Source organism: Vicugna pacos, chromosome 27 (assembly GCF_048564905.1).
Source record: "Vicugna pacos chromosome 27, VicPac4, whole genome shotgun sequence".
NCBI lineage: Eukaryota > Metazoa > Chordata > Mammalia > Artiodactyla > Camelidae > Vicugna > Vicugna pacos.
This window is the reverse complement of record NC_133013.1, coordinates 28,229,692-28,299,757: the sequence shown is the minus strand read 5'-3', so window position 1 is coordinate 28,299,757 and position 70,066 is coordinate 28,229,692. Positions and strand designations below refer to the sequence as shown.

General features: G+C 58.5%; 1 long non-coding RNA gene across 1 annotated transcript; it reads right to left on the bottom strand.

Moving 5' to 3' along the window:
- Positions 1–49,043: 49,043 nt before the first annotated feature.
- Positions 49,044–52,234, bottom strand: LOC140689850 (uncharacterized). Its single transcript, XR_012064992.1, has 3 exons — positions 52,080–52,234; positions 49,519–51,096; positions 49,044–49,424 (listed from the first exon to the last, which is right to left on the bottom strand). It is a non-coding gene; the product is annotated as an uncharacterized lncRNA (long non-coding RNA).
- Positions 52,235–70,066: the final 17,832 nt, after the last annotated feature.

The window sequence follows — 70,066 nt, the reverse complement described above, 5'->3', positions numbered from 1 at the left end:
GCTGCCTTGTGGTTTTATCTCCCTGGACGATGTCCCACCACAGATGCATGGTTAGGGTAATTTTTTCAAGTTACTTGAAACAATTCTTTTTGCCGTATGGGTAGGCTCTCAAAGTAATTTACACTCGGGTTTATTTGTTGATGTTTGTGAACAATTTGGGGGTCTTTTTTCCTATTTTTTAATTTAATTTGATTTAAGGTTTTGAACATATAAATCATGCACACGGTTAAAACCACAAAACTTCATTGAAAATCCCATTTGGAGCAGCTTTACTCCCGTGCCAGTGCTCTCAGCCTGTTCCCAGCCGCCTCGATTAGCTTCTGGCTTATTTTTCTTGTGTTTTTTTAGACGTGTGTGTATATGTGTTCATATGTACATTTCATTATTTCTCCTTCTTTCCTATAGTATTTACGTCAGGTTGCAGACGAGAGGCTACGGTTCTGGGAGAGAAAACAATTTTAAAGGAGACAAATTTGTTTTTGAATCTTGGACCCACTCCCTGCAAGCTGTGCAGCATGAGCTCGTCATTTAACGCCTCTGAGCCTCTGTCTCCTTATCTGTGAAATGGGATGACAGCTTCTACCTTGTGTGGTTTGGGCTAGAATTGAGATCTTTCTCATATCACATTAAAAATTAAATTCTAGATAGAATAAGGAGCAAAATGTAAAAAACAAACTAAAAGTACATTTCAAAATGTGTTTTTTAAATTACACCTTCTTGTGCAAGACACAAGCCTCAGGAGGCATAACAGAAGAGACTGAGGCTGCTTGATAAAAGCACAGAACAGCCCTGCGACAAACGCCCCCCAGCGCCCGCTGCAGCACGAGGAGCAGCGCGGCGGCCGTGTTCGCAGCGCGCGGGGAGCGCGGCAGGTGCAACGCCCTGCGAGGCCGCTGGCCGGTCCTAACGCAGCGCCGGCACGCGCCCCGGGGCCGCTGCTGGCTGTCCCCCAGACACGTGAGGACGTCCCCCCGCACGCAGGCCTGCGGGGAAGCGGCCGCAGCAGCCTGGCTCACAACAGCCCCGAACCGGACTCGGCCCTTACGTCCACACCGGGACCGCGGGCGGCGGAGGGAGGACGGGACAGCGCTGGGCAGGGAACAGGAGCCACCTGCAGGCGCACGCGGCGGGAGCGAGCCTCAGACACGGCACGAGGCGGGAGCAGCCAGGCGTGGATGCGGCCGTCTGCGCGGTCCCGTGGCGGGAGCTCAGGAGGACGCAGCTTGAGTCGCCGGCGACAGGCGTCAGGCCAGCGGCTGCCCGTGGGGGTGCTGGCGACCGAGGGGCCTGAGGGGGCCCAGGAGCTCGGCAAGCTCTGCCTCGTGACCTGGGCCGAGACTACCGAGTGTGTGCATCTGTCAGAACTCTCCGGACTCTGCCCTTCGGATCTACGCACTTCACTGTGTGTACAACACACCTCGAATAAAAAGACAACGGATTAACTAGCGCGCCCCGAAATCACTAAGAAAAGGGTGAGCACTACAGACAAGCGGGCGATGGGATAAATGGACAGCTCATCACCGAAGAAGTATTCATGCTCAACCAACAGAGGGGAAAGAAGAGGCGACCGGCTTCACCGGCAGCTAGGAGACACACCTCACGGCAGGATCTTCCTCCTGCCCCTCAGGCTGGCGGAAGCCAGAAAGATGAACAGCATCAAATGCTGGCAAGAACGAGTCCGGGAAACGGCGGCTCCTGCGAAGCTGGGGGAGCTTATTACGAGGCAGTTCGGCAGGGCCTAACAAGACGTCAAGTGCGTGTGCCCTTTGACCTTGCACCATGACCTCTGGAAATCTGTGCAAAAGAGAAAGTAGTTTAAACTGTGTTGTCTCGGGGGCCGGGGGTGGGGGTACAGCTCAGCGGCAGAGCATGTGCTTCGCAAGTGCGAGGTCCTGACTTCAGTCCCCAGTCCCTGCATAAAAAGTAATAATAACGAAGTAAAAATTAAACAGACCACGATGTTTCTGTACCAGGGAGGGAAGTCGTCCTGTGTGCACTGACACGAAAGGAGACGCCAGGAAGTGAAGGGAGCAGAACGGCTACAGCGTGATCCCACTTACACGGAAAAGACCCGAGTGTGCATGACCACGTGCGTGTACAAAAGTGCACGCGCATGCTTTCCCGAGAAGAGGCAGGAAAGCCTGCTGAGTGCGGACGGGGTGGCTTCCCGGCAAGCAGCGCAGGAGCAGGGGTGCTGAGTGAGGTGGCGCTCTCTGTATCGCACTGCGTACTACGTGTCTTTAGTATTACTTTTGTGAAAAGAACGTAGCCCTGGGTGCTTGACGTCACTGCAGGAGCAAGGATTCAGCAAAGGTCTTGGACAAACTCTTTGATGCTGACCAAGGATGTACTAAGGGATCACTGAGTGTGTGTGTTTGGCACTCCACAGATGCCGAGCTTCAGGTGAGGCGTGCAAGGAGCCCACAGAAACACGCCCCGCTCACACCCCTGTACACTCGCCTCGTGACGGCCAGAGACGCTCGTGTAAATAGGCCACCGCTGCCACCCAGCTCGCCCTGGAAAACATCACGCCGGAAGTGTGCGGGTGTTCAGAGGTCCTCCCACGTGGGTGGCGGGCTTGGGGGTGGGGGTGGGGAGCCTTTCCCTGAAACTTAATCACATAGGTTACCAACTCCTTACCCAGGACCCTGGGAGCCAGGTGTGTTTTGAAAAGCAGGAACTTTACGATTTCAGTCGGCTCTAGTGTGCGGAGTCCGCGTGTTGTGCGGTACCCCCGGCGGAGCCTGGGGCAGCACCTTGTGGTCAAACTACCACATGTCTGCAGCAGAACGCGTGAATATTCACACCGAGTCTGAAGACTAGGCGGTCGCAGGTCAGCCCCGGGCAGATTCTGCCGCCGAACGGGTTCTTGCTAGCCCGACTTTTGGTGTGGAGCTCTGCCCGGATTTTGTCACTGTGGGCAAGGGGCTGTGTCGCAGGACGACCCCTAACTAAGCTTCACCTTTCAAGAGCCGTTCCTGACAACGAAATGCAGTGCGACGGGCCGTATTTGACATCGCTGGTCCTCTCGCGGGCGGGCGCACGGCGGACGTCCCCGAGTTGAGGGAGTCTGAGGCTGGCCTGAGTCACGCCAAGTAATTTCCATGTTTGGCCCAACTCTGCGTCCTAAGATTAGGAGACCTCCTGCTCCGACACCAGTTTTCGCGTTTTCCTCTTTCTACTCACTTCCAGGAAACGGTCTAGGACAAAGCACTGCCGCGAAGTCGTGCCCGCAGGGCGGGCCGAGCGGGGAGGCGCTGCTGAAGCCACAGCCTCTGCCGGGCTCAGACCTTCATTCGCTCGTTGATGTGGGGAAGCCAAAGTCAGCACATCGCGGTCCGGCCCGCAGACGTTCACGTGGCCAGGCCTCGGCGGAGTCTGGGGTTCGACTCCAGCTTCCCCGGTGAGGCCGTCCCAGGTTGGCGGCGCCCCCTGGTGGCGGGAAGAAGCAAATACGAACGCCCTCTGGAGCAAAGTGCTCTCAGTCTGATTTGCCAAAGACAAACTAGGAAAACAAAAACAAAAGCAAAAACAAAAAACCGCACACTCAAAGCATGAGTCACCGTGAGCCAGAGTCAGCAGAGACAGCAAGTAACAGATTTCTGAGGTTTCTTAACCTCAGAGCTAGGATATTTTGGACCAGGTAATTCCTTTCTGTGGGGCTGTCCTACGCACATTCAGCAGCGTGCCTGGCCCCTGCCCGCTGGGTGCCGGCGGTGCGTGCACACGCACACGCGCACACACACACACCCCCCCATCCCAGACATTTCCAAATGTCCCGAGGGGGGGAAGTTGCCATCACTAGAAAACCACCGATTCAGAAGAACCTCAAAGACGTCAGATATTACAGTAATAAGCCAGGTCATAAAATAACAGTGTATGAAACACTCACAGACTTAAAAGATGGAGTGGGGAAAAACAATCAAGGAATTCAGAAACTTCCAAAACTTATAGGCCGAGATTTATAAAGGCTCATAGAGAACTTCTGAAAAAGAAAAAAATATACTCTTTGAAATTAAAAATTCAGTGGATGTATTAGACACAGATAAAGAATGAACAAATTAGAAGAGAGATTTAGAGAAATTACCCCAACTGCAACAGGAGAGAGAGAGAGAAAAGGAAGATGTGACAGAGAGGATAAAAGACAAGGAAGATAGGACACAGAGGTTAAGCTTCAGCTAACGGGAGCTCCAGAGGGAAGAGTAAAAAGAACGAGAGACTTTTCTGGATCCTCACGTGCAGGAAGTCCCAAAGACGCCCATCAGGGCGAACGTGCGAGTTGTTGCGAGGTGGACGTAGAAGAGATGCGGGCTGAGCCTCAGGAGCTCATCGTTGGAACTGGGGCACCCATCCAACCGAGGGGTCCACAGGAGAGCCACGCCGGCTTGAGTGGCACGGACATGAGAGTCCTGAGGAGCGAGCAATCCTGCGGACAGTGAGCTGCGCTTGGCCTTGAGGGTTGCTGAAGATGCTCATCCAGTGTTGAGTCGAGAGACCTTGATCTGAGCCCTTAATTTTACAGACCACCTGGGAGATTCACTGGAGGTGGGATGTGGATGGGCAGAGGAAACGGGAGGGTGTTCTAAGCAGGGGAAGAGCGTGAGAAAAGGCGTGGTGGCAAGACTGAACACTTCATGAGCAAAGGACCCAAAGGAGTCCTGTTTGATGGACTGGGCAGTATTTAAGGGAGGAATCACAAAACCGATTGGATGGGCAAAGTGAAACCAGTCTGGTGAAATCCCTTGAGAGATACGCAGGTGTGCTGAGACTTGAAATTGCAGGCCAAGGGTTGGCAGGCTACAGCCTGAGGGCCAAGTCCGGCCCACCGCTGGGCTTTGTAGATAAGGTTTTATTGGAACGCGGCACATCGCTCATTCCCGTACCATCTAGGGCTGTTTTCTCACTGCGACAGCAGAGAGGAGTAGTTGCCACAGACACCATGCGGCTGTGAAGGCTGAAATACTCGCTCTCTGGCCCTGAACAGAAAAAGTTTGCTGACCCCCGATCTGGGCAGGGGCAGACAGCCAACGAGGCCTTTCTGCCAATGACCCAGATTAAGAGGACAACCTGGAAGTGTCTGGAGGACCACGTGTTTTGGGAGAGATGGGAGAAAGGTGCCTGCGCTTTGCGGGGCTCCTGCTGTCCGTCACCCTCCTCCCATGGTATTATTATTGCTTCTCATAACCACCCTGCCAAGAAGCTGTCGCTTTTTTTTCAGAGATGAGGCAAGTGGGGTGCAGAGAGGTTAGTGACTTACCTAGGTCAACCAGTGTTTCAGGCAGAGCTGAGGTTGAATTTCAAGTTGGTCAGACTCCAAAGCCAACGTTCTTCCTCCCACACCTCACTGCCTTCCAAGGCACTGCGTGCCCCAGACGGGAGGGGACAGCCCCAGGCCAGTGAGCTGGCTACTGTGTGTCACAGCCAGCAAGAATCCAAACTGGGGGGGGCAGGGGGGTGGTAAATGTTTCCCTCTTCTCTTTAAAACAGCCCCACAGGCCCCTCTGACCTGGGGCGGGCGCCTGGCCCAGGGCTCCTCCAACCATTGCTCCCAGCTTGTCCAAACCTTGATTCCACTCCGTCCCCCCACCCTGACCCCAGGCCTCCACAGCCACCAGCTTGGCCAAGAATGCCTGTGGCACAGCTCCTCTCCAGCCTCATCTCACAGCACAGCACTAAAGGCAGCTGGGCGCCACGATACCATCTCCACATCTATGAAGAAGCACAGGGTTGGCAGCCCCGCGCGGTGCCACCCACAAGAGATGGCCCAGTTGATCTGCAGTGAAATTGCAACACAGCCTCTGCTCCTGCCGTAGCTGGATCCCAGGCCTGGAGCAGAGCCCAGCGGGGCCTGCTCCCACCCCAGCCTGGATCCTGTTCCTCCCATGACTAATTTGGATCCTCCTCTGACAGCTGCCATGACCACTCTGTCCAGACAGGGCCTAACAGACCCGCTTCTCGGTTTTGTGGTCAAACTGGTTGTTGAAACTTCCCCAGAGCTTCAGAGGGGTTGAGCTTGTCTGTGAGGAAGTGTAACTGGCTGCCCCTTGGGGCTGAGCTGGGTGAGGGTTTGAGAAGCCCAGAGAAAGAGATTAGGAACGTCTGCATTTCACCTAAAGCCTTGGTTATCTGTACTGGTGTGCAATGTGATAGAAGTCCTCGCCCTGGGTTCCGGTGGAACCTGGGCTGGGGTCTGGGCTGGGCCTGTCCCTTGTCAGCTCTGCATGGCCCAGACCCCATGCTACATAATCTCTAACCCCGCAGTGTGCCCATGAGGTTGTAACCCGAGTCAGACAGCCCCCACGGCAGATGGGAGGAGCCCTGTGACCCCAAGCCTGCCAACAGCCTCCAGCAGGCAATTGCTCCACCCTCCGACTCTCCTGCCTTGGGAAACAGAGACATATGTCTGCTTCAGGGCACACTGGACCCACACCTGTTTGTGAGCTGAACTGCTGGCTGACCCAGATGCAGAGGGACAATGGAAGTGAGAGACACTGGCCAGGCTTATCTGGCCAGCCTGGCTCCAACACAGCCTGCCGGCTTGTCTGTGAGCCACGACCTGTGTTCACGTGGGGGCCAAAGGAAAGGGGGAGGCCAGGAGGACAAGGGAGATGAAGTTTAACCAGCATCTATTATACGCCAAGCTCAACACCGGGCACACACGAGCATCGTTACATCTATTCCTCACGCGCTGACCGCACACGGGCACCCCCGAGACACGGCGCAGCACGAGGGCCAAGGACCGCGGAGCTGGCTCCACCCGGGTCCCGGCTCTGCTACCCACCGCCTGCGGGATCTCAGTTACGCATCGAAAACACGGGGTTAAAAAACATGAACCATTCTCTGCGGCTGTTACAGCGCTCACACGATCACTGCTCCGCTTTTTGGCTAAGATCGCGTGCACGACGATTACATGGGACAATATACGTGAAGTACTCAGAATAATGCCCGACACCTGGACAGTAAACCTGTAGTGTTCGCTAACTGTGATTTTTAAAAAAAAAATCATCATTCTTTTTTATTGTTGAGGAAACTGAGGCTCAGAGAGGAGCAGGGACTTGCCCAAAGTCACTCAGCTGGAGAATGACAGGTGCTGGGGTTCACCTCCAGGTCCAGCTGGCGCCACTGCCCCCCACTAGAAGGTTCTGTGTCCTCAAGGGCTGAGGTGGAAGGAGAAACTTGGGTGCCCTGGGGCCCCAGGCAAGGTCACTGCAAAGGCAGCTGCCAGGAGCTGTGTCTGTCCTCAAGGAAAGGAGCAGGTCAGCCTCACATAGTCATGGGGTGAGTCCCCTGGGAGGGGCTTAGGGCTTCTCAGCATCCCCCCGGGACCCCCAGGGCCTGAAGGGAAGCCAGGCGGGGGACATGGCTCTGGGTGACAGGAGTCTGCCCAGCCCTGAAGACCAACAGATGATTATGCAGAAAGGAGTGGAGAGGAGAGCTCAGCCTGCCGGAGGCAGGGCCCATGATGCTGAAAGAGCCCTTGGCCAGGCAATGGGGAAACAGAAGCCCCACTGCCCCATCCTGACAGATGCAGTGATTCACAAGCAGCCCCCACATGTGCACGGTGGTACCCAGGCCTCGTGCACCAGCCCAAGATCAAAGCGGCAGAGCCCTCCGGGCGGCACATCCTTCCTCAGCAAGCCCACACGAAGTGGGCCAGGCCTTGGCGCCCGAGGGGGGTCGCAGCCTCCCTGGGCACCCATTTTCCGGCTCGGACCCAGCTCCCAGGGCAGCTCTAAGGACAGATGCAGAGTGTGAGCACCCTTCCGCAGCACAGGGCGAGGGGGCAAGGGTCCCAGGCCCACCCCCACTCCCTCCATGCTCCCGATGCTCCTGCCCCAAGCGCCTCCCACTCCCTCGGGGAGCTGGACCCAGGATGGGCTTCTACTGGGGTTCCCAGACCGGGGTTCCAGGAGGGCAAAGGTGTGCCTTTCCGTATTTAGATGCCTCTCCCCCCTCCCCCCAGCCCTGCCTGCTGGTGACACCTGATGGAGAATAATAACGCAACTTAAACACCCCTGGACACGTGCGGCCACCGGCCCGTCCCCGTGGCCCTGCGGACAGTGAGCGGTCTTGAGTTACCGTGACATGAAATCACTGCAGGCGTCTAGAGGTGCTGAGTTCTGTGTCATCAGTTGGAGAGGCCGGCACCACCTGGAGAGGAGGCTGCAAAGGGGATTCAGTCATTGACTAGGGGCCCAAGTGCGGACTTTGAGACCCTCACGGTCTGGCCAGAGCCTCTGATTCTGCATTGCTGCCCTTCGTGGCTATTTTACAGGCAGAGCCCAAAGCTCCCTTAACAAAAAGTGCGTCCTGCCTAGTGAATGTCTTTCTAGGGCATTCAAGCTCAAAGCCTGGATGAAACTGGCAGGCAGGAAGGAAAAAAGATGGGGAGACAGGGTGGGAGCTGGGGGCCCCCGAGCCCAGCAGACTTTTCCACCAAAAGAACCCAGAAGAACCTCTTCCCTTTCTGGGATGTGTGAGAGCCAGCCCTGCCGCCCCAGCAGGCTGGGCTGTGATCACCCCCCGCCCCCCGAGGCCTGAGGCACCCCAGGCGCGGGGCAGAGGGCTAAGTGACGCTTGCTCCTTGGATTCCGTAACTGTCGCTCTGAAGATCTGTCAGAGGCTCCGACTGGCACTGAGGCAGCTCTTAGGAAAACAAGCAGATAGCAGTGAAGGGAACCAAAGCTTCAATTATGCTGCGGACGGGAGTCTTTGAAAAGAGATGGTTTAATGGAAAGGTGCTGTCAAGAGCTAAACATGTGGAGGGCGGCCTGTCCTCGGCTGCGTTCCTCCCTGTCCCCTCCCTCCCCACTTACTCAGGAGCAGCTCCAGGCCCTCCGCCTGGGGATCGGCTCCTGCAGGGGTGGGGAGGGAGGGGCTGCACAGGGCAGCTTCCTGCAGGCCCTGCCTTGTTGCCCGGAGTCTGTGCCTTTACCCAGCCTGTGACCCTGGGTTCTGGACCTGTGGTCCCCATGGATGCGCTGCCCCGACTGTCAGACTGGGTGGCGGCCCAGGCTTGGAGAAGACATGCAGCCACAGAATTTTTCTACAGCATCACGTTGTTTGACTAAGGGGATTTTCAGCATCAATTAAGGGTTCATCTTTAGTGAGTCCTTACCTTGACGAGTAATTTCTAATTTAATCTTCAAGCAAACCTTTGATTTGCATACTGTATGATTCCCATTTTACAGATGGGGCAACTGAGGCACAAGGCGGGGAAGCAACTTGCCTCCGGTGGCACGGATAGTGGGCACCAGAGCGAGGACCCAAACCAGGCAGTTGGCGTTCGAGCCGCCCTGTGACATGTCGCTCCTTGTCTCACCCTCTCTAGCGCTGACCCGGGGTCTCGATCAGCCTTCCAGACAGCTCACCTGGCGCCTGCTTCCTGGCCCCACCGGTAACCCCCAGGTGCTTCGGAGCCAGGCCTGCTCTCAGGCTCAGCCCCCCGCCCCCCTCAGCAGCGCCCTCTCCCCAACGCCGATCTTCCTCCCGGGTCCGGGAGCTGCTGCCACCTACAGGCCTCGTGTACAAAGACGCGTGAGCTCCGAGGACCCCGGGGCAGAACGGTGGCCTGGGGACCCGGCCTGCTGTGCTCCCCCAGATGGCTAAGTGATGGCAGAGGCTGGAGCTCTAGGTCTGGGCAGCTCTGCATCTGGGCCCTTCTGCAGTGACAATCTGGACCCCACAGCGGGGAGAAGGCTGTGGGCTCTAAAGGGAGGCGCACACGGTGGTGGGAGATGGGCCCCCAGAGAATCCTCACCATCTGGGACGAGCCAGCCCCCTGGTGCCGTTCTGCCGAAAGACAGGAATTCGTGGAGCTCAGGAAGAATATTTCCCGTTTCTGTGCTGCCTTCTTTTCCTCACTTGCTAAAGACTTTAATGACTGCGCCGCACCCCGGTCGGAGGGAATCCACAAGGCCATGAGTGACCCCGGGATCGAGAACTGAGATGGCCTCTTCCCCTCCCGGTAACTCCCGGTAACTCTTCACAGACGGGAGAGACCAGGAGAGCCGGGGCTCCGGGGACAAACAGATTTAGAACCTGCAGCCGAAATGCAGGCCGACCAGCAAAGCCAGCTGCTGTCCGCCGAGGGACCAGTCTAGTCCGACAGATTTTATTTCCAGACTCTCCCGCCGCAGTGGCCCCCTCCCTGGACCTCAGTGTCGCATGATGTATGTGAAGGCAGGAAGGTGGGGGAGGAGAATGTTTGTGAACTTTGCACCTACAGAGAGTGGGCACCATGCAACGTGCGTCACGTTAAATGTGTCCCAAGCCCCTGGATGGCAAATGTGATATCCTTATTTCATGAAGGAGGAAATGGACTCAGAGAAGTAAACGCAACGCCACACCCCCGGGATGCAGAGCAATGAAACGGTGGTGCCAGGCACACCAGTGCGGTAGCAGCCGATGCCGGCGGAGTGCGTACTATTCCGGGCAGTGTACCGACTTGGTTAAGCCTCACTGAAAGCCACGAGGTGGGTGTCGCTCTCCCCGTTTTGCAGGCGAGGAGACTGAGTGGAGACCTGTAACTCCGGCCCTGCGCCAGCAGCACCGCCATGCGTCCTCTTCATGTCACAGAATTGCCGCGAGGACCCGCAGCGTTGGGGAGCAGAAAGCATGTTCCTCCAGCAGGAAGCGGCCCCTGGGCCTGCCTTTGCCTCCTTCCTGGAGAGGGTCCCTCGCCGGCAGCTGCGGGCACTGGACCTCTGCCGGTGAGCTGGAAGCCAGGGGCTGTCACGGTTGTCACCCTTTCTCCTGTGTCCCCAGGACGCGGTAGGGGGGAGTGCAGAGCGCAGCTGGGACGGACCGTGGGTGGGGCCTTGGGGGAAGGCGGGGAGCTGCTCCAACCGTGGCCGAGGAACGGGTCAGCGGAGGGTGAGTAACTCAGGTGGATGGTTGAAAAGAAACAGGTAGGAGAGGAGGGGCAAGACAGAAGAGACAGACAGACAGGCAGGCAGGCAGGCAGGCAGAAAGAGTCAGAGACAGAGATGCAGAGAGACACAGGCACACAGGGAGAGAAACTGAGGCAGAGAGAGAGAGGGGGGCTCCCTGGCTCTATTACTGGCAGACGAAGGCGTGGCCCGGGGGAGCCGGAGTGGGGGAGCCTCTGCGCCACGGGCCCTGGGGTTCAGTGGGAACAGAGCGAAAGGCTGCCCCAGTCAGGGGACGCGCAGGATGTGAGGGGTCATGTCAGGGGCGCCCCCGCGTGGGCCCACGGGCCTGGGCTGGCTGGCCAGGCTGGCCTCCCGGTGCCACCGGCAGCACGGATGGTCTCCTAAGCCCCTTCCCCTGCACTGCCCTGTCTCTCCACACCTCCCTAAAGTGAAGGAGTGAAACACCAGAAACTTCACTCAGAAAGAGAGGCCACTGGTCCGGGGCCACCAGCGAGCTGGTGTCTCATGGAGACTGGAGCCCCAGCCTGGAGGGTCTACATCATGTCCATGGGAGGGTGTTGGCTCTTGCAGGTGAGTCAAGGGACGGAGGCCCTAGGCTAGAAGAGGGTGACGGGTGTAGAAGCCTTCCCACCCACCTAAGGCGCCCCAGCCCAGAATTCTGACCCCGTGAGACCTGGGAGCTCAGGGTCGCATTGTCTACATCTGGGCCGGCACTTCCCGGGAAGCTCTGGCTGTCCCCGCGGTCCACTGGGTTCTTGCCCAGCTCTCACCCCTGGCCTGCTGCCCGCCAGCCTTGCCACGCCCCAGACCTGCTCAGCCTGCGGGTCCGGCCTCCGCCCCACAGACTGGGGCTTGGGGCCTGGGCCCTGGGCCATTGCGGGACGTCCTGCAAGGTCTCCCGTGAGGTTCCAGCCGGAGGTCTCGGCCTTCCCGTGCTTCCACTGGGCCTGGGACGCAGACACGGGCTGCACCAGTCTCAGGACGTTGCTTCTGCTCCGGCCCCAGGACCTGGGAGCTGGTCAGGGAACCCCTGCCACCTGAACACCTGTGCCTCCCACCCGGGCCCCGACCTCCTCCCTGCTCCCCTGGGGGCTGGGTCTACAGGCCCAAGTTCCGGGCTGGGCGCAGGAGAGACCTGCGGTGGGGGTCAGGCCGCCTGAACGTTGAGGCCCACCGCTTCCCCTTGCTCACTGTGTGACCCTGGGGGGGTTACTCAACCCCTCTGAGCCGTAACCTCTTTCCTCCCCTGTAAAAGGGAGAGTGCAGGCTTGTCTCATGGGGACGACGTGTGGATTAAGCACAGGGATGTCCCGACGGCCCTGAGCACAGCCGGGACTGGCCCCCAGCAGAGCTCAGTAAATTTTGGCTACAATCATGAGCTGTTATGAAGCACTTGGCATGGAGTAAACACTCCACAAACAAGCACGGTACAAGTGTAAATGCTTATTAATTATTACGGTGACTAATCACCATTATTGTTGACGATAAACGTGAGAACTGCTACCCAAATGCCAGCTCCCCCACTCAATCTGTCTGCAGAGAGGTCTCACTCCTCAACAGCAAAGAAACCTTCTGGGACCCAGAAGGACTGCCCGTCCCAGGCAGGCAGACAGGGAACGCTGCCCCCGCCCCGCCCTGAGCAGCACAGCGGGGACTGGTCTCCCCCAGGCAGACGACGTCCATCCAAACGTGCACCCCGTCTGGCTGCGCACGTCGCTGATGGTCTGCACCTACTTGGCTCTTCGGCCTCCGGGCGGTCAGATATTTTGGGAAGCACCTACGCAGAGCGCCACTTTGCGATTCCTTAGCTCCTGGGCAACAAGGCAGACCTGCGTACAGAAAGCGACCCGAGGAAATCCTGGCCCGGCTTCCAGAACTCTGCCTCTGGGATGAGGCCGGTAGGCAAGGAGCAGCCTCTGCAGAGCATGCAAATGTCACCACCGTCCGGAGAACCGAACTGGAGCAAGGACTACCGAGGTGCCCAGGGTCTAGGTCAGCACCCAGCACAGCAGGGACTCAACAGATACACGGATGGATGGACGGGTAAGTGGGGGGGAGCCTGTTAGTCATGCCTTTTTACTTTCTGTGTTTCTGACACTTTGACATCTGGGGCTTTGCTGACCCTGGAGAGCCTGCATCTCCCAAGGCTAGGCAGTTCCCAGCGAGGGTAAGCACACCTCTCATATGAAACCAGTCCAGGGTCCTTATCCCACCCACCCACTCCCCTGCCCCCAGCTACCTCCTCCATCAGGCTCTCACACTCTGGGTCACCCACCACGCCTCCCCTAGTCTCTCTGGGGCCAGGCCGGGACCCAGAGGGCTGTTGAAATCACTCAAGCCAGCCAATCCCAAACCTGTTTCCCCCGCCCTTGGAAACTGCAGCGAAGACTCTTGCCCACGTCCCCGCTCACTCCTCCTGCTTCCTGATCATCACTGGGGCTCCCCCGCATAGCGCTGGGTGGCAGGGCATCCTCCTCCTCCAGGCACTGTGAGCAAGAAGCTACCTTGTCAGTGGCAGTCACCCTCTGGCCTGTTGGCCTTACCCTGCCTGAATAACAATAAGACCTGCATTTTAAAACAGTGAGGGGGAAGGATGGAAGGAAGGAAAGGAAGAAGGAAGGAGGGGCGGAGTTAACCTGGGCCTCACGTTTCTGCAGGAGTGATCTGACCCACCATGTCGCTCTGTGCTTTGAGAGGAGCAGCTTCCCCCAGCAGATCCTGAATGTCTTTGGGAGAGTGTCCCTTCACAGCGCCAGAGGTCAGCAGTTAACACACTAGCTTTGGGGACAGACAGACTTGGATTTGAACCCCGACCCTGCCTTTTACAGGCTGTGAGACCTTGGCTAGCTGACCCAGCCTCCCTGCACTCATTTCCCCCACTATTACATGTACACAAAATATATATAAATGTGATAACCATGCATCTGCTCCCTCTAGCACCAGAGAACTTGGGAGGCAGGTGCCTTCCGCTCTGGCACGCGGTGGTGCAGACGTGGCACAGTAGCCGCTCAGAGCACGCATTCCACAAATAACGCACATTATTCCTCGGCTATTCGGCAGTCCTGCACCCCGACTGCCATCTGGTAGAAAGATCTAAATGTCTTCTTCATCCAGAAGCCCCTATTTGGGTCTCTTGGTCTCAGCCTCCCCGAAAGGCATTTTAACCTCCCCGCCAGAGTTTGGGTTGCACGGGCAGAACGCCCCCTGCCCTGTGTGAAGGACACAGGGGGACCCTGTACCCCAGCCCTGCCTGGATTTTCACAGCCCTGGAGTCACGCTGACCCCCTTCCTGCGGAGATGCTGTTTTTCCCTTCCTTGCTGATTTCCAAGCGAGGAGCAGGAGGCCCTTTACGCTGGAACAGCATTCCCACCTCCCTGTCTCCCCCGCACACCATCACTCAGTAAAAATAGCTAATTTTAAAATGGCTGCTCTTATGATGGACGAGATTAATGGATCTTGAAGAGCAGCCAGTATACCAACTGCTCCTGCAGCCACGATGAAAGCTAATAATGTAGAAAATTCTGCCAATTCCTTTAATTCATGAATATTTAAGCCTGTGAAAAATCTGTCAGATTATATCATTTTTTTCTGGTGATTTTCCGCCTAAGTACATTCGTGGCGGCCTGCCAGTCGCTCAAGAAACTTGAGCGGGAGCAGAACCGTCTTCGTCGTGGCTGCTGTTACCACGGGTTGCCATCTTCCTGCTGAACACACCCCTCCCCGTCCCAGGACTGAGCCGGGTCTCCTGACGCAGCCACAGGCAAGCCCGGACACTGCAGGTGTAGGTTCTTCTAGCCCGGAGGCTGGCGGGGCCGCTGAGATCAAAGCCCGTGATCTTAAACTGTATCCCACGGTACCTGGGGTCCCTCCAGGGGTCCCCAGGGGTCCCTGGGAGGGCTGGGTGGGAACACGGCTGAATGGGGCTCGGGGTGCAATCCCCATTCCATCAAGCAGCCCTGCTTTCTGCACCGAGGTTCCAGGTCCTGCTTCCTCGGGAAGAAGTATCAAAGGAATGTGGAAGCCACACGGTAGCCCACCCCGTCAGGTAACAGATGGAGAAACCGAACCCGCACAAGGAGAGCAGTTCGTCCACGTCTCGGAGAGCCTAAGTGGCGGCACCTGAACCCCAGCCAGGGTCCCCAGCTCCAAGCCAGCACTCGCTCCTCTCCGCCACGTTCTGGCCGACCTCCTGAGCGCCCCGCACAGCCCGAGTCGGGGAAGCAGGGAGCCCCGCTCCGATGAGGTGGCCCCAGCTCCCCGGCCACTGTGGACGGGCCTCCCGGAGCCGACGTTTCCTTGCAGAGACAAGAGGCAGACAGCAAGCGTGGTTAGCGAGCAGCTGGGGAGGGAGGGGCGGCCCACTTCAGAGATGATTATCATTTGGGGACTTGGCTGGAGGAAGGAGCGAGCTGCTTTTTATAGGCAATCCAGTTCCCCGTTTCGTTCCCCTCGGGTGATTCTCCGAAGAAAGCCAGCTCGAGTCAGCTGGCAGCAGAGCCCGGCCGAGGCGATGGCCCCGGTTCAGGGCTCGCTCCAGCTGGTCACGTCCTCACTGGGGCAGCCTATATGCTGCGAGGAGCCCAGGTCAGCCCCCATCCAAAGTCAACAAGTCTTTTGTGCTTCTCCTTTCGACTCCATGTAATGACAGCAAACACGCACTGGCAGTGAGCAGTGATCATGAGGCAACTGTTGAAGGATCTCTGATGCGCTTGGCGTCGGGTCCGGGAGAGCAGCGCGGGGACCGCAGCTCCAGCTGGCCGCGCTGGCCCCGAGAACAAGGGCTTTTCAGAGGCAGGAGTGCGTGCTGGCGCGGCCTCCAGCCATGTCGCTCACCAGCTATTTCCTTGACAGCGGGCTGCGTGGCACCGTCAGGCCGACCGGCTGACTCACGCGTCAGTTACCTAAAAAATAAACACCGAGGCCCGCCGAGCCCGGCGAGCGGAGCGTGTCCGGCTGCAGACGCCGCGGGCTCCGCCGCTTTCCAGGTGCTTTCCTTGCCTCTTTTTGTCTTCTCGTTTGAAAACTATGAAAGTGAAACCGCACACCTCTCCCTGAGAGCCGCTCTGTTCCCACGGTGGCCCGAGGAGACGGGTGCGGGGCGAGGTCTGCTGGCCGCATCAGCACCGCCGCTCAGCACGTTCAGGGCCCGCCTGCCAGGCTGGAACCCGGGCCCGCTGTGCTGGGCTCCGGGCGAGGCCCTGCGCAGGGAGGTGGCCGAGCCCTGATGTTTGGTGACCACAGCATGTGACCTGGAACCCCCCCCCACCAGCTGTGGCTGGCTTCATCCTCTCAGCAGCTTTAGGAGGAAAATAGCCATGTCCTCGATGCACAGATGAGGAAGAAAAGGCTTGTCGGTGTGAGAGTCAGACTCCAGTCCCGGGCTTGGAGAAGGGGCAGAGCTGGGATTTGAACCCGGATTTGTCTGATCGCAATCCTCTTATTCTTCAGTCCATGAACAGCTAACTTTGGGGTGAGGTCCCTGACTTGTTTACAGGGTGATCAGCACTGACATGGTCCTTCTCCCACTGCCCCGCCTTCCCCGCCAAGGCTGACGTTTAAGCTTGGGACAGTGTCAAGGATGAATTAGACAATTGAGGGTTTCACTGCAGTTGTGGTTAACACCCTCTAACGCCCTCAAGGAGAAACGCAGCGTGAAGCAGCACAGGACAGAGGCCCGGCCAGGCCTGAGAGGCCTGACGGATGGGTGGGAATTAAGTGGGCAGAGCATTCCTGGCAGAGGGCACAGCAGGAGCGAGGACCCTGCGGTCAGGGGGACAGTGCGCTGGGTGCTGCCGGAGGCCAGGGAGCCTGAAGCACACGGAGTGCAGGGCCTTGAGGGTGGAGAATTTGGCAGGGGCCCTGGCAGCCAAGGAAGTAACTGGGGGCTTCATCCTGACAGCGAGAGACTGATGGATGGATGGATTTTAAGCCGAGGCATCGAGAGATCCGAGCTTTCCAAAGGACCCCCTGGGTTTCTTTATAAACAACAGACCAAGGGGGCAGGAGTGGGTGTGGGGGGCGTCACTGAGAGACTAGAGATGCTGGTGGCTCGTGCTTAGGGTCCGGCCGACGGTGCGGGCTGCTAACGCCTTCTCTCCCCATCGCCTCACCTGACTTCACCTCACCCCGAAGATGCTCCCAAGGCTCTGTCAGCTAATTAAGGTAATCTCAGGATCAGGGACTAATTTTACAGACTCGGGAGTGATGCTCTAAAGGGCAGAATGACCGGCCCACAGCCTGGCAGCAAGCGAACGGCCCTTGGCTCTTGTAGCTGTGCGCCCTCCCAGCACCTCTGCTGGTCTGAGAAGAGTCGGCTCCGGCTGGACCCGGGGCGGGGGGACTGCAGAAGCATCACGCCCCCATCTTCTCCCTCCTGTCCTCATACCTTGGTGAGTCTTTCTTGTTCCCTTCAGTCGGCTTTTGAAATCTGCATGGCCGGATTTCATCAATATTGGAAAAGCCACCCCGCCCAGGCCTCCCTGCCTTTCACAGCCATTCCCCGCCCAGGGGCGCCCCTCCTGGCCCTGCCTCTCCCGCCTGGTGGGTGGAGGCCCAGTGGAGGCCCAGCTTCCAGCAGAGCCAGGAATCCTTCCAAACGCCCACCCCACCCCCACTCTGCTCGCCCCTTACTCTTTCCCAAGGATGGAGGAGTCAGGGGCCGAGGGTGAGCTCCGTCTCCTCTCCCCTCCCATGGCGGCCACATCAGGCCCTCTGTCCCGGCCTAGACCTCGGGCGGGCTGGGGCACTAGGTTGCGGACAAGCGCCTTCTCCTGCTCTCTGTCTGGCCCTCCGTCGACCGTTCCCACCCCCTTACAGGACAGAGCATGACTCAGATCTGGGCCCTGGTGTAGGTTACAGGGCAGGGATTCCCAGAGCCCCGCACAGTGCTGGGCACCAAGGTGCTACCTCTGTCACTCGTCCCTTCAGCACTTCTGCTTCTTTACCACGAAGGGTCCTCAGGGCACCTGTGGGGAAGGGCAGCACTTTGACCCAGCTCCATCCTCAGAGCTCTGTAATCTCGCCAGTTTCGCAGCCCCATCCTACAGATGAGGAAGTGGAGGTTCGGAGGGGCAAGTGACTCACTTGCTGCTAGGCTGGAATCAGCACATGCAGCCAAGCCTGCTCTCTGTAAGCTTCCTGACTGGGCAGGGAGGAGGGAGAGAGGGACCCTGCGGGGCTCTGATCCCAAAAGCCGGGCGCTGTGACACCCCGAGGACCTCAGCACACATCAGCCCCACAGAGGCCTGGCAGCACCTCCTAACAGCTCGCTTGGGGCCAGGGCCTGGTGGCTGGAGGGCGTGTCACTGAGGTCTCAGACAGCCACCGCCAAGCCCCCTGCTCGGGGCCCTCAGGCCCCAACACCCCTGAGGGCAGCTGGAGAAGCGATGAGTCACCTGGCTCTCCTGCGCAGGGTCTTGGGATCTTTCCTGTCAGATCCAGAAAGGAGCCCCGGCCCCCTTCCCTGCTGCTGCCCCTCCCCCAGCCTCCCTCCCACGCCGGCAGGGCACCGCCACTTACAGCTGACCTCTCTGCCTCCCGGCCTCAGGCACGCTCACGTCTGGGAGCGGGGTTGGGGGGATGACCACGGGATGAACGCGGGGCAGTTGCCTCACTCACCAAGCACACATCATGAAAACGTGTTGCTCAAAACACATCATGAACGCCACTGATTCATAAATATTTCATGCCCCCTTCGCGGGGCAGCCGGGGTTCCTGCAAGGCGGTTAACTGCCTCTGGGGCGAGGAGGCCAGGGTCTCCTCCCTCTCCCTCGGCCCTGCTCCGCGGCCCGCCTGCCCACCCCTCTGGCCCAGGAGCTGGGCGGGTGGTTCCACTCTGCTGGCTGGGCCCCAGGTGGTGGCTCTGACCCAGGAGGCTGCACCCGGATGACCCCCAGGCCCCTCAGCCCCTCAGCCCCCGCAGCCACAGACAGCCCTGGTCACAAGGGCGGAGGAGCCTGGGGGAGGGGACTGAGAGGAGCCAGAGGGAAGCCAGGGCAGGGGCAGGCTGTCAGCCTCAGGTCTGAGGGGACCTGGGCGGGGGGAGGGGGAGGGGGAGATTGAGAAGAGGGCAAGGAGCTGGCCCCCAGCTGGCTTTTAAGATAAAATGTTCTTGCTACTTTTAGCCTTCTCAATGTCTTTATTTACTTACTTATTTATTTTTTTAATGGAGGTACTGAGGATTGAACCCAGGACCTGGGGTATGCTAAGCACGCGCTCTGCCACTGAGTACCCCCCAGCCCGCCAAATGTCTTTAGACGTCACGGTGGAGGACCCTCTGCCCTTCTGCCTCACCTCCCGGAAGCCCTCCTCACGCATCTCACATCCCAGTCACGTTGAGTTGGCTGCTCTTCCCTCAACAGACCGAGTCCTCTTACCTTCTGTGTCTCCTCCATCCTGTCCCGCTCTCCACCCCCTCCCAGCCTTGTCCTCCTGGGGACACTTCTTAAGTCCCAGCTCAAGGGCCCTCCACCCTGCGCACATCTCTGGTGAAGTGCCACGTGGGACAGCGTCCGTCCACGGACATGACAGCAACTCCCCCAGACCGAGGTCCCTTGGGCGCAGAACCGTGTGCCGCTTCACGTCTGGAAGCACCCACCTCTCTCTCTAGCTCTCGCCCACTGGGTGCCCAATAAAGGGGACAAGAAGGAAGGAAGGGTGCAAGCGGAGGGAGAGGGGACAGCCCCAGGGCTCGTGCTGCTCGTCTGTAAGGCAGGACAAGCGCCCCTCCGTCTGGGTCAGCATAGCGCAGGGGTAACCCTGGGGAAGTTCCGTGCCCGGGACAGAGCAGCTCTTCGTAGATTTTTGGGGACAAAATTGAAGCATGAAGGAAGCGGTGAATGACGTTCACAAGAGGGGGAAATTGGAAAGGAGGGAAACTGGAGGCAGAAGAGGAGAAAACAAACTCGTAGTGAGCAGGGATCAGGCACCAGGCGCTGTCCCAGGCCCAGCGGACTCGGTGGTGAAGAAACACAAATGAAAGCACAGCCACAGCACTGCACCCATGAACTTTCAGTCTAGGGGGCACCAGCGCACGGCCTCGCCCCAGCGTGGGTGCGGGCACGGCCTCCTAGGACTTTGTTCAGCTCCCACGGCCAGCCCCCTGAGCGGGCACTTATGCAGTCAGGATAGACAGGCGATGCCACGGTCACAAGGAGGCCCCACGTTTCCATGGCTGACGCAAGCTTATCTGTTGTTCAGGCAGATCCCCGTGGGCCCAGGGACACTCCAGGCATGATGTCGCCTGGGCGGACCCTGTGTTTTGGGCCGTCCCGCTCCCGTGGCACCCCCAGATACCACGGCCCATTTCTTTTCTGCTCAAGTTGGCGAGGTCGAAACCCCAGTCCTGTGGCAGAGACCCTGCTCTGAGCCGCTGTCCGTCCTCTGCTCCCTAGAGAGAAGACTTGCGGCCCGCCCCGCCCCCCGCCCCAGGCCTTCCGGCAGATCTGCGGGGTCCTCGGGTTTGCATGCAATGAGCTGTGCGGTGCTGCAGGGATCAGGAGGCAAGGCGCTTGCCAAGTTTCCTTCGGGACTCATCCTCTCCACCTGCAAAATGGACAGCATTGCTCTTGCTGTGTGGAGTGGGGAGGAGGAGACCTCTTTCTGCCTCTGGGACGAGTGGCAAAGGCCCCTCCAGCTGGATTCAGCACCTCTCCCCGATGACGGCCCCCACCCCAGGGCAGCTTGAGGCTGGGCCTGTGAAGCAGAGACAGGAAAGAAGCTGGTCTTGACGTTGGGGGCCAAACGTGGCCACTCCGTGTCAGCTGAAGGGGAAGCAGGCCACGGAGCTCAAAATAGAGAAAGAGGGAGGAGTGAAACCGGCTCATCCCGGGTTCCCCGCCGGCGCTGCCGCACGGCGGAGGATGAAGCAGCCTGTGCTGCTCATTTCTTTTCTTCTTGGCGGCAGTGGTAGGGCTGGAGGCGAGTCAGCCACACAGCTCCCCGGTGTGGTCAGGGTCAGGGTCACCGGACACTGGCTTCGGCCCCTCCGCGGCCTGTGAGGATGGCTTCCGCGTCCTCTCACACCCACCCCGCCCGCCCGGCAATCCCCTCTTGGCGTCTGCTTCCCTCTCCAAGTCCAGGCCAAGCGCAGTCAGCCGCAGCCCCACCCCGCCGGCCCCTCACCGGGGCACAGGGCACAGCCCGAAACCGCATCTCGCAGTGTGATTCACTCCACCGGTGGAAAGTCTGATGCAATTGTGGGTGAGGAGTCATTTCTGCTGAGGAGGAAACCACAGCAGCCCAGGGGGGTGAGAGGCCAATCCACCAGGGCCAGCGGGACCCACCCCGAGAAAGGGCACAACTGAGAGCCCTCGGGCTTTCCGGAGCAAGCCAGCCACACCGAGCTCGGAGGGCCACAGCACAGAGCCCCAGGGCGCAGCCGTCCACACGCAGAGACGCCACAGGGCTGGGGCCGGAGGGAAGGGAGGCTGCTGCCAGGCTGGGCCCAGGGTGATCCACCTTGCTCCCTGCACAACGCAGAGTAGTCGTGTGCGGTTCCCGGAGGAGGCCAGGCAATCGCGAGAGGAAACGCCTTCTCCGGGTGCTGGGTCTCGTGCCGGGGCCAAGGACTGGAGCCTCCTGGCTCCTCCCCACCCTGCACTGGAGCATCTGTGTCTGTCTCTCGTGAATGCGCTCCCAGCCAGAGCAGGTGCCCAGGAAACATCCTGAACTGAATCTGAACTCCCGCACAGTGACCAGGCCCCCCCCGGCACTCCTGCTTCAGGGGCTGGTCTACAGCCCATCCAGGGGCCGCAGCGCCCAGCTCAGCCACCTGCCCGGGTGGCCCGAGCCTGCCCCCCTGGCTGTGAGGGATCAAGTCAGCGAGCTCCCCTCTCTGGGCGGTAGCACCCCGTCCTTCCTCACAGATTTGTTTGCTTCCAGAAGAGTCACACGGTGCCTGGCGACAACCCTTGTTCTGGGTCCTTGTCCTGTATTTCTGTCACGTCTCTACCTTCAACTTAAGCTGCTCTCAGGGGCTAGAGATGTCAGGCCTGCCCCAAAGCGACATCTCCCGAGGGAGGCGTTACCGCCCCATCCTACCGAGGAGGAAACTGACAAGGACGCTAGCAGGAGACAGACCTGGGGGGACCCAAAGTCCGCTCAACTCCCTGTGCAGAACTGTCCCCCCGCCCCAGGCACCCAGCCCAGCGTCCTTCGTGGGGTCTCCCGATGAGGCCCAAGAGATGAGCAAACCTGGAGGAAGCGCCAGGGAAACGTGAAAGGGGAGAGAGCAGAGGGTTCACCTTCCCACAGTGTCAGGAGCCACATTAGACAAGTGCCTCCGCCCCAGGTCTCTGCCTCCATCCCCAGCTGGAGGGCCCCCTGCAGCGCGGAGGGCCGTACTCAGCCACCCGTGCGCAAGCCTGGCCCCTGGTGGCCACGACCTTGAGCTGCAGGTCAGCCAGGCAGGCCGGAGGCGCAGAGCCCTGGCACTCAGCCCAGCCACAGCCGGCTCGGAGCTCACAGGCCCGGCCCCACCGCCCAGCCCTGCCGTCCAGGGCCTTAGTAACCAAGCCCCCGACGTGCCCGGCTTTCGGGGTGTGCTCGGGAGTCACGGGTCTCACAGTAACCCGGGAGGCAGAGCCTCAGCCTCTTTCTGCAGGTGAATACACGGAGGCCGTGGCAGTGAACGACACTGGTCCCCAAGTGCAGGCAAGGAACCAATGACAGACCTTGCACTTGAACCCAGACTTTTCTGACTTAGAAAGCCACCCCTCCAAGTCTCCTAAAGCCTCCACCCTCTGGGCCACTAAAGGCAGAAGAGAGATGGGGAGCGTGGCGTCTAGGACAGCCCACATTCACCAGGGAGGTGAAGGTGGAGGCCAGGGCAGGAGGATGGGAGCCGCTGCCGGCTTTGAGCCGGGGAGGGACGTGGTGATGTCTTTCTCAAGGATTATGCGGACACACATGTGGAGACCAAGCCGAAGCGGGAGCCGCTGTCAGGGAGGGCTGGCAGGGACGCACGTCGCACGGGCTGCGTGGCAGAGGGGGTGGAAGGTGTGGGGTCTGGATGTACTATGAAGGTGGAGCCGCGGGACCTCCACCTTCAGGCCCTGCCCTCTGTGAGTCTGGCTTCTTCTGGCCTTAGCTCTCCCCAGTTCTGCCCCCTGGCTTCCCCCTCTCCATCCCGACTTCTGCTGCTCCTCCTCCCCCTGCCCTCCTCACCCCGCTGCCATCTGACGGGGTCGGCCCTGGTCCTCTTTGGCAGCCAGGTCAACAGAGGGAGGGGAAAGGGAAGCCAGTTTGCTGTGTTCCCTCCCCCACCTCAAGGCCACCGTGCCGCCCGGAGGACCCAGCCAAGTGGCCAACGTCCAGCTTTCCTGAGAGAAGCCTGTCCCTTCACACACGAGCGAGAACCAGGGCTTGAGGGCCTCCTGCCAGCCCTCCCCTGGGAGCGGAAGCCACTGCTCACCCTCCACGTCTCAGGCAGGACAGAGACGCAGCACTCCAGGCCCCCAACACAGCGCCTACCAACCCCGCTGCCGGGAAACGCTCCCAGGGTCCGACCCCCGGCTGCACGGCAGAATTTCCCCCTGAACTGAACCTCAGAAGGGGATGGAAAGGGCTGGGCTCCAGGTCAGTGCTTTTCAAACTTATTCCCAAATTAGGTCGCTGTGGGGTGGGGAGGAAGGCTCGGGGCAACCCCAGGAACCCGTCCCCCATGGCTACACTAGTTCCATTTACACAGAGTTTGTGAACTGGGGCTCCTTGTCAAATTCTTTCTTAAAGGGATCAACTGGAGAAAATCTTCCCCTGGAGGCACTTGAAGCCCATGGATGGGCCCACAAGGTGAGGTTCTGTCTCTTGTATCGAGACGCACTGGGTTCAGCTTTCCCAGCACCACACTGTCTGACCCCTGCTCCCTCAGGTCTCGTCCCCCTCCCGTCACTCCCTCCGACACTTGAAGTCCTGGTACTGCCTGACTTTCTCCCCAAAGGTCTTTTAATCAGAATCCCCACAGCGGGCCCAGCACCAACTTGGCTGAGCATTACATGGCCCACTTTACAGATGGAATCACTGAGGCGCAGAGGCAGCAGAGGCTGCACTGGAAGCTGGGATGCTGACCTCAGATGCTGGCTCCCACTGCAGCCCCAGTCCCAGCTGCCTGCCAGAATCCCTGTCTGGGGCACTGGAGTCCCAGGTCTCTGGATAGCTTAGCTCCTGCTGGAAGAGCCTGGCTCAGAGCTGGGAGCACCCAGGGCCGTGCTCTAATCAGGGCAGCCCAGGCTGGCCCGTGGGGAGAAGGACGAGTGTTCTGGAGTCTCAGCCCTGGAGACCAGTCCCCAGGTGGCCTTCTCCCCATAGCCCCCCGGGGCCCACCGCCTGCCACCTGTTACCTGGCAGGAGACGAGTGTCTGCCCGTGCTGGGGACAGCTTCCAGATGAGAAAGACGCCCAGTCAGCGCCAAGAGGAGACGCAAAGCCCTGCTCACAGCAGCCTGAGAATCCATGCAGCTGCCCCGGGCTTCTGTCACCAGGGACCCCCGGGGCCGCCCAGCCCGGTGTTCCCGCCCTTCGCTGGGCATCAGAATCAAAACCACAGATGCTCAGATAGCACCCGTGGACGTCCACTGATGCAGGGTGAGCCCCGGCCCTGGGACTGCTTGAAAGCTGCCCGGGTGGTTTTCTGCACCGCGAGGGTTGAGGACCACCAGCTGGTCCAACTCTCCCTCCCACAGAGCGGGGAGCTGAGACCCTGAAGGAGGAGCTGGCGCCACCTTAGGAGGAGGACCCAGGACCACGGGTCTGGAGCCAGGAGTCTGTGCACTCGCCTCCCCCCAGCCAGCACCCCCACAATACTCAGGCCCAGGCTGTAGCATCTGCAAAGGAGAGGGGAATGGCCCGCCCTGATCCCGGCCCTGGCAGGACTGGATTCTTCCCCGCAAGCCAGACCGCGGGGAGGTGACTCCGAGTAGGCGAACACAGCCGTTTGGCCTCAGTAAGCAGTTCTGAGCACCTACTGAATGTAGACCCTCTTGCTAAGAGCTTTGCTGGCGTTCCCATCTAGACCTGCTATTTGCAGCCAGGACTGCTCCACTTTCCCCAAAAGCAAAATGCAAGCTGGTGTCCACTGTTGGATGAATGGATTTAAAAACTGTGGCATACACACACACACACACACACACACACACACACACATATATATATATATATATATATATATATATATATATATATATGAATATTATTCAGTCATAAAAAGAAGGAAAGCCTGCCATTCACAACAACACAGGTGGGCCTCAAGGGCATTATGCTCCGTGAGGAAAGTCACAGAGAGAAAAACAAACACTGCTGTCTGATCTCACTTAAATGCGGAGTCTACAAGCATCAGACTCATAGAAACAGAGAGCAGACCCATGGTCCCAGGGCCCGGGGGCGGGGAGAGTGGGACGAGCTGGTCAACGCACACCATCAGCTACAAGAAGGGCACGGCCCAGGGGCTGATGCGTGGCGTGGCGACTGCGGTCCACTCACTGGGCTATATACGTGACCGTTGCTGAGAGGGTGGATCTTAAAGGTCATCACAGCAGCGATAACAACAAAAGGGTAGCTATGTGCGGGGACAGGCGTGCGCACTGACCTCGCTGTGGTGATGTTCTATAGAGCACATGTGAATCAGATCATCACATTGTGCACTCACAACGTGCACAGCATTGGATGTCATCTGTATCTCGATAAAGCAGGTGGGGGCGATGGGAGCCGGGGTCACCTTACTCTAGTAGCCATGCCCTGCTTGACAAAATCCAGAAAGGTCTTGCTTGGAATTTCTGTCTGACCACCAAGAGCTTCAGCCCTTACTCAGGGAGGGCGACTCCTGGCCTGACTCCCAGCACGGCCGTGGCTGGCCAGAGCCAAGAGTCAGGACACCTGACTTCTAGTCCCAGCTCTGCCATCAAGTGCCTGTGGGGAAAGCCATGTTCCTTCTCTGGGCCTCAGTGTCACCATTCATTACATGGGAGGGTTGAGCTCCATCAAGGATATTCAAATTTGTTTTGGGCAAGACAGCACTTCCTTTGCATAGAGCTGCATTTGGGACACACGGATTATCATGGACTGGGCAAAAGCCAGGCCCTCCAAGCTGGGCAGCTGCAGCCCTCCCCGCGCCCCCCGCCCCCCGGGAACGCCCCTTAGAGCTCCCTGAAGCTCCTCTCCCAGGGCAGTGTTGGGTGGAGATCGGGTCGGGGCAAGGGAAGAACCAACTCAGAAATGACAGCACGTCTGAGCAGCAGAGTCCAGGGTTCCTGTTTCCCGGAACAATCAGGGAGAGAGCTTTCTTATCCATTTGGCATGACGCAGCAGCTCGGGAGGCAGGGTGGGCAGGCGTGGCAACGCAGGCCAGAGACACCGGGGGAGGGGGGCATCAGGGGACATGTGGCGCCTGGCAGCACCCTCAGCTCACATGCCAAGATCGCCCCTTCTCCGCAGCATGTGCGCCAGGGTGCCCATCCGTTGATCTCCCGGAATATTTTGGTCTGTTTCCTAATCTGTGAAATGGGCACAGCAGGGCTGTTAGAAGGACTGTGGAAACCACGCAGAGGGCTCAGAGCAGGGCCTAGCGCGTCCCGCAGCTGGGCTCGGCGCTGTGGCTTCCGTGTTGTTATTCTGCTCCCGTGTGGATCATAGGCGCCTTGGAATGGCTGGGGGCAGGGAGAGTCATCTAATTCTTAGGGCTGGTGGAAACCTCATTTTAGAGATAAAGAAAGTGAGGCCCCGAGGAAGAAAAGGCCTTGCCCAAGTTCCCGTGGTGAGTCAGACCCAGCTGGGGCTCGGACCAGACTTGGGGGGTCCCCTGCAGGCAGCGCACACGGTGCGGGCTCCCCCGCAGCTCAGCCCGGCACTGACCTGCCCACCCGCCTGACTGGTGGGGAAGTCGCTGACCCCCGAGGCCCGATTCGGCCTCCCTGCTCGGAGCACAACCTCGCTTCCCCGCTGGACCGGAACCTGTAATTGCACTAACTGCCCCCTGGGGACGGGAGCCGGTCTCCATCCACATGAGTCAGGTTTCCAGGCCAGAAACCTCAGGCAAAGCCACACAGAATGAGCCTCAGACTCGTCACCGCTCCCACAAACCACCTGGCACTGCCGGCCGGAGGCTCGTGGCAGCTGGCCGGCCCTGACCCCTGCCGCCCTGCCCTGCCGGCCCCAGTCCGCCCCAGCCCACTGCAACCTAACCTCCCCCCACCCCCCACAGGCAGGGGCAGGAGGCTCCCTGTCCAGGCGGAGGGCCCGGGGCTGGGTCACAGAGGCAGTGGGAAGTCCCGCCAGAATAAACAGCCCTGGCTGCTCGCAACCCCACAGTCACCGTCTCTGTGACAGTCCCAGCAACGTCCACACTTCCGACAGCAGAGGGGAGGATGGAGGTGCCGGGCAGGCAGCCCCCTGCCCACCCACCCAGGACTGGGGCCCAGGGACACCCATGTCTCCACGGGAGGCTGCAGGAAGAGCGGAAGAGCACGTGCTTCGGGGGCGGACAGACCTGAGCTTGAACCCCCGCCTCATCACGGCCCCGCTGGGCCCGGTCAGGGCCTCCGCCTCTCCCAGCCTGGGATTTCCCACTCAGGGACGTGGACAGCGTAACATCACCTCTTCTGGGTGCGTCAGGAGGCGCGACGGAGCTAACGCCGACCAAAGCCCGCGCGGTACCTGGCACACAGGAGGTGCTCAGTGAACACCAGTGTCCGTCCCCCACACACCGTGACGGTGGTTCTGGTGAAGCGACAGGTGGTGCACGGTCAGGAAGAGCCCTCCAGTGGGAGTCAAGAGACTGGATCCAACCCCAGGGCCGCCTCTGACATGCTGTGTGGCCTTAGACCAGATGGACAACTTCTCTGGTCCTTGGTTTCCTCATGCGTAAGTGCAGGGGCGGGTCAGCGGATTTCCCAGGTCTCGCCCAGCTCTGACACACTAGGACAGGGGCTTGGTGCTGACAGGACAGTGACCATGGGGGAGAAGGGGGGGGAGCAGGACTGGGGCATCACCCCTGTCAGGGAGATGGTGCAGCTATGGGGGACAGTGACCCAGGGCTGGGGTGCACAGCAGGCAGCCTCCGGGACACGAGCGCTGGGTGGGGAGATCGTTCTGCGCTCAGGACAGGCAGGCTCCGTGCACCTCCCACCACCCGGTCAGCCTCACCTGCTCCTCCCTGGGTGGGCACCAAGGATCTCAAAAAAATAAAAAACTAAGACCCGTCTCCGCCTTTAGGGAGCTCTGCTGGGCAAGGACAGACTTCCCGGAGCTCCTGCTAGGGAAGGACAGACTTCTCAACGTGTGATCAGTAGCGGTATTAACAATTGCAGCGAGACATCACGACGTTTGTTCACGGCTTACCCGGGTCCCGCCCTGGCTTAGGCCCTTAATGAGCGTTACCTCACGTAACCCCCCCGCCAACCCCAGCGCGGTCATCGCTGCCGCTCCCTCCACCGCACAGGCGTGGGGAACGCAGCGCAGAGGGCGCCTCCCCGGCTCCTGGGCAGCGGCAGGACGAGGGTCGGCGCCGGGCTTGGGCTGGGGCCCGCGACCGAGCAGAAGGGTCAGCAAGGTGCTGAGGGGCCCAGAGGAGAGGACGCCGCTCTCTGCTGGGGGCTTGGGAAGGGGTCCCCCATGGGGGCATTTGAGTCGGGTGAGGGCGGTCCAGGCCCCGTTTTCGGGCAATGCCAGCGCCCTCACTTCTCGGGTTTGCGGTGGGATTCCCACATAGGCCTCGCTTCCCGCCCAGGTGCCCGGGACCGAAATTACCCCTGCTTTACGGAGGCCCAGACAGGCCAGGGCCTTACCTGCGGCAGTGGGGGGCAGCTGAGAGCAAATGTGCTCGGGAAAGAGCAGGGCTGGCCGGAGCCCTAGGGGCTGGGCACAGAGGCCAGACAGGCAGGCGAGGCCAGGTCCTGAGCCCTCACCCAGACACACACGCAGCCTGGGAAGAGGGGCCCCGGTCCTCACCTCACACGAGAGCTTGGTGTTGGAGCCTCAGGGCCTCCCCGCCCGCAGCTCCCAAGGAGAGGGTCGGCAGTCATCTGTGCCTGATACACTTAGACTCTGAGTAAGCAAACAGGTCATGGGCCCTAATCCCCTCACACCCAGAAAGCTGGGGGAGGCTCGGGTGACGGGCCTGGAATCTGCACCCTCCGGGAGAGCTGGGGCAACCTCACTCTGCCCTCCTTCCCGAACCAGTAGAGCCAAGTGCCAGTCCGATTCATTTTTTGAAGACACAGAATAAACAAGGCTGGGGAAGAGATTAGATCTTGTTCTCCAGGAAGAAAGACAGTCGGAAAAGCTGGGTTGAAAATCCTGAAACCCAGGGTTGGCAAACAGCAAATTGGTGGCAGGCTAATTTCATTGCCTCTCCGGGGAGTGGAGTCTCGCACATGAATCTTAGGATTAAAGGGAGACGAACTCCCAGCTCACCAGGCTGGAGGGCGTAGCCTGGCGGGAATTCAAGCAGCTCCGAGCCTTTGAGGAGCAGGGAGGTCAGCTTCAGGAGGAGAAGCGAGGCTTGTCCTGGGGGCTCCGGGGTGGGGAAGGACAGGCGGTGGGGCCTCAGGCCCCCGAAAGCTAGGGGGAAAGCACGGACCTTTCAGAAAACTGGAGCCTCTACGGTGGCGACCCCTCTCCGTACATTTCCAATCCTAAGAAGTTATGTTCAGATCCACTCCATCCTACCACAAGCCCTCTGTGTAACCATTCTGTTCTTTCTTCCTTATAATAATTAATCTTTCTAAAGTGGTCACAAAATTCCAGTTTATCCTTGCAACAAACCTGTGAGGTTCTCCCCATTTTACAGGTGAGAAAACTGAGGCAGAGAGACGCTAAGTGGTAGCACCAGTAAGTAGCAGAGACGGGATTCCACTCCAGGCCATTTGGAAACCAAGTCTGGACCTCTCCAAATCCAGGGTTTGCTTAAATGGTACCTGTGGGACTACGTGGTGCTGTCTGGGCTATTCCTGGTCCCTGCCGCAATGGCCAGTCTTGGAGCGAGCCCCACCCTGCCCACATCCCTCACTCACACACGCACTATGAGGTCTTGGCTGAACTGGAAGCATCTCGGGCAAGCTTTGAAGGTTGTCCCTGGGCCTGATGTGGTGGCCCTGGGCTGCAGCTGCTACAGAGGGCAGAGCAAGCCAGACCCAGCAAGGGACGCGCCCACCCACAGTCAGACCTGACCAGGGGCGGGTGGGGCTGCTGCCCTCGCTGTGGGGAGGGTGGGGTGGAACGGCCCAGGGCCAGCCAGACCTCAGATGGCCGGCTGCTCTGGCTGCCGCCTAGACCTGCGGTCAGGATGTGAGCCCAGGGGGGCTGGCCTAAGAGAAGGAAAGAGGACAGTTTGCCAGCTCGCTGCAGCCCAGACCACAGTGTGGCAGAGACGGGAAAGACTGATAAGACTCCTGGCTGGGGGCAGGGGTGCGTAAGTGGGTTTTGGAAGGACTTGTATGCAGCCCTCTCTCAGGGATGACAAACTGCCTTCAGCCCACAGGCCAGCGCCAGTCAGCTGGTAGGGGCTGCCTAGAGAAGTCACCCGCGACGCCGAAGCCACGCCTGGCTCAGCAGGGAGCAGCTCTGAGACTGGCAATGTCTGCCCCGGGCGCAGCGCCAGAGAGCGGTGGCGTCACTGCAGCGCACCCACCGTCCCCGCTCGCCCCGTCCCGCGGCCCTGAGTGCCCTCCCCACAGCTTCAGCCCCGCTCCTCTCCCATCCTTCTCACCTCCAGCCACTCTCGAGCGGAGAAGGCTCTCTGACCACATACTTGAAGGCAGCGCGTTACCGCACGCTTCACGTCCCCACTGCCTCCATCCTCACCTGCCCAACGGACTCTTCACCCTTCAGAACTCCATCCTGGTGCCGCTGCCCTGACCCCACCTGCACAGAGTTCACCCCGCTTAGCGCGTCATAATCAGCAGAGAGGACATCGCTCAGTGAATCCCAGGCCCGGTGCGGGGCTGGAGTCACGGCGCGCACCATCCTTGCGACTCCTAAGATGCTCTGCGCCACGTCCTGAAATGACCCCACTTTACAGGGGAGGACCTGGCCCTGAATGAAGCTAGGAACTTTCCCCAGGTCCCCCGGCAGGGCCGTGATGGAAGCCAGATCTGAACCCAGCTTATCGAGGCCAGAGCCCGGATTTTAATCGTCGCTGTGATCTGCCTTGTCTCACTGTAGCACACCGTGGGGTAATTCTTTATTCACATGTGTCTCTCCCTCTCTAAACCGCCCCCCCCCCAGATGGCAGGGGCCCCGTCTCCCTCCCACATCCTCGGCAGCCCAGCACACAGCAGGCACTCAATACATGTCGGCTGAACTGGGCCTGGCAGAGTGGTGGGGAGCTCGCTTACCCCGTGCCCTGCCCTGCGTCTGTCCCAGTCCTCCTCCCAGACAACCCCCTGTCTGATGTGGGCAGTGGGCGTTTAACGGAGCCTATTGGGGGCAGCCTGTCTGCGTCGCAGGCTGGGTGGCAGCACGAGTCTTGAGGGCTTCCATTGTATCAGGCTGGTCTGGGTCCCACAGACCACGTCCCCTCCGACGCGGCGTTACCACAGTGGACTCTGGGGTTTAAATCACAGCTTCCCTGGCTCCCCAACCCTCCAGGTTCTGATTTTGCAGGACCAGGGCGAAGCTCTGCGCTGCCAGCTCTAACGAGGCTTCTCTGCTGCGAAGCCGTCAGCAGCCACTGGGCTGTAGAAGCCGCGGACGCTGGCAGCTCAGGGAGGGCCCGCAGGTCCGGCTGGGCGGGGGTCGGGGGAGCTGGGTGTCCTGGTCCTGCCACTGCCCACCAGGGGGCTGGGGCCCTGGTCCAGCTATTCCTCTTTCAGACTTCAACACCCCCGGGGATGCTGTCTGGCTCCTGGGGCTGGGTTCTAGACAGCCTCACTTCCCCAACCGCAGACGCGGCCCATTGCCATTGGCTGGTTGTTCCCGTCACACGCAGGCTAGACTGGGAGCCGCCTGAGGGGAGAAGGCGCTTGTGAACGGATTCTGTCCACCCAGGTTTTGCTGAATCATCCCTGGCTTTCCCATGCTTGTGACTGAGAGATGGCGCCGACTGGCGATTTAATTAGCAAGTGTGCCCACTGCCGGCCGCGCCCAGAGCTCCGAGGGGCAGCACCGAGGACGCAGGCCTTGGAACCTGATAGATCTGGGTTTCCTTCTGGGGCCTCGCTGTTAGTGGTGTGGCCCGGGGCGCACAATGTGCCTCTCGGAGACTCACTGCTCTCTCCTTGCTGCAGGGTGGAAGTAAGCGCTTCTCAAGGCTGCGGGGGAATCTTATGACAGAGCAACTCCGGGGGCCTAGGACTCCTCCCCTGCCCTGCGTGACCCAGGCCCACCTCTCGCCCTGGGACCTCCGCACCGGCCAGGCGCCCGCCCGAGCGTCCTCTTCCCGCAGGTCCTCCTGGCGGAGGCTAGCCTGCCCCGGCCGGGCCCCCGTTAAGTCAGGGACGTTCTGCCTGCACTCTTAGGCGAGGCAGCACTCCCTCAAGGCTGCAATGTGTCTTTTCTGAGCTGTGGGCAGCACAGGACGTGATTCCCCCGGGAGGTCCTGAACTCAGGGACGCGTCTGCAGCCTGGTCACATCCCCTCCCGGCGGGCCTCAGGCGCCCTCTCCTTAGCGTTTCCAGGGGAAGCCCAGAGCCTGTACGTGAGGGAGCTCCCGGGGCAGCTGGGGCCCTGGGGTGTGCGGGCATCTGCCCCCGCTGCCTCACACGCACTTGGCGAGCGGCCTGGGCTCCTCCCACACCCGGGCACAGCACAGGGAGACCTGTCCCCCATCGGCGGGGGCAGATGGTCCCCTTCCTTCCACAGCGCGGCGGAGGGCCTGGCAGACGGTACAGCAAAGTGAGATGCACAGAACCCAGGAGAGTCACGCTGGGGAGCATTCGTAGAGAGGAACTGAGGGGTTGTGAGCGCCTCCCGCGTGCCAGGCCCGGGGCTGAGGCGCTCTCGTGGGCTCGCACATGGTCTTCGGCCCCTTCCCAGACCAGCTCCACCCTGCCCTCCCCAGATAGGTCCCTCCCAGAGCCAAGCAAGCCCCCAGGCTAGCGGGCCAGGAGCCAGCGTGTTCCAAACCCGACCCCATTGCCCAGAGGCCGTTAGCAACTGCCTCTCCTGCAGGAAGCCCCGTCACACCATACAGCCCACGCCCTAGTGTCACACGGACCAGGGTTCGAGTCCCGGCTCCTCCGGCCTCCAGCTGTGTGCCTTTAGATAAGTTACTTTACCTCTCTGAGCATCCATTTCCCCACTTGTGAAACTGGGAAAAGGATCTTTAGTTCAGAGGGCTGCAGCACAAATTAAATCAAATAAAGAGTTCATGAAGTGGCTGGCACATAGCTAGGGCTCCGTCCGTGCTGGTTACTCTCGCGAGCTCCCCAGAAGGTAACACGTCCTCAACAGAATGAACCATCTCCCCCTTCAGCTGCTTCCGTTTCCCTCCAGCACCTTCTCTCCCACCAGGAAGAGGGACAACTAAAATCTCTGGGCAGGAGACAGAAGGCACCCAGGCGGCATCCGGCTGCCTCTGCGCGGTAGTTTAAATTTTTATGAAACGAGGAAATTCTCTCTCCCAGTTCCAGGTTCCTGTGCTTAATGAGCCCAGCCAGGAGGGGAACACTCACGGCCGCTCTCAGGTGGCCCGTGGGCAGGAAAAGCAGGTAGCGCCTGGAGCCCGCCAGTCCCACGTCTGCCGGGGGAGAGGAGGGGACCCCTTTCCTCTGCGATGCCAGGGGTCAGGGGTGAAAACAGACCCAACTTTCTTACAGTGCAGCCCAGCCTTGAGTGTGCTTCTAGTCTCTAGGGACAGCCAGGGTCTGAAAAGCCAATGCAGAGAGCAGTTCTCTCAGGGGACAAGGAGGTAGCAGTGACTCGGGGGGGAGGACACAAGGGCACACATACAATGCTTGGAGTTCCCCAGAGGTCAGAGGACCCAGCGGCCTGCTGTAAATAGCCTTGTGGCCGTTTGTCACAGGCCAAATGTCCTGACAATGTGCATCAGGGAGCCTTGAATCTCCCAGACCCTGCCTCTGTAGACATGGCTTCCAAGATCAAACAGCCTTTTATAAAAACTTACAAATAGAACAGCTCCTTGCCTGGGAGCAGCAGACAAATAGGGGCCCTCGATGCCTTCAGCTGAGAGGCTGGCCAGGTCCTGCAGGTCAAGCCCTCTGTGCCAAGACCCCACCCCTCCCTGGACGAGCCCCCAGCATCGCCATGATGACTGGGTGCGTCTAGGAGTGGGGTGTGGGCAGGGGGAGCATCTGCTGGTGCTCAAGGGCTGGGGCCTCGCCCCGCACAGACAGCCCAGAGTTACACCACCCCTCCTCACGGGGTGGTTGGGCTGGTTCTAGAGCCAGACTGGTCTCAGACCCCAGCTCTGCCCCCTCAGTGTGACCTCAAGCAAGTCCCTTAAACTCTCTAGGCCTCCGCTTCCTTTCCAGGAGACTGAGGACCACAGAACTACCTCCCTAGTTGCCGACGGGATTAAACAGCAACGGACGTGCCTGAGACATTGTTTGAACTCGAGATCTGGAATCCACTGCTGTTTCTCATCAAGGAGAGGGGGTTGGGCTGCCCCCTCCTCCCCCAAGACCCACAGGTGCTGTCCACATGCCGTCCAGGGGCTCCCTTCCTCACGGCGGCCCTGTCCTCAATAGCCACGTCACCTGGGTGCCACCTGCATCTCTGTCATCCCTCGGCCTCACCCACCTTCAGAAAGCACGTGAAGTGTGTCAGCACCAGCCGCGTGTGCAGGAGGGAAGGCTTGGGTCTCAGTGCAAAGACCAAGGGGGGTTTTGGGAAAAGTCACAGCTAAACTGGAAGGGACTTGGGACGTCGGGAAGAGCAGCCCTTGGAAGTCAGGGCACACGGGGTCTAGTCCCAGCTCTGCCATCAACCCGCCCAGGGACCCTCTCTGCTCCAGGTCTGGCTTTCCTTTGCAGGAAACAAGGGGTTGGACCAGAGCCGTGGATTTCCATCTGCACGGTCTGGGGACACCGCCACACCTGCCGTGGGCCCAGGAGGGCGGGGCCCAGCGGTGCAGCTCTCTCTGTTCTGTTTTACATGCTGGGTACCACGGGCAGTTGAGCTGAGAAAAACCAACTCCTGCCGGTGCCGTGGTTAGCTGGTTAAAGCACCTGTCTAGTAACCAGGCCCTGGGTTCGAATCCCAGGGGTGCCTGAGCCAGCTAGGTGCAGTGTATTATTGCTGCCAAGTGGGTGCGTTTCAACAGAGGAAGACCGACTCTTACCAGCCAGTCTCGCAAACCAGCCGCCTGGGCATCTGCCTAGACCCGGGTGGAGTAAGAAGGAGGCGGCCAGCTAAGTTGCTGGATGAATGAAGGAAAGAGAGGGCCTCAGAGACGGGGAGCGTGAGCCCCAACGGAAGGACAGGACAAAAGGAAAAAGAAAAGCTGGCAAGCAAGAAGCGGGGAGCGTCTAGAACAGAAAAGGAGATGGAGGGAGGGGGCAAGGCTTCCAGGGCCCCCGGCCAGCACGCACACCACCCTCATGAAGGGCTGGCTAGCCTGGAGGCCGGGGGGGCTACGTCCCCTGACCCGCAGCTCCACCATCTCCTGCTCTGAATATCTGATGGCCCCACAGGAAGCACAGTGCTTCCTGAGTCAGGAGCCGGGAGTGGTAATGAGCCCCCCTGGGTCCCCTCACGCAGTAGCCATGCCAGCCTCTGGAAGCCAGCGGGGCTCTCCCTCCTCGACACCACACCCTCCATCCAAGCGCTGCTCGTTCATTCCACCTGAAGCCCACGTGAGAGCCACGGGTCTCACACGGCTAATGGCCGGAGCCAGGGTCCCAGGCTGGCCTCCATCCCACTCCTGCCAGACCCTCCACCGACTGCCAGCCCTACCCAGTGTCCTCCTCTGGGCAGAAGAGCCTTCTGGAGCAGTCTCAGTGCTCAGTAGTGCCAGGCGCTGGCACCCGCCACTTCTATTATCAAGGACATAAGCAGCCCCATTATACAGATGAGGAAAGTCAGGTCCAGAGAGAGCAGCCTGCCCGAGTCCACACAGCAACTTAGGCCAGAAGCAGCCCTTGAGCCCGTGACAATACCAGCCACTTAATACCAGTCTTGTCATGTCTGTCACTCATTTGTACCACAGGGTGAAGAAGGGGGAAGGAACAAAAAGCCAGAAATGAGGCACAAGCTAGAAGGCTTGAGACATCGGTCCTCACAGTGTCAGGTCAAAGGAGAGACGGGGCCGTTTAAGTGTCCCCGCTTCCACGCCTCAGGGTGGGCCACTCACATCCTCAGTTTCCAGAGGAGGAACCTGAGGCTCACGGAGGCTGAAGAGTTCGCCCCAAGCTTCATCACAGCAGCCCTGCCCGCGCCCAGAGACACTCTCATTCCGCTCCCCACCCACCCGTCTCCCAGGGCCCCCCAGGGCCTCCAGAGCACCGCTGGGGACTCCGCGGATGGGCCCTTCTGGGGCTGGATCTTGAGGTTCCCGACCCTGCGGCGCAGGTGGCATTAAGGAGGGGGTAGGATGATGTCACTTCCTGCGGGGAAGTTCCCTGGCCCTCCCAGCTCGGGCAGGACGCGGTGACACACGCGCCTTGTCCCTGAGCTCTCCCTCACGGCCTGAGTCACAGGCCTCTCGGTGCGCTGGTGCGATTCTGCGTTTGAAGTCTTTGCCCCTGTTCCCAGGTGCAGGGACCAGGCCCGCCCGGCCCAGGACAGAGCCTGCGCCCAGAGTCGCCCGTGAGCGCTCGCTCAGGGAATGAGCGCTCGGACGGACGGATGGATGGACACGTGAATGGACGGACAAGTGACTGTTGAGGCAGACAGTGAAGGAGGAGCTTAGAGAACAGAGAGAGGGGAGCAGAGACAGCAGCCCGGGCGGGGGGCAGCGTCAGAGAGCAAGGCTGCATGTGTGTGGGTGGGGAGAGCAGACAAGCGGCCTCCGGTCTCCACAGCAGGGTTTACCGGAAAGAGACAAGCCCGGGGCCACGTGGAAACAACCGTCAGGAGACGGGGGTGCTTCCGCCGCGCTCCCAACTTGTTGGCAGCTGTGCTCGGGGCCCCGGCCCCTCTGGGCCTCAGGCATTTCTGCTGTAAACTGGCAGAAAGAGGGTGGGGTTGACCTCAGCGACCTATTTCCAAAACCCACCACAAGGCCCACCCGGCAGCCCCCAGGGCTTCTGCCCCAGTGCCCTGGAGCCCTGAACCCCTGCCAAGGCTGACCCTGAGGTGGCCAGCGCCTGCAGAAACCTGGGGTTTCCCCTAAATTACCCCGAGCCCGCGTGGGGCTGCCGGCCGGGCTGGGTTTCACTCATAACCACAAAGCCTGGCTCTGCTGAACCGTGGCCCTGTGACTTGTGGAACAAGTCACAGGGGTCCCCGTCTGCGACACAGGAGAGAACGCGAGCCCCTCGGGGTCCCCGTCTGCAACACAGCGGAGGAGCTATGGACCACTTCCCACCCCACCCTCAGCGTGGAGAAGGCTGTCTTTGAGCTGTCCCCCCACCCCCGGTCCCTCGTGCTCCCGTAGACGCCCCGTGTCCTGGGAGCCCCATCCTCTGCGACGACCCTAGGGTCAGCAGCGGCAGGAGGTTTCCCTTGGTGCGTTAGTGGAAGGAAAGCCTCCGAAAGCCAGATCCAGGCTCTGTGATGGCGGGGGGCTGGGGGGTCCTGCCGGGAATGAATGGAGCTGGCGGGACAAGGAGCCTCCCAGGAACGTTCCCTCACAGCCCGCCCGGCCTGCTCCTGGAAAAGGCTGTGGGTCCAAACGTCCCACATGGCCGACAGGACCACCTCCCCAACACCAGCCTCTGACTTAGCGGGGCTGGCCTGGGGGGTAGGCGCTAAGACACGAGAATGTTCCTCGGGGCACCTCTCATCTCTGCACAGACAGGGCCCCAGGGGGTGGATGACAGGCAGTCCCAGGCCCCCGACTCTGAACTGCACTGCTGTTTTCCTGAGGCACACACCAGCTGCTCAGTGACGGGTGATGTGACTGGCAGAGGTGGCGGCCCAGCTGGGTTCATCCACCTGCGGCCTGGGGGACTAAGAACCTGGCCAGGGCCCCCCCGGGGACTCGGGGTGCCGTGCTTCCATTAGGAGGCCTCAGACTTGGGAGCCAAATTCAAGCTGCCTGCTATCTGGCTGCAGAACGCCCCGCCACCCCCGATCCCTAACAGAGCGTCCGCCCCTTCACTTTCTAGCTCCCAGAGTCTCCCCTGACACCCAGAAACCACCTTCAGTTTGGCCTTGTACACCGAAACAGCGACCCCTGCCGGCGGCCAGATGCCTGCATCGCGGGCTCTGACATTCGGACCCTTAGGGCCGGCTGGGCGGTGCGGGGGCCGGTGAGCACAGACCATGTCTCCCTCACCCAGGGGCACAGTCCCACAGGGAGACCCCTTCGTTCCCAGTCCTCTCAGACCCTCCTGCCGCCCCCCGGACCTGCCCTCCCCGGAGCACTTCCATCTGCTCAGACGAGGCCTCCTGATGCCAAGGGCAGCTCTCGTCCCATCCTCACACGCCAGCGCTGGTGCAGACTGACAGGAAGCTGAGTGGTCCAGAAAGGCAGGGCCCGCTCAGGGCCTCATGAGTGATCACTCACTCTGCTTCAGCCAAAAGCCCCTTGCCTTGGGGTTGGTCGCGGGAGGCGGTCTGATTCAAGGCGGTCACGCCGGGGCATGGCTGACCCGCAGCACTCCTGAGGGGCTGAGGAGAGGCGGGGAGGACTGCTTTTTAGGCGTCTTGCTAACCCCATACAGAGGGAGAAATCTGAGGCCACTGAGTAGCCCATAAGCCAGACCTGAAGACAGTTAGAAAGAAGGGACGCGGGTGTCCTGACATTCCTGCCCGGGTCGGGACCTCACAGTCCGTGATGCATCTGGGAGGTCGGTGTTAGAATCACAGCCCCTCAGCGTGGGAAGGACTTTCCCGGCCAGGGGGACCCTGGGGGTATGCAAATGCATGCGAACTGCCCCACAAAGTCGTTCACCACTTTGGAGTTGACTGCAGAGGGGAATCTGAGGGGCAGAGCTATGCTGACGGGGACCCCCGTGCCATCCAACAATCTCCTGCTGGAATTGCCAGAAACTCCAGGGAGTGCAGAGGGCTTGGCTCACTGGACTCAGCCTTGGGGGTGAGCTGCTCCAGCTCAGCCAGCAGAGAAGGCGGGGAGCCGGAAGCGGCGGTGGCTGCAGCCCAGGCCGTGGTGCATGTGCAGCGGCCAGGAGCGGAGTCCCAGCCCGCATGTCTCAGTCAAGGGTGAGTCATAAGAAGATGACATGAACAGAATTACAGGGGAAGGGCCACAAAGCAAGGTGCCCTCTCCCTTGGCAATGGTCCTACGGTCCTGCGGGAGTTGGGGGGCGACAGGCTGGCATCCCTGCCACGCCCAGTCGTCCACTGCTGCGCGGCCTCTGGGCCAGGCGCCTGCACCGGGCGTCGCGGGGCGCCCAGCTGTGACTCCAGCAGGGTCTCCCCCGAAGAAGAGTCCGAGCCGGCTCAGGACTCCAGCTCACGCCTGGGGACGCCAAGGCCAGCGCTCTGAGGCTGGTTACCCTCTGCTGTTGGTGCAGACAGGCCAAGCTCAGTACCCATCCTGCCAGGCGGGCCCGCCCACGGCGCAGCACTCACACTGGGAAAAACCTGTCCTGCCAGGCTGGAGAGGCAGGAGGACTGACTGGAATTTACTGAGCGTGGCATGAGTCAGGCACAGTAAATAAGGCAGCGCTTCTACTCACAGTGGCCTCAGGAGGAAGGTGTCAGTGCCTCCAATTTGCTGTTGAAGAACTAAGACTCAGAAAAGTTAAACAACTCACCGAAGCCACACAGCTAGAAATCGGTACGACCGCAAAGCCCCTGAGAAGGGAGGGGCTGTGGCGGGAGCTGAGGTTAAAGTGGGTGGGGCCTGGTGGCCAGACTCGCGCTGGCCCCTCCCACTCGCCGCCTGCATGCGCTTGCACCCCTCCCACCCCACACACGCTCCGGGTGCAGAGCGCTGCAAGGCCCACCAGGCCTGTGGCAGGTTAGAACTCCGCCCCCCACCCCCAGAGGCAAAGGAGGAGGAATCAGGGCCTGCGAGGCCCCTCCCCACACCTCCCTCCCCTCCCCCAGCCCGCGGCTGCGGCTGCCTCCCCAGCTTCAGCATCAAAGATTCATCAAAGCTGAGGCCCAGCAAAGTGTGTGCTTCACATCTCTGAATGTGCTTCTTCCCAGTGAAAAATTCAGAGGAAGACGCCAGGAGTTAAAGGGGGGAAAACAGGTTCAGGAAGGAAGCAGGGAGGAAAGGGGAAGAAAAGAGAGCTTTCTCTGAGCTGTGGTCCTGCCGCGTCCACCCACGTTTCTGCATCTTACTCATCACGAGCCAGCAAAAGGCGGGGCTGCGGAATACAGTTGCACAGGCTGTGCACTGCACAACTCTGGAGGCTCCGTTCCCGGAGACGACAGAGGTGGCTGTGCCGAGCGAGCAGGCGGGCTCCTGTCCAAACAGCGCGGGAGTCAGGAGGCCTGGGCTCTGCTCTGCCGCCATTAGCCCTCTAACATTCTCGAGCCTTAGACTTCCCACGTCCTGGCAGGGGTTCCAGTACTCGCCCTCTCATCTCCCAGTGTCCCGAGGAAGACGCGCACTTGGTAAACTGTTGTGACAAAGAGAGAGAAAGCAGATAACTCGTCCTACAGAAAAGCCCAAACCACGGATTCAGGGGTAAAGGGGAAGAAGGAACTGCTTCCAGCTGGGGAGGCGCAAGGAGGTGGTGTTTGATCCAGGGTGCGGAGCTCTGGCGGGAGCTCTGGAGGCAAACCACTGGGATAAACGGGCACCACTGCAGGCCCAGGCGGAGGGATGGTGCGGGCAAAGGCCGGGAGGGAGGAGCGAATAGCCTGAGCCGCGGAGCATCTGGTTTGGCCCAGGAGGAGCTGGGCAGGAGTGGGGAGGAGGCGGGCATGGCTTCAGCCTGCAGTAAGATGGGGGAAGACCCAGGGCCACCGCAGGGAAGGCCGCGGGCGGCCACAAGTCTGGTGAGGAGCCGGGAGCCTGTCCACCTCTGCCTGAGTGGCTCTGTCCCCTTAGATGAGTCCCAGCGTCCCTCAAGCCTCAGTGTCCTCGCCCGTGACGTGAGGACTTCAGACAGCGTGATCTGCAGGTGCTGATTTGGTCTGTGCTTCTAGTTCTGAGAAGTGGGTGCTGTTGGCCGTGGGTGTCACAGGAAGCTTAGGCCGACGAGACCTGCCCCAGGCTTCCCCATTCTCCAGAGGCACCCCTCCCTACCCTACACCCCCATTTCTAAACAGTCTCCTGCTACTGTGCTCCAGGGACAGGGCGCCTTCCCGCAGTGAGGCTGCACCTCTCCTCCTCCCTGGAGGCCCGGCGCAGCACGACTTGCGCCCCACCCAGCAGGCAAGCCAGAAGCCCCCACTCCTGGACAGGCCCCCGTGCCGGCAAGCAGCCCTCACAGCCCTGGTGTCACTGGCTCAAACCCGGGAAGCCCCAGGGTGAGCCGCTGCACCCCACGCCCCGCACCGCACCGTGCACACCAGCATCCCCAGTCAGATCGAACCCAAAGATGTGTCTCCACTTCCCGGTCAGGCCTGACCGCCCTCTGCCGAAACCAGAGCAACCCCTATGAGACGGAAGGTCCCTGGCCAGTGACACCTGGCCAGGGCTGGTGGGCCTCCTGCCGCTGAGACAAAACGCTCCCCGCTTTCTCAGCTCAGCCCTGGGGCAACAGAGAAGTGGTGGCTTGTGGCTTGGGGCTTAGGGTCAGTGGTGTGAGTTGAGAGTCTCAGCTTCACTCCTCGCTAGCTGGATGATCTTAACCTTGAGTGACTTCCCTGTCCTCTCTGAGTCTCCGTTTGTGCCCTCCCATAGCATAGGGACAGTAGGGTTATGGGGAAGATGAAATGAAATCTTTCAAGGTACCTGATTCAGGTGGCTTAAGGCCCTGAACGTAATACGGGTTCAGCAGGTGGTAGCGTCTGCTGGTGGGGCGCTCTTGGCTCAAGCGGAGAGTTTGCAGCAAACCGAGTGGGTCTCCAAGGTGAGTCCTTCCAGGTGTGACTGGCCGGCGCCCAGAATCACAGCGCTAAGCGCTGCGCTCCACAGCGCCCTCTTCCTGCCAAACAAAGCTCCCGCTGCCAGCCGCGCAGCCCAGGGACTGAGCGCCCCCAGTGGCCGCCCCTCTGCTCTGCTGGCCCCCAGCTTAGTCCCCACAGCACCCTGAAGACTCTGCCTGGACAGAAACAGGTGGCCCTTTGTCCGGCCGCAGAAAAACGTGAGCCCCGTCGCCATACTCGCAGGCTTCTGCCAGCTTTCTAGTCCCCCCAGATGAAAAGAGATCAAGTTTCTACCATGAGTTTATGTGAGTTATGTCAGAAAATACGAAGAAGCAAGATCACTGACTTTCAGTTACTTTGTTAAAGCACAATGGGGATGGAGAGTGGGAGAGATTAGGATGGAGCAAGAGGGGGAAGTCCATTTTCCACTAGCTGCTCTGCAGGGATGAAGTGAAGTGGAGAACAGGGGAGTTTCCATTCCCAGAACCGCTCCTGTAGACTTTGTCTAAAAACTTGGATTGACAGAAGAGGGTTCCCCTGGGACCGGGAACTGCAGGCCAGGGGCGGGGCGGGGGTGGAAGCAGCCTGGCAGGCCCGGGTGCGAGCAGAGGGGGTCCCAGGCAGGAACGCATCTCCCCCGGCCCCGGCTCCCAGGGATGGGCGCCGCACCACCCCCGCCCCGGGATCTCGGCTGCCTTTGTCACTCCTGCCACTGGCTCAGGGCCCTTTAGTGCTGTCAGAGAGTGCCTTTAAACTCAGGGGTTTAGAGCAACCCCCAGTGGTCAGGTGAGAATCAGCGCTCCCTGAAGTGAGGACAGACAGACGCACACTCCCCCAGGCGCTCTGACAAGTAACGCCAACGCCTCCAGCCTCCAGGTTTCAGGGCCACCTTTCCTTTATGACCTCCTGGCAGCAGTCCAAGCTCCCGTCTCCTGTGGGAGCCGGGGGAGGGCGGTGCTCCCCGGGATTCCCCTGCAAGGATTCCTGAGCCTCCCCATGGGATACGGACTTGTTCAGCGGATGCTCTGGTCTCTGTCCTTGACTGTTCCAAATGCTTCCAGCCCCCAGAGGAGTTGTACAGCTCCAACTTTAAGATCCAGGCTCTTCCAGGTACCCCACTAACTACACGGAGAATTGAGAAGCTCCATCAGATGCAGGGAAGAAAGAGGCAGTCCCATCCAAACTCCCTTGTTCTTCATCATCTGGCTCCTTTCCGTCCGGGACCCTCCCCTGGGTCCCATCCTAACTCTCACCTGTCTACCCGCCCGTCTGTTACCTGCCTGCCTGCCACCTATCTACCTGTTAGGCCAGGCCAGTCTTTGCTGAAACGGTCACGTTTTGCATCAGAGAATTTGCAGGCTCTGTCTGCAACTGCTCACAGGTCAGACGTCACACCCTGAGTCCCACCCCGCCAACTTCCGCAGCGCGGACCCTCTCTTTTCCTGTCACTTCCGCAGACTTTGTCAACATCCAGAACTGGGATGGTTCGCTCTCCTTCGAGCCGTGTCTTCTGTAAAATGGCTGCTTCCCCCTCTTTGTTTGCATCACTTTACTGCACTTAGAATTTTTCACGTTCAAAAATTCGAAAAATACAGGGGAAAAAGTAGCTGGGAAAGAAAAGCATCATTCCTGACACTCAGAGTTGAAAGCAGTGCTGGCTCCCAGGCAGAGCCATTTTCAGGGTTTCCCACAACAACCAACGGAGAAAAAGATCTTTGTACAGTTTTAATTTTTTTTAATATATCTGTGTTCATTATAAAGGACTTAAGCAGCGCAGAAAAGTATAAAGTCAGAGGTAGCTGTCACCCAGAAATACCCATTATTAACATTAGATAAACATCATTGCAGAGAACTTTCTCTGCATTTATGTGACGAGGAAGCCAAATAATTAAATGCATATGTAGCGAGAAAGTCAGAAATACTTTAATAAAAATCGGATAATACCATATATGCTATTTTAATAAAAAGTATTAAATGTAATTTTTCATGAGTTTATCAGCAGAAAAAGAAACTGAAATGAAACAGAAGGAATTGTTGAACTTCAAATAAATATTCTTTACCCCCCAATTTTTTTCCTAAAGATTCCTGTAAGGTTAACTGAAGAGGCTGTGAAAAAACACGGCACGTTGTGATCCGTATTTCCTTAAACTACATGTTTCTGTTATAAACAGTTTCGGCTGATCCCCACTCTATATAGAAGACTTAGTATCTCATGCCACCCTCTATTTTTCTATTTTTATTGTATGATTATTTTAGTAAGGTTTACAATTTCATGTTTGATACCCATGGCTCCCACGGCTGTTTGAAATGTTTTTTAAAAATGCATTCGTGGTCACCGTCGGTCTTTCTTAATCCTGAACTCCTTGCTTTCACCCACAACTTACTTGGCCGGACTCCCTCGCCACACAGAGCCCCACTGAGGACCCACAGGGGACATGCTCAGAGGTTCTCTGACGTCCGAGAAGGTCTGTCGGCCTGCTCTTTGCACTGTGTTATATTCCTAGGTGACACCCTATTTCTCCCAGAGTTTTGGAGACAGTATTTTGTGGTCTTAGGGAACAGATGATTCCCATGGAGAAAGCCCACGGTCAGCCTGATCTTCCCCCAGGTGCTAGCCCCCACCACCACCCCGCCAGCCCCCACAGGGGGTTGGCCTGTTTCCTGACAACCGAAGCTGCTGTTTTCTTGATCCTGGAAGCTCAGCGGCCCACCTCGGCCATGTTCAGCAGTAAGCATTTGTGGGGACCTCTTCCCGGAGTGCCATATGCTCTTCTGAGCTGCAGGATTTTGTCTGTCTTCGTTTCAGGGATACAGTCTGGTCCATCGCTGGGTCCATCCGCTTTATCCTTTGTTGGGTTCTTGGATTCAGGCAGCACCTGTTGTGCTCACACCGGAGCGGCTCCGTCGGTGGAGCTCTGCTAACGCCTCTCCACCTGCTGTGATCTCTGTCTTTCTTCTCCCTCGTCAAGCCCGTCCTCTGTGTCGGTCACTGCAGTTTTGTCTGTGTTCAACACTGTCAGTTTTTCCTGGCTCTTTCAAATTTAGGTAGCATTTGTGAAGATTTGGGCCCTCAGTTTACTTTTTTAGCTTTGCGGTCGCTGTCCCATTCTGCTTTCTCTCTTGGGCCTCAGAGTTAGACTGTGCGGGCCGCGCAGCTGCTGCATACGTGGCGTCGCGGCGGGGAGCCCCTCACGTTCCATGACCGTCTTCTCTTCCAGGCTGGAGACTGTCCTCGGGGCTACAGCGCCTCTGTGTGGGCGCCACGTGTTCTCAGTTTATTTGCTTCCATTTGAATAGTCCGGGACGTCTTGTTTGCGCTGATGCAGTGAAGGTGTTTGTCTGCGCTTTTTGCCAAACCAGAGTCTAGCTTGTCTGGTCTCCTGACGCGGGCCTGGGGAGAGTGTTCCTGTCCACATTGCCTCAGCCTGAGGGCCGGGGTGGGGCTGAGCTCGGGCAGCAGGCGCTCTTGGTCGGAGTGACCAGGTCCGCTTCCTCTCGGAAAGTTTGCTGAGCGGCCCGGCCCAGGGCGCCCCCGCCTGCCGTGAGGGTGCGCTCCGTCGCCGCGCGGAGGAGTCCAAGCCGCGCATCTTCCCGTGACTCGGCACGCAGCCCTGACGCCTGCCTTTCTGTTGGGCGGGGGCTGCCTCTCTCCCAATTAGGGGTCTTCTTGGAAAATAAAACAAGCTCTAGATTTGTATCTGCTTAAAAAGGAGCCTTGTTGGGCTCCACCTCTCCACCGCACTCCAGAATCCTCTCTCTTTCCTTAGCCGTCGAACTTGACCTTCCTGGGGCACGGGCAGGCCTCGCCTCATGCGGGTGCTGTCAAATGATTGCTTGCTTGCTGGAGTTTGCAATTTTTAATTCACTTTTTAAAGTAATGCTGGAGGGAAATTCTGAGGTCTGGCTCCCCTCCCAGCTCCCCCAAACTCCAGGAGATCCTGCCCACTCCCTCCAGCCCTAAGCCTTCAAGGCACTTCCATTCATGGAGCAGCAGTGATGTGCTTTGAATTCATAATCTTTCACCTTCCCAGCAACCCTGCAAAATAGCTGTTTTGTGCCCATTTTGCTGAGTAGAAAGCTGAGGTCAAGAGGCTTGCTTTCTGCCACACAGCCAATAACGGGCCCAGCGAGGTTCAGATGCATGGAAGTCTTGCCCCCCAAGTGGGGGTCCTGCACCGCAGAGCAGAGGTGTGAGCTTCACCTCCCGGAGCCCGAGCAGCTTCCAGCCGCCACCCCTGCTCTGAGAAGGGTCCCACGTGTGCACGTGCCTCCCGTCTTTTTTTTTTTTAATTGAAGTACAGTCAGTGTACCATGTTGTGGTTATTTTCTGATGTACGGAATAGAGATTCAGTTGTACACCTACATATGTGTGTACTCCTTTTCATATTCCTTCTCCTTATAGGCACTATTTACAATACCAAGACGAGGAAGCAACCTGAATGTCCTCTTTTATTTAGGGTGAGATTTTCCCCACGAGAACTTCTGGTCTTCATGAAGACAGACCTCTAGTGGCCTGAGACCCCCCCCCCTCTCTCTGCAGCCTCGCCCAGGGTAGATGGGGGCTCATGGGGCAGCAGGATCCTTTTCCATCAGTAAGTCCTCGCCTGTGCCCTGCAGGGGGCTCCTCTGTCCCCCGCAGTCACCCCGGGCTCCTGATCACTGCTTTACATCACTAACAACTGTGCTGGGGCTACAAAAGCTACGGATGAGCGATGCATCACCGGAGCCCATGCAGCAGGGTCGCAGAGAACACACACACACATTGAGGAATTGAGTGACGCCAGGGGTATCAGTCAGCCGCCTGTGCTCAGAGCCATGAGCAGATACCGGGAACGAGAAACAGGGGAGGGAGAGAAGACGCGGTGGGGTGGGGCTAATCAGGGAAGGCTGCTAGGAGGAGGCGAAGTTAGACCTGAGCAGGAAAAGTTCTATCAGTCTTACATTGTGGTGAAAAGTGAGAGGAGACCCCAGCGAGCCAAGGTGCAGGGCCACGAAGATGCTTGAAGCTGCCTCTTCCGGGGAGAGGAGGGGGAGAGATGGTGCCGAGCAGGGGGAGGTCAGGCATGCACCCAGGGCTGCTGCTCCACGTCTCTGTGTGTCCTGTTTCTCCTCACCCCCCGCCCCACACCAGCCACTAAGGAATCAGGCCCGTGGGGTGACTGCTTCAGGACTCCTGTTCTCTGGGAACAGCGTTTGTTGGCTGCAGGAGAGGGCTTCCAGACTCATCAGGGTGCTCCAGGACCCTGCCCGGGCAAGGACAGCGTAACCCTGCCAAGGCTGGGCCAGCCAGACTGTCTCCCGTGGTAGATTTTAAAAAGGCATACAGGTGGTCAGGGGTGGTCGGGGCAGGGGGAAGGCTTGCCAGCTGGGGGCTGCAGGAGCCCTCCACAAAGTGACTCACAGGCTGTTGCAGAAATGCCCCAGAAGTCTTCCAGTGAAGTTCCTCGTTTTGCCTGAGCCCACTAAGACTGGCTTCTGTTGCTTGCAATAAAAATGACCGTAGTCGCTACAGAAGGGAAGGCGGGCAGGCTTCCCACTGAGCACCCACACAGGCGGGGAAAATCAGTCGCGTCCTCTCTCTCCCTCCTCCTAGTAACCGCGGGGCACGGGCACTGTTACTCCTGCTCTGCAGGTGAAGAAGCAGGCCAGGCTCCCGAGGCCAGGCATAGCACGCCCAGGTGCAGCCCGGGAAGGCGTGGCGCTGACGGCAGCCCAACCCTGGTCTGTGTGATCGCAAAGGCCATTCTCTCTCCATCCGTCTACCGTCCTCGTGTCTCCTGCATCCCTACCCTAGGCCTGATGTGGATGTTACCTCAGGGTCAAACCCAGTTCCCTGTGGAGAAATGCATATTGGTTTATTTAATTTATATTTTTTATTTTGGTGATAAAATACACATACAATTGATCATTATTGGCATTTAACACATCCACACTGTTGTGCAACCACCATCCCTGTCTAGTTCCAGAACATTTTCATACCACCAACAGGAAGCCTTGTTCCCATTAAACAGCACCCTCATCTCCCCCTCCCCCCTACCCCACCTGCAACCACTGATCTATCTACTTTCTGTCTCTATGGATTTGCTGACTCTGGGCTTTTCATGTAAATGGAATCATACAATAGATAGCCCTTTGTATGTGACTTCTTTCACTTAGAATAATGTTTTTGAAGTTTATCCACGTTGCAGCATGTTTTCATGGCTGAATAGTATTCCATTGCCTAGACATACCACAGGCTGTTTATCCGTTCATTGGGTGATGGGCATTTGGGCTGTTTCCACCTTTGGGCTGTTGTGAATAATGCTGCTCTGAACATTTGTGAATAGGTTTTTGTTTGAACATCTGTTTTCAATTCTTTGGGGTATAGACTAGGACTGGAATTTCTGGGTCCTGTGGTAAATCTACACTTACCTTCATGAGAAACCAATATAGTTTAAAGTCTTTCTTCTCCTGAAAATTTCCACAGCGTTTTCCCCAACAGCTGAGTCCCATGGCAAAGGACAAAGAAAAGCCATGTTCAGAGACAAGAAAGAAACTCTCTATAAAATTCTGAAAACGACCAGCCATGTCTACGCCCGGCTGAAGGCTTACCGTGGGCTGGCACAATACTCAGCACTTTTTGCCACTTTCTTGGGTGCCCAGGACCTACAGGAGCAAACTGTGTTGCCCCAGCCTGGGACCTGAGAAGGGCTAGGAGGGTGCTCTGGCTAGGGACACACAGCAACAACATTCACCTGGGTTCTCAGCATCCCAACAGAGTCTGAGGGGGAGGGGCTTGTGGGTGACTGCAAATTTGCATTTCAGTTCCCAAATACAAATTAAACCCAGAGTTGTCATCAAAGAAAAGTTGAAGATGAGGATCAAAGTGATTCCACACTCCAGGAAAAGATGAGATTAAAGAAAGTGAATTGAACACAATTTTAAAGAGATTTTAAAAGGTGCTAATGCAGGCTAATGCAGTTAATGAAGGGTGCAAAAAGAAGCGCTGCTCAGTTAGCGTTTTCAGCTGGAAGAAGGAGAGCTTTTCGTGCCTTCCCTTGTATCAAAGCCTGGATCCCTCCTCTTACGGAAAGACAGCCGGCCTCGATTATTTTAAAAGGAAGAAGAGATTAAAAATAGATTTATGATAATTGCTTCATCCATAATAGTAATAGTTTATTTCTCTGCTCCCAAACGCAGCCTCATGACATATGGTGCATTCGGCTACCCCCAAGAAGTCTCTGAACCAGCACTGCGAGGGGTGCAGGTGAGCTTTGCCGCACCAGCGACAAGATCAGGGGAGACCCCTCTTCTCTGCACACGACGGAAAGAAGAGCGACCCCGGCGGACCCCGGAAGTCCTGGGCGTGATCTTCCGTCCCGTCCCGCTGCTGAATAGCGGTATCTATGCAGCAAACGAGGACCACGCGATCGGCCGTCCAGCGTCACCGGCGGGCAGGGACTCTGCCAGGTGGCTTCCCGGGGAAGCAGGGGCAGTGGGGACGGGGATGGTCTCCTCATGGTTCTTCCCAAGATGGAATTGAGTCTGAGAAAGTAAAAGGCAGCAACATGCACCAGGCGGATGCTTTTTTTTTCTGGGAGGGAGAGGCGGGGCATGGAGTATGGTCAGCTGGGAGTACCCGGTGCTCAGGGGTGGAACCGGATGCCGGTATCAAAGGGCAGTGGGCCAGGTGGTGGAGCCCTGGGTCTGCAAGGCAGCAGGAGGCAGAGGCTGCGTCACACACACAGTGGAGCCAGCGAGGTGCCAGAGCAGCGTCCCGGCAAACAGGGGCACTGGGGGCAGGTAGGATGCTGCGATCCCGGAAGACAGCATGGAGGAGGTGAAAGAGCAGGTGGTGGGCCCGGCAGGATGCCAGGAGGAACTGGGGGAAGGTTTCTGAGCTATCAAAGCAGTGCCCTCTTAAGGCTCCTTCACCCTCGGAGCTCAACGCCCTCACTCACGGGAGCCACCTGCGGGCAGGCAGGACGCTGAGACCCCGGAGCTGCAGGCAGGAAAGCATGAGACCCTGGTGACATTTTAGCAGAATTTGTTCAGTCTTTGTTTATTACGCATCTAACCTCAGATAATCCCACATGCATTCACTCAACAGTCACGAAATGTCAGTAGAACACAGTTCCTAATCCTCAAAAACTCAGCTGAGTTGGGGGAGACTCTGAAACAGGGAGGGATAATGTCTATAACCAGCAGGGTAAGTGAGATGGTAGAGGGGCCACGGCCAGGCTCTTTCCAAAGCACCAGGAAAGAACGCCGAACCCATTAGGGGAGGGGGCATTCAGGGAAGGCTTCCTGACAGAGGCAATGTTGGGAAAACGTTCACGGTGGGGCTCAGCACCACGCACTGGCTGCTGATCTAAACAGCGTGCAGAGCGTTTCCACGGCCTGGACTGTCCACCGGGGACCAAGTCAGGGAAGCGCAGTAACTCCCACTGCAGACGGCTTTAGGCCTCTGGCATCAGAGGTGTGGGCACCAGCCGCACGCAAACTCTTCTGGGGGCACCTGCCTCCACGGGTTACCCAGCTCCCTTGATTAAATGTCCTGCGTCCCGGAAAGAGAGGGCAGCGAGGCAGACCAGTCCCCGCCCTCGTGAGGCTTCCAACCCAGGACCCCTGCGCTAGCCTCTACTTCATTTGGTGGGGGGGGGGGCGGTGGTCAAGATTTGGGTGAATGATTTTAGGTAAAAAAGAGGAAAATTTTCAGAAGTGACTGATCGCAGTGCTGACTGGCCTTGGCCTGTTTGAAAGAACCGCCAGGCCCTGAAAGCCGAGCCAGCAAAGGGCCTTCAGGGCGCTGATTACTGGCAACACCTGGACAGGGCTCGGGGCTCAGCGGGCCATGCTTCTCAACGTGTAACCCGGGGACTCACTAGACCAGAAACCCTCTGGCTGGGGCCTGGTGGCCTGTGATGATCCTGCTGCGCACTCCAGTTTGGGAAGCACCAAACCAGACAGACGCGTGGATCCAGCTGGCGGTGAGAGTCACGGAGCCAAGGAGGCACTTTGAAGGCCTAAGGCGGGGGCGGGGGCGGGGGCGGCCATCCTCGCCTGTAGTGCTGGGCTTCAGGAGTCAGGAATAATGGCGGTGACGACAACGGTGGTGATGAAGATAAAGATGGAGACGTAAGATGCTGCTGCTGCTACCTGCTGAGCACTTCCTGTTGGCTAGGCAGCATCCACGTGCTTCTCGGTCATTCCTTACCTAGGAGGGCAGCATTGTTGTTACCCTCATTCTACAGGTGAACAAACAGAGGCACGAAGTGACTCTATTTCTTACCCCCGTTCACACAGCTCGCCAGGTGCAGAGCTGGGATTTTTACCCGGATTTGCCTCCCTCCAGGGTCCATGGGGCCGTCAACCACCAAGTTATCCAATCAGTGTCTGCAGAGCAAAAACAATTGCTCAGTGCAAACACTGGCAGGGTTTCCCAAGCCCCCACAGGGTGTGTGGTTCTAGGGGCGGACAAGCAGACACAGCTGTGGGATAGCTGACCCTCGTCATCTGCAGACTTACTCTCCTCGATTTGGGCTGTTTGCTGGCAACCCCGAAATCCCAAGTCTGTGCTCAGTGGCAGCTTCGCCGAGGTGCATGTTTAACTCCCAGGCCCTGCAGGCCAGTGTGGGGGAGCGGCCGCTCAGTGGGCGTGACCAAGGGCCTGGCTTGGGGACCCTCTTGGCTCCTGTTCCTTGTTCTTGTCTTCGGGCGCCAGGGCCACCGCAAAGTGATGGAGAGTTTGTTTCCTTTTGGGAAATGCCCCAGGAAGGAGGCCGGGAGCTCGTGCTGCGGTGCCATTCATGACTCTGGGCTTCGTGCCGACGTCAGGACGCAGCCCTCCTGTCGACAGGGTCGGCTGCGTCCTGCTGGTCTTTGCTTGTGGCAGTACTGATACGTGTGGATTTACGCTTCTCTCCAACCGCCCCAGGCACAGAAAGCTGCCCTGTCTCTCTCACCCGGCCCGGCCCTCCACTCGGGCCCTGTGTCCTCCAGCCCTCACTCGTCCCGCTGGGTGGGCGTCACACCCACCCTGCTGTCTGTGCACATCTGGGGCTGTGAGCTGCTCAAGGCAGGCCCGGTCCCAACTGCCTTTATTTCTCCCGCACGTGACACATCGAGGTGCCGTGGCAAAGTGTTCACTGAATGGATACGCGCGTTAGTTAGTGGGTTACCAGTGAAAATAATACCCACCTTCGCCTACCTGCGCAGAGAAGGTTAGTGACTGGGCCGAGGTCACACAGCCCCGAGTGCCTGAACCCCTAGTCCGGAATCGTAATGCAGCGCATCCAGCCTGATAACCGAGAACACCGGGTGAGCTCAGCACGTTCCAACCTGCCCACCGCGGCCCTTCGGCCTATGTGGTCTGGCGACAGAGCCGACGCTGACTCCCTCCTCAGCGGTGCGTCCCACGCCGGAGGGACGCAAGCGGCCCCTCGGGGCCCCGCCCCACCCGCAGACAGAAGGCAGCGCTCAGCTTTCTGCTCTGTCCTCACAAGCGGGCGTCGAAGCCACGCCCGGGGTGTCGGCGCTGAAGGAAATCGGCGCATGCCCGGGCATGTTCCCGTATGCCTGCCGGGCAGGGGACGCTGCTCCGTCTCCGGACCACGCCGATGTGGACATTTCTCCACACAACCTGCTTCTCCCCTCCCTCCGTGGGTCCTGTGAGGCCGCTTGCGTCCTGTGTCCACGTGGCTAACCCCGGGTTGAAGACACCCACTCTCACTGCAGCCCCAGCCCCACGGAACGCCGTACCCGCTCTGTGTTGTCAGCAGCCGCGCCCCGGCGGGAAATGCCTGGGACGGGGGAGATATGTTCATGTTCTCTCATCAGCTCCCAGGCTGGACTCAGACCCCTCCTTTACGTCAAGGCCACGGCTGCTTTCAGTTTCAGGTTCCCAGGGGCCGAGCCCAGGCCCAGGCGGGCGAGCAGAGGCGCGTCTCCGGCGGGACAGGCCGCCTCTCCCCGGCCACCTGGACTTTGCAAATCACCCAAACAACTCTCTCCTTCCAGGAGCCTCGTCTTTGCTGGGGGACGGGAGGCTTAAATTGGTAGCTTCCAAACACCACACACTCAAGACCAGAGAAGCCTCAAGGGGACCCGCAGTTCCACAAGCCGGCCACGTTTACTGTCATCCAGCGAGTCGTGGCGGCGTGTTCTCGTTTTGAAGCTGCTGGATGAATAGGATCTCATTGGAGCCGCTCTTAATCCATCATCTGCGCCCGCTCTTTGTCCTCTCCGGCGCAGCTCTGCGGACAGGAGCCCCCGGCCACACCCGCCGGCAGCGCTCGCGGCCTCACGCACAGCCTTCATTTCCCGCAAAGCCTGTGGCACTTAACAACAGCGAACTTGGCAAACACTGTGATTATGAAATTTCTGGCTGATATTTCCCTTGCCTTTCATTAGGGAGACAGCTAGCGTTATGTGAACCCACAAGTGCAATGGGTGGAAATGAACGCCGCGTTCATGGCTTCTGTGCAGACCTGAGTCCCAGGAAGCCTCGGCTGGCCCTGCAACAGCTAGACGCAGCCGTCTGAATCCGTGTGTGGGGCCTGAAGGTCACGCGGCCAACGCCCAGGAAGGAGGTGCGACTAGCCAATTAGGAACCTGTCCTCAGGTTTGCACTTCTGCTGTAAGAACCAGTCGCTCGTGAGTTTTCAGAATCAGCCAAGACGTTTTGTGCCACAGGAAAAGAAATACATAAGATTGATGAAATTTTAAGTGACTCACGGAATCTAAAGTTGCTTTATGTTATTGGCCACTAGTGACCCATCATCCTGGCTAAGCAAGGAAACCCTTCATTTTATTTTCCAAGCAGGGGGACAGCTGCTGTCTGACTGTCCAGGTGCTGGTCGTGTTGCCTCTCAGGCTGTGTCTCCTGCGCCAGGCAGAAGCCTGGCACCCTGGGCGAGGTAACTTGGAAAGCCCTCGTGGGGTGACTACGGAGGCCTGGGTGGGGACCGGGTGATGCGTGGAGCTGCGAGCAGCTGACTGGCAACCAGAAAAGGGCAGGAGGCAGGGCAGGGGGAGGCGAAATGGAAGCACATTCTAGGTCCACTTGGATTCTCCCTAGAGTTTGAATCTGGGCCAGAGCAACAAAAAGACTGAAAGCAGCTGGGACTCATTTGTACCGTCAGTGTCAGCAGCAATGACAGCAGTCCTTTCATCAGTTCCCATGTTTCTGAGACCCATATGCCACCCCGTGCGCGGTCCTGGTTGCAGACCCTCTGAGCTGGCTCTCCAGCCCGCCCTTCAGTTCCACGAGCTCGGCCACATCTTTCCAATAAGCTCCTTCCGCTGACATTACCCGAGTTCCTTGCACCCAAAGCTCCCTAGCAGATAAGAGCTGGAAAATGAAAGCAGGAGAGGAACAAACATCAGGACCCCAGGCCCAGTGGTCCAGGGGAGGGGCTGAATCGGAGGGGGAGACACAGCCCAGGGCTGAGGGCACGTGGAGCCAGAGGGAGCACTCCCAGCACAAGGCGGCGCCCGCCTGGAAGCCCGGACACCGTCCCAGGAGGCAGACGATACTGTTGCCGACAACTTAGACCCACGGATGGTAAAGGGTGAGTCACTGTCAGCCCTGAGGCTTCACGGTGCCAGGTACAATGTGACAGCTCTTAATCCACAAAGTGCTTATTCTAATTTTGACCAATGGCGGGAGGTCGTATTAGGAAAGTAAATATGCTTCCTGCCCTAGATGACTTGAGTGTCATTAGAAGAAAGCAGGGCACTGGGTTTGAATTATGTATTTATTCTTTAAACAAACATTGATTGAGCTCCTAGTCCCTGCAAATATCTACCCTGGGCACTGGGGACACAAGGTGGCTAAGTCACCGGCTCTGCGTCTGCGCTGAGGAAGGACACAGCACAGCAGGGCAGGCACACACCTGGGGACCGGATCACCACGGAGATCAGGGGCAGACTGCCCTGCGCTGAGAGGAGCAGGGACAGTGATGGGCGAGGCTGGCATGGGAGCTGGTCCTCGCAGGAGAGGGACGTTCTAGCTAAGGGCAACTCCAGACACAAGGGCGCGCACGCACACACAGCAGCAAGTGGGCCTGTTTGGCTGGTGCACCTTTGGTCCCAGCAGGCAGGATGGGACAGACAGGCTGACATCACACAGCGGAAGGCCAAGGTCAGCCGGGAAGCCTGGGTACTCAACAGGGAAGCCTGCACTCAACGGGGAGCCAGCAGGGACTCAGAGCCAGGGAGGAGCATGACCAAAGCAGCGACCTGTGGACAGTCTCCCGACCACAACCCACAGAGCAGGTGGGGGGGGCGTGAGGGTGGGGCAGCTGCGTGGGGACCACTGCACTGGTCCTGGCAGGGTTGTTCAACTGGGGCTGTCAGTGGGCGTCCGGAGGGAGAGAGGTGACAGCCCCTGGCAGAGGGAGGGTCGAGAGGCCCGCCCTGGAAAGAGGGGGAGGGGGAGGAGGAGCCCAGGGCGCCGCAGGGTTTGGGTCGAGATGCCTGCTAAGTTCCATTCAGGAAACACACGTTTCCTGAGCACCTGCTACGTGCACAGGTGGGGAGGGCGGGGGCAGAGAGGCACTCGTGTGGTAAATTCGGGCAAGCCCAGGCCCTGGAGGGCCCAGGGCACCGTGCTGAGGAACTGGGGCTGCCTCCTTAAGACCAGAGCTTATCAAAATGTGGTTCCCCGCTCCTGAATCTCCCCTTTAGACGCAGTGAGGGGACACTGTGCCTCTCAGCCTTCGCTGCCAGCTTACTTGAGTGACACTTGAGGATGACAGAAGGGAACTGCAACCCAGAGGAAAAGGTGTGACTGTCACTAGAGGTGGCTGCGCCCCAAGCCCTTAAGCCTTAGGACAGCTCTTCAGCGGCGTAAATCCAATCCCAGGCCACGGCCTTCACTGGGGTGGCTCCTGGCCTGGCTTCAAGGCTGCCCCCCACCCCTACCCAGGGTGAATTTAACCCCAAGACAACTGACAGAGCCGATCTATGTTTGTGTCAGAGCGAAGCGTGCGCCCGGCCAGGTTTCAGTCCAGGTAAGACACGCAAGCGCGCACAGCGCCTTCTCCCGAGGTGCTCACACAGCACCTCTGCACGGGCCAGCAGCCCAGTCAGGGCCGAGCGCTGCCAGCCCCGCTGTCCCCGTCACCACCCTCAGTGTGAAGGGCCAAAGCCAGGCCCAGCTGCCCCTTCACACAGTCTTCACTTCCTGTCTCCTGGAGCAAAAGCTCAGATCAGAACTGACACACACACACACTCAAAGACCACCAAACACGTCCCTAGGAGAGGTAACGCCCCCGTCTTGCTTCTCTCGGTTACCGCAACTTTCTGACACAGGCCCGTTCCCCTCCTAGGCAGTGAGCTCCCGAGGGCAGAAGCCAAGCCCTGTTTGCGTCTCTAGATCCACGGCTCTCAGCGTGGGTTCGGCGGTCCGCAGGATGGGTCCAGTTCAGCAAATATGTCTTTCCACCCAGCCTGTTATGTTCCACTCTGGCCATCGGTGTTTGTGGACAAGCCAGCTCCCTGGCGCTGTCTCACATCCCCCTTGAACACCAAGCTCCGCTTTCTCTCTCCCACCGTCTGACCTGTGCACGTTCTGTAATTGATTCACGGAGGGACAATGCCAGGGGCTCCCCGCTGGCTTCGTTCTCCAGGGTCCGCACGAGGTGAGGTGCTCAGCTCTCCAACAGCGGAGCTCTCTGGCGCTCCGCAGCCACGAGGGCCAGCAACACGCTTGCCCCCCTCCTGCCTGCGGTGGACCCTTGGCAGCAGATGCCCCTGAGTGAAGGGCTTGCTGGGGGCTGTGTCAGGCTTCGGCAGCCAGCCCTTCAGGGACGGCCTCAGCTCAGACAGAGGGCAGCTGCTCTGACATCACATCTCTGCCCCCGAGGACCACGCCCAGTGACTGATGGAGGAGACACGTGCAGAGAGCAGTTATCGCAGACACCTGAGGCTGCCCTCCTTCAAAGGCTTGCTTGCAAGGCCGGCCCTTGGCTGGAATCTGGGATTTGGTTTGGGGAGGGTCCCCACCACTCCCTGAGAAGAGAGGCTCATTCAGCCTAAACTGTCCAAACAGGCTTCATGCCGGACACCTGCGTTCTGCTGGGAGTCGGGAGCTGTGCTGCGGGGCAGGCGAGGTGCCTGCATGGCCGGCCCTCCCCCGTGTCCCAGAACAAGCCTTGGGCACCGGGTCTCCCGTGCTTGGCTGGTTGGCGATAGTTCCCATATGTTGTCCGTTTGCTGCTGGAGGAATTAAGCGTGTCCTGTGGGGCTCCCCCAGGAGAGGGTTCTCGGAAGCCCGTGCCTGGTGTCCTCTGTGTGCTGTTCCCTGCTCATTTTGCTTTGCATCCTTTCACTGTAGTAAGTCGTTGCTGTGAGAACCACTAAATGCTGAGTCCTGGGAGTCCTCCCAGCAAACCACTGACCGTGGGGGCCTCCAGCGCAGCGCAGAGAAGGCCGTTTTGGCTTCCGAGGGTCAGGGCTCTCTCCCTCTGGCCCCTGCTGCTTCCATCCGGTTCCTTCCACGGCGGCTGATCCCAAGTGCGTTCCCTAATTAAAGCCCCGACTGTTAAACTCTGTCTCAGAGCTTGCTTCCCCGGGAACCCAACCTTCAACAGACATAAGCGCGGCACTTCAGGGCCTGCGAGTCACCGGGCGTTTTGCGGTGTGCTGATTTCATCATCACAGCAGCCCCTGTCAGGTTCTTCCAGCCGAGGACACGGGAGCCAAGAGAAGTTACGCGCCTTGCCCAAGGTCGCACAGCGAGCGAGTGTTAGAGCTGGGACTGGATGCCGGTCGGGACGTCTCTGAAGCCTGCGGCCTCTCACCCGAACCAGGCTGCCTTTTACCTGTGGTTCTGAAGGTCCAGGATTCTTCCAGGCCTGAGGACCAGTGAGCAGCCTTCCTCCACTAAGACGTTCCAAGAAGCGTCTGGGAACCAGGCCCGGGCAGCCCCAAGTGGGAGAGGGTTCCAGCCCCAGGGAAGGAGGTGGAATGTTTCCTCTCCTCCGGAAGGACTCAGCGGAGAGGATGAATGAAGCGAACTCCTGGAAGGCGGACCCTGTGACACTCACGCCCACCTGCCCGCACACCTGCACCCTCTGGCTGGGGCCTCGGGCCCCCGGGTCTCAGAGCTCAGCCCTGGAGTCTGTGCCAGGGACAGGAGCCACCGGGGTCTCATCGCCCCTCACAGCAGCCGCAGGAGCACCCACAGGGAGTGATGGCGCTGAGAGGAACTTGGCTCCCGGCAGCAGAGGGGCTGCCATTCCACAGAGGCAGCCAGGCCAGCTGTCAGCTCCAGAGAAGGTGGGGCTGCAGGAAGATGCGACAGACGGAGTCCCGGGGAGCGCGTGAACCCCGTCTGTCCGTGGCAGGTGGGGGAGAGACGCGCTCCCCCAGTCAGGCGTGGGTTCCAAAGCCACACAGGGGCCGTGCTGTCAAGCTCTGTTCCACAGAGGCTGGAGGCCCGAGGAGGGTTTTGCGGTGCCCCAGGGTGCGGGGAAGCTGGTTGCCACCCTCTGCCTCCTCCCCGCTGCTCGCGGACCAGCCCCGCCTCTGTGCACTCGGTGTCACCAGCCCCGGGGCGGGGAGACTCCCCAAGTCCCCAGGCCGACAGCCCGAGAAGCCAGGAGCTGTCCCAGGTTCAGGGAGGCCCTAGAGCCGCCACCACCAGGGTCTTCCCCGCTGCGGCCTCCTGCCCCAGGGCTCTGTCCTCACTTCCCGCCGAGCCACTGGGAACAGCAGAAGTGGCCCCTTCCTCTGTTCCACAAAGTACACAAGTAAGTGAGCAAAGAGACGCACAAATCAGTCGTGCGCGCAACTGAGCTCACTGACTTCTCGGATCTGCTGGTTCTGAGGTGCGGGGGTCCCACACCACAGACCTGACCTCTCTTTCCTGTCCCCTCGGGCCCTCTGCCCACCTGCTCACCGGCCGGTGCTTCCTCACAACCTCCGTGGGCTCCCCTCTCACACCCCCTTCCCGCCTCTCTCTCCCCTCACCCTCCCCGCTCCTCTCAGGAGCAGCAGGAGTCCTCCCTCTCCGCGTTCAAGCCACGTTCCTGCCACATTCGAGCAGCGTCGTGTGTGAGCATCTGCCGCTGAAGGAACCACCTGGCATTGTTCCTTCCCACCCAGCCCCTTTATCAATATATTTTTTTCTTTTTTTAATGTATAAAAAAACACACATCTGTGTGCAGTTGAATTCTACGTTAAGATTGCACGTGAAGCTGGAAAGTCCTTGCGTTTTTTGAAGCCAGCACAGGAGAAGCTGACGGTAGACCTGTTTACCCAGTTTTAGAGATGAGGCTCCAGCAGCTCAGAGAGGCTAAGTGCTTTCCCCAACGTCACACAGGTGACGGATCGGAGGAGGTGCCAGGGCTGCTGCCCCAGCCCTGCCGGCGTTGTGGTCTGAGGTGACGCTTGGGAGTCAACCCCCTTCCCCCCTCACCACGCCTGGGGTAGGGTCGGTGATTTATCCAGAACAGTTTATTCTCTAAAAACAACCCGGTTCTTCTATCTGCGCTCATCCCAGCCGCCTTCCGTCTTTGACAACAAGGAGCGGAACATCCTTGTCCGGCCTCTAGGGCTCCCTGGGACTAAGCTGCGTGTTCACAAGGCTGGGGACAAATGCCCCTGCCCGGCTCCTGTAGTGTGAGAGCGGGAGCAAGGAGGCCAGAGGCCAGGGAGCCCGCAGCCAGAGCGGGGCCGGCCCCGAGAACCCACAGCCCAGCTGTCTGCAGTTTAGAGGTAGGGACACTCAGGCCCAGCGTTGTAGCAACACAGGCTGGACTTGAGCTGAGGATTCCAGGAATGTATAAGCTCCTGTGTGTCCCAGCCTGCTCGGGTCCTTCCTAGCACCCTGTTCTCTGCAGGTCAGGGGCGGAAGCATTGCCACATATGGGGCGATGGGAAAGGCCACCCTGCTGTCCAAGCCTGATGGAGACGCCCGACTGTCTGAAGACCAGACCAGCCCCTTCCATTTCTCCCACCAGCCCCACTACTTCCCCACCACAGCTTTCTCTTCAGGGGGCCTATGCAAGCATCCCTCGTGACCAGTGTTAGCCTGGAGGGCACAGGCAGAGGGACGCGCCCCACCAAATGCCTGTAGAAAGTGGGGGAGCTCAGCAAGCACAGCTGGGACAATTTAACCAAAGGCGCGCAAGGCTTCTGCACTGAAAACTACAAACGTTGCTGAAAGCAATTAAAGAAGATAAATGGGAAGACACCCTGCGTTTTTGGAACAGAAGACAATGTAGTTAAGATTGCAATGCGCCCCAGCAGATCCACGATTCAAAGCAATCCATACTAAACTTTCAGCTGCCTTTTTTTTTTCCCAAGAAATAGACAGGATGATCCTAAAATCCACATGCACGTGTAAGGGACCCAGAATAGCCAAGACAACCTGAAAACAGAAGGAGCAAAGTGAAGGACTCACACATCGATTTCAAAACCTATCACAGGGTGGCGGAAATGGGGAGATACTGGCCAAAGGACAAACTTCCAGTTATAAGATGAATCCGTTCTGGGGATCTAGGGTACAGCATGGTGACCATAGTTAATAATTCTATATTATACACTTGGAAGTTGCTAAAAGATTAGATCTCAAATGTTTTCACCACACACACACACACACACACACACACACTCACACACACAGAAACGTAACTGTATGAGGTGGAGGAGGCATTAACTAACCCGTATCAAATCATTGCCTTGTATGTCTTAAACTTACACAATGTGATTATGTCAATTATGTATCCATAAAGCTGGAAACAATTTTTTTAATTTTTGAAAACTTACTGCAAAGCGACAGCAATCATGACAGTTAGGTGCCGGGATAAGGATGGACCTGCAGACCAGTGGGACAGAACTGAGAGTCCAAAAATAACCCCACACATCTACAGCCCATTCATTTCAACAAGGATGCCAAGGTGATCTGATGAAGGAAAAAAAGCTATTTCTACACTTGGTGCTGAAACACCTGAAAATCCACATGCAAAATAATGGTTCAGACCTTTACATCACATGCAAAAGGTAACTCAGACCGGATCACACGTCTCAACGTAAGAGCTAAAACCAGCAAATTCGTAGGCGAGATCTTTGTGCTCTTGGATTGGGAGATGGTTTCTCAGATGTGACGCCCTAAAGCACAAGCAAGAAAAGAAAAAAAGATACATTAGACTTCTTCAAAATTTAAAACCCTTTTGTGTATCAAAGGACACTTCAAAAGTGGAAAAAACAATCCACAGAATGGGAGGGAATGTTTGCAAATTATGCACGTGATGAGGGCTCTTTCTCTAGAATATGCGAAGAACATTTACGTAACTCAACAGTAAAGGACAACCCAGCTACAAGTGGGCTAACAATACGGATAGACGCTCTCCAGAGAAGGCACGCGGATGGCCACTCAGCACATGAAGATGCTCAGTATCACGTGTCATCAGGGAAATGCAAATTAAAACCACAGTGAGACACCACTCCACACTAGGATGGCCAGATGCAAAAAGATGGGGGTGGGGAGACGTTGGAATCCTTACGCAATGCTGGTGGGAATCTAAAACGGTCCAGCCACAGTGGAAAACAGTTTGACCTTTCGCCAAAATGTTGCATACAGAGTTACCACATTTAATAGTTCTTCATAAGCGAGAACATTCTTGGGCTCAGCGCCTGGGGGTGTGACTGGGACGAAGCAGAAGTCGGAGGAAGCGGCGAAGCTGGGACGCAGGCCCAGGGGCAGGACCCGGCTAAGCCCGGGGCGCTCTGGAGCCAGAGAGGCCCATCGGCGGTGTCCTGCACTGGACCAGGGGAGCCGCACTTTGCACCCCAGGTGTGCCAGTCATCAGATGGGGCACGCACCTGGGAGGCCGTGACCGTGGGCAGACAGCCCTCCGCAGCTAGGACAGTCCCCAGAGGCGCTGGCAGCCACGGGCGGCCTGCTGACCTCCCTCCCAAGCCAAGGCAAGGCCTTCCTTGCTGGGGGGTCAGGGCAGTGCGTCTGCCGGGCCGGGAGGGGTCTGTCATTCAGGGAGCAGAAGCAGCCATGGGAGGGGTAGGGGTGGGGAAGGGACGAGCATTGAGGGGACAAGGACGTGGCGATGACAGATGACTGGAGACCTGCTCTTTGAGCGTGGTGCTGGGGAAAGGGTGCTGCTCACTGTCTCTGGGAGGCCTAGGGGCGCCTGCCGTGAGCTGGCACTGTGTCCAGCCTGGTCAGCAGGTACGGGGTTGGCACCCCAGCAAGGCTGGCGGGAGCTGTGCTGCGGCCGGAGCGCCCGTGGTCACGGCGCTAGGCACTCAGTGACCCCCAACACGGCAGTGAGACTGCCAGGTGTGCTGGTTGGCGGTGAGTGTGTGTGTGTGCGTGCACGCACGTGCGTGCATGTGCGTGTGTATGGTGGGGGTGGGTCCTGCCTCTCTGGACAGAGCTGGTTAATCCATCCAGGGAAGCTCTGAGCTGACTCCTGGGTAAAGAACCTGAAGGCAGGCCAGGTGTGTGAGTGAGCCCAGGCCCGGGGGCGGGGTGGCAGCACCATCCCCCAGGGAACGCTGGCAAAGCCAGCAGTAGCCCAGAGCCCGCGGGTGGTGGGGGGTGACGCTCAGGCTGCAGCCCAGGCTCGTTAGCTGTGTGACCCGGGGCAAGTTCCTTGACTTACCTGGCCTTGGCCTCCTCCACAGTTAAGTGAGGGGAAACCTAGACGGCCCCGCAGGTGCGTTCAGAGCGGATCCCTGGGACGCCGCCCACCTAGCAGGAAACCAGCCGGGCTGGGGAGCTTCTGAGATCTGTGCTCCCCTCCACCCAAAGGCCCAGAAGGCAGTCCTGGGCCTCCCAGTATGCTCACCGCGTCTGAGCCCCCCACACCCCACCGTTCCCACTCTCTCGGGCTCTAACTGCAAATTGGTTCACGTGACGAACACAAGCTGCCCAAATCACTCATAGGACGGCTCGAGAAAAAGCAATTAAATGCTTTCTTAATTGTAGGATGGCAAGAGGTTAATGAGTTACTATAAAAACCAGTTCCTGCCATCTGGTGGCTGTCACCAAGGCCCACAGGCAGGGAGCGATCCCAATTCGTAAGACAGGAGGGCGGGATCACTCCAAGTCAGGAGGAGGGCTGGGGGGTCCAGGGCCGAGGCGGGGGCCTGGAGCTGCGGAGCCCGGTGCGGCCCAGCCGGCCCCCAGACGTGCCCGGGCTGCACGGAGCTTCCGGACCAAGTGGGAGGGAGACCAGACGGGGAGCCAAAATCACTCATCAGCTCCAATTCAGGTCTTCTCCGGGATGTGATGCGGCACTAGTGAGGGACGGCCGACAGCCACTTGCTCAGCGCCAGCCAGGAGGAGAGGAGAGAAGAGTGACAGATGAGAGAGAGGCTGGCCAGGCGGAGGCAGGGACGCAGAGACAAAGAGGCGCAGCCCAGCCCCACGGACAGAGGCAGAGAGAAGGTATGAGCGGGGGGGGGCCACGAGGTGAACTGACCCGCACGGACCGGCTGGGAGCGTGCGAGGCGGGTGGAGGGGCAGGCCCATCTCTAGAGTCAGAGACGGGGAAGAACCTTTGAGGGTTCGGCTTTGTTCCGGGCAAACGCGTTGTTCAGCTCCCAGGAGTCAAGGAGAGTGGACTTTCTCCCTTGGAGGATGTGAAGAGGAGGCTTCCGGCAGGGCCAGACTTAGCTCTGCCCCTGACCACCACACACATGTACATACCTCATATATGTGCACACGCACACGCACACGCACACGCACACACCCCACCCCGGGCACAGCCAGGGCTCGCAGGCGGGGAGCCACTTCTCCCTTCATGGAGGAAGTCACGGGTCTTGGGCTGTGTCTCCCCTCGGCTCTGGTCCCGGAGGTCCCATCGGCAGCCCGAGCCTGGAAGCAGGCCTGGTTTCCTGGCGCAGAGAGAAGGGAACCCGGGGAAACCCGCAGACCCCAGGGGACACCCGGCCTGAGACCCTGGGAGGCTGAGCTCCCTGCGGTGCTCTCTGCCGTCTTCCCGGACCTGGCTGGGAAATACGGAGGCCACCCCGCACTCTTCCAGGATAGGACCCTGAGACACGCACTTCCCAGGATTCTGGAAGCTTCCCCTCCCAGAGCTGGTTCTAAATGGCCACAGCAACAACACAAGCCCCTCTTCTGGCTGTCTCCCCCTGCACCGTCACTGCCCGCCACCTTTGAGGACCACAGCAGCTTACGCCTCGCCACGGAGGGTCAGGGTCTCAGCTTAAAAAAAAACCTACAGCCCAAACTAAAACAATCAAACAAACCGACAGGGCTCTAAAGCTGGAAGATGCCAGCATCTCCACGCCGCGCATTGTTTTGAGTCTTGATGTTCCTTCTCTCTCCTACTCCGGTGCCATTTGCCGGCCCATTTTTCAGAAGACTCTGCACCTGTGGAACCAGAGACACCAGGAGACGCCCCACTAATCCATCCATCATTCTAGGGCCCAGAGAGTCTCCTGAAATCTCTAGGGGAGTTTAGGGAAGAGATTACTGGTGTTCCAGGGTAAAATTAGAGTTTGAAATCCCTTGTCTACACTTGGAGCCCAGCTCGCACCAGAGCTGACCATACTGCCCCTCTTATTTCCAACAGTAAACAATATACCAGCGTCCCAAGCCTGTCTCTCGCGGGCCCCACCCAGCCAGCTGGTGGTCCTCTGCGTCTCCCAGCAGCGGTCTGCCAGGTCTATGGGAAGCCTCCCCAATTCCGGTCTGGGCAGCAGCCAGGCTCCAGCAGCCGCACAGCCGCAGTGCCGCCCAGCGCCGCCCGGGAGCCGGCAGGGCATCAGCGGGGTGTCCTCACAGGCCTGGATCTGGGGCGTGACACGGCCTGCGGCCCTGCCTTTGGTCCCGGTGCCTTTGGAAGCTCTCAATGTTCCTCTTCCTGATGATTCTGTAAGCCGTCCACCTGCTCTTCTGCTTTAAGAGAAAAAGAGCGTGCAGGCACACACAGGAGAGAGAGACGCGCACACACGAAGATAGCGGAACAGGGACAAAGAGACAGAAAGAGGCAGAGAATGAAAATCCTCTAACCCTTGGAACTGTCGTTGAGTCACGGGCCCGGGTCTGTCCGTCTCCTGCTTCCTCTGGGCTGAGCCTGGAGGCTCCAGGCTCCCAGTCTGGTCCCAAGGCTTCAAACCGTGCCTCTCGCGGGCTGGACCAGATACCCGGTGCCTCGTCATCAGCCACCCTCTTCCTGCCCGCCCCCCACCCTCCTGCGACACACGTGCACACCCCCCACCACACAACGCCTTCCCCTCGAGTTCCACTCTGCATTTTCCAAGTCATTGCTGGAAGGTGCCACGTCCCCTCCTCCAGCTGCTGGTCTGTTTGGGTCCAGTCCTTCTCAAGGCTGCAGGGCCGGAGGTGGGGAGGCGGCCAGCGTTCAGAGTCTGAGCTGTTACAAGGAGTCAGATCAAACGCCGTAGAAGTTTACCCCGTGACTTTAGAGTGCATAAAATCAACCCCCCAAACGTTAGCCCGAAGGCTTTTCTACAACTTAGCACTCGAGAGGGGGTTTCCAGCCCCGTGCGGTGTCTGCCCAGCCGCGGAGCACCGCCAAGCCATTTGATGCCCCTGAGTTCTGTCTGAGCCACCACCTAATTTTCCTCTCCAGGGCCAGCCGGGCGCTGCTTTGTTAAGACCGGTAACTCAGTGTCCCTTTGAATGAGTGAATCAGAGGAAGGAGCTCAGGTTGTGAACGTCTCGGTGAATTTCAATACGCTCAGCCCCGTGAGAAAACACTTCAACAGAACAAACCACCAGAGGGTAACTCTAAAGCAAAACACAGGCAAATGCAAGGCTGAGGGAACGCTCTGCGCGCACTCAGCGTCCGGGAGCTCCGGGTGAAGGGCAGGCTGCTGCTGGAAGGTGGCGTCAGAACGGGTGTGTCCCCCAGGTCCACCTGCCGCAGGGGCTCGCTCCGGGGAGCTGCTGCCACCCCCCTCACGGCATCACCCCAACCAGCCCACCACGACTGCCGGGCCCACCCTGAAGCCGGCCAGACACCCGGCGATGGCTCACCTGGACGTGGCTCCCTCCCTGCGATTCTCGGGGGCAGCAGTTGAGAGCGTGGGCCCTGGAGTGAGAAGGCTTAAGGTTTGAGTCCCGGCCTCACTGCTTGCCCTCTCTGGGCTCCAGTTTAAAACGGGAATAAGGGGAGGGTAATGGATCGGGGTGGAGCACGTACCTGGCATGCCTGAGGTCCTGGGTTCAGCCCCCCAAACCTCCATTAGAAGGAAAGAAAGAAAAAGAAAATGAGAATAGTTAACAGTAACTGTAACAGTATTCTTGAGACGGTTAGATAAACTGACTCGTATGAAGGAGTATCCGTCTGGGCTCAGCCAAAGAAACAACCAGCAGGAGACATACACTCGGAAGTTTGTTGCAGGGAACTGGCTCCTGCGATTGTGGGGACGCCAGGTCTGTCGCTCAGTGAAGTTCAGCTGCTATTTTTTTAGCATTCTAAAGCGTCTTCTGCGAAGTTGACACAATGAGTCAAGTCTCTCCCCCTTTTAGCCTCCATCTTACATGGTCCACAGCATCCTCTTCCTCACTTCCAAATCTTCTTCCAAAGAAGGCAGAAGACTCACCCCAAGGAACCGAGAGGAAGAGGACGCTTTGAGCCGTCCTCTCGGCAGGCCCTGCTGGGGCACCGGGAGGACGAGCAGGGAAGTGGGCCTGGAGCCACGCGCAGGTCTGGACTGTCGGCGCTACGATCAAGGGGGACGTGGGGAGTTCTATGACACGGCACGCACTTCACAGCAGGATGAGAAGCAGGGTAGCCTTCTGCCGTTCCCCGAAGCCAATCCACGGCCCCAGCGACACGGGGCGGTGCAGGGGCCCCAGCCTGCTCTGAGCCCCAGCACAGAGGAGGCACTTTGCCACCTGTCAGGCGCTGCGTCAGCGTTAGTTGTTCTGTTCTAACCTGACTCCTCCCGGCCCCTCGGCAACGCAGAGCCCTGGAGAGGCCTGGGCTGGCTGTCCCCGCCTGACCTTGGAGAAAGCTGCCTCCCTCCTGGAAGGGGAGCCCGCGGGCTAAGGAGCCCCCAGAGGTGGGGCCCCGGAGCCCCGCCCCTCCTGCTACCAGACTGACCGGAGCGCAGCGTGGAGACGGGGGCGGGGTGGCCCTTGGTCCGCTGATGTGTCCGCTGCACCGCAGGATGCTAGCAGCCTCCTCGCCCGCTCCTTCCTAGGTGCCGGTAGCACCCACTTTCCAGTGATAACAACTAAAGTGTCTCCAGACTTCGCCAAATGTCCCTGGGGAACAAAATCGCCCCCAGGTGAGAACTGCTGGTTGAGACCTGTCTAAGCTGCTTGGCGGGCTCGCTGGGCCCCACGGCCCGCCGCGCACCGCTCTCCGGCCCGGCGCCGGCCTCCGCTCTGCGCGCACCGGACAGACCGCGGAGCCCAGGGGCCCGCCGTGCCCAGGGCCCCCTCCTGAGCCAGGCGGCTGGAGGACTTGTGACCCTGCGCCTCCGGCTGCCAGCACATGGACAGACTCTCCGTCCTGGACTAGCCCCTGTGATGCCCCTCAGTTGGATCGAGACTCTTCGACTTCACGGCGACTCTCCCTCCGTGACCAGGTTCTCTCTGCGTTTGGGAAACTGCAGGAGGACGTCAGGGAAACAGGATGCCGGGAAGAACACAGAGAAGTAAGCATAGCACGGCCCACGGTGCGCTCGGCCCAGCTCCCAGGAGATGACCAGGAGGTGACCAGCTCACGCTCCCAGCTCCGTAATTCCACCTTCTCCGCAGTGACGACGTAGAACCTTTTAAATTATTTTTAAAGCCTTTAGTTAAAGTAATGTATCTACTGCTAAATAATAACTATCAAAGGCTGCATTTCCCAAACGGGGGTTTTTCATTTCTGGTGTGAACTGGACGTGTTATTTTTCTCAAGGATGTATTTTTGTTACCAGACGGGGCCACTTTTATTTCATTCAAGTCAAGTGGGCATGGGTAATAAAACAAAAATAAAAACAGAGGGGAACAGAGCGGCTAGTTTTATTTTTTTAATCCCATCATTTTGGGGGAAGAAAATAGATCAACTTTCTCTCGCTGCCCCTTCAGCCACTCCCATCAAATTACTCTTTCTATAATGATTGTAATGCAGACGTACGTATAAATGTATACATCATATACACGGTCACATGTATTTTCGCCAAAATGTGGTTAAGCTACATCTTCGGCAACTTGGTTTTTTGTCACTTAGCACAACTTTTGTCAGTGACCCCCTTCCTGCTGGGTTCCACAGGCAACTCACTTCTTGGTTCCAATACCAGCTCTGACTTCTCCCAGCTGTGTGATGTTGTGGAAGTTAATAACCTCTCTGTGCCTCTTCCGCAACGTGTAGATAATGACAACATCGCCTACTTTACAAAGTGTGGAGTGAGTTAAATGAGATCATGTGCTCAGAAAAATGGCAAGTGCTCAGAAAAAAAAGTTCCCTCTTTACCTGGATCTCCGTTGTCTGTGAAGAGTTGAGGACAACTCCACGGCACGGCTACCCCATGCTCTGCCGTGGAAATCTAACTTCTACGAGTGTTTTCTCTCGTAAGCCACGGTACAGTGAATGCCCCTGTACTTACGTCTTTACTCATTCGTGCCACGATTTTGGAAGATAAATCTGTAGGGGAGAGATGGCTGGGTTACTCAGTGAAGGCGTTTTAAGTTCATGTACCTATTGACAAATGACCCTCAAAAAGGTCGTAGGGATTTTTATTCCTACCGACAGCAGGTGCGAGCTCATTTCTTTACTCTCTCCAGTTCTGAAGGTTACCGATCTTTTTGATTAGTGGGCAAAGATAAAGGCACAGCCACAGTGTCGTTTTCATTCAAGTTTCTTTAGTTATTATTGAGGTCAAATACCTTTCTTCTTTCAGTTTTAGAGGTCAAATAATTTTTAAGTTTTCCCCATCTGCGCAGTGCGTGTGCCTGCATAGCTCAGCGTGCGCAGTGCGTGTGTGTGTGCTCGACTTGGAGGGGCACTTGCTGTGCTGCAGCATTTACAGTTTGCCCGCTTAGACTGTGTGAGTAACACTTTCTCCCAGGCTGTCATGTACGTATTTATGCTTTGGTTTATTTATGCTTTTCATGTGGAGCTTTTCGTGGTAGAGTTCTGTTTTGCTTTTTTAATTTTTAGGTGGTCCAATCTGCCAAATTTTTCTTTTTTGGCTTCAGGGTTTGGCGCCAGACTTAGAAAGGCCTTCCCCACCCCGAGATGTAGAGACAAAAAGATGGAGACTGAGTTACCGACTTCTGCCCCACCTGGCCTGTGAGGCTACCTGTGTGAGACTGTCTGTAAGGCTGTACCGGAGAAGGATGACGGCTCGGATTGTCTGTAAAACTAAACAGTCTTACGTGTGTACACACCTCCATTGTCTTCCAATTTGTTAGCATTTTATATTTAATGCACAGAGCTTTTGTCCATCTGGAATTTGTCACCGTACACGGTGTGAAGTCGGTACCTAATTTTATCCTATTGCAAACGGCTAGTGATTTGTGCTGTGGTTCAAAGTGTCCTTGACCTCCAAGTGGCTCACCTGAAGGACGAAGGCTCAGTACGGCCTGGAAGAGGGGCTGGGAAGGGAGTGGTCTCTCCTCCCCTCTGCCCACCCTCCCTCCGCAGGTATTGCCCTCAGAGGCGACAGCAGGTGTCAGAGAGGCTCTCCCGCTCAGAGAGCAGGGGCCAGGCGGGTGACCGGCTGCCGAGGGGACCAGGAACACTCCATCACTGAGCGCGGCATTATGGGAACGTCAGCGCCTGAGCTACGATTACCCCTGGGACCACGGCAACTTACGTGCCCAGAGAAATCACTTTCCTGGAAGATGTATTTCAGGCAGCGTGGAGGCTCCAGTGACTCTTATATCATCTGTTCCCAGGTTTCTGTGAATTTACACATGCTGGTTCCCACAACAGAAAGAAATCTAATTATTGGTGGAATAACTTACAGGTAAGGGGACCTCCAGTGTGCACCCACCCTGGCTGTAAATCCTCAGAGCTGGATTCCCGGGAAAATGGCCTGGTGCTCAGACCAGGTCGCCTCGCAGGGCTGGCTCCCTTCCTCCCCCAGGTGCGGGCAGGAGAGCAGGTGGGCGAGAGAGGAACCGCGGGTATTCAGGGCCTGGAGAATGCAAAGAACATCGAAATGCCTGGGTTCTTCCTTCTGCCAATCACCAGGATGACTTCCGCCTCTGTTGAATGTCTCTC